General features: G+C 47.2%; 2 protein-coding genes across 3 annotated transcripts; both read left to right on the forward strand.

Moving 5' to 3' along the window:
- The first annotated feature begins 4,525 nt into the window (after nt 1–4,525).
- On the forward strand, nt 4,526–7,420 carry LOC136453676 (ammonium transporter 3 member 1-like). The gene is made up of 2 exons (XM_066454236.1): nt 4,526–5,557; nt 6,621–7,420. Exons 1-2 carry the CDS (start codon nt 4,609–4,611, stop codon nt 7,136–7,138), a joined length of 1,467 nt encoding a protein of 488 aa, XP_066310333.1. The 5' UTR covers nt 4,526–4,608; the 3' UTR covers nt 7,139–7,420.
- A 41,696-nt stretch (nt 7,421–49,116) lies between these two features.
- On the forward strand, nt 49,117–56,752 carry LOC136450847 (embryogenesis-associated protein EMB8-like). 2 transcript variants are annotated; one of them, XM_066451489.1, is made up of 14 exons: nt 49,118–49,671; nt 49,858–49,947; nt 50,771–50,838; nt 50,913–50,995; nt 51,133–51,222; nt 51,517–51,639; nt 52,454–52,531; nt 53,125–53,210; nt 54,521–54,569; nt 54,893–54,949; nt 55,094–55,224; nt 55,360–55,443; nt 55,645–55,711; nt 55,809–56,748. In XM_066451489.1, the coding sequence occupies exons 1-14, from the start codon at nt 49,421–49,423 to the stop codon at nt 56,268–56,270; spliced, it is 1,719 nt and encodes a 572-aa protein (XP_066307586.1). In that variant the 5' UTR covers nt 49,118–49,420; the 3' UTR covers nt 56,271–56,748. The 2 variants fall into 2 exon arrangements, with proteins under 2 accessions (XP_066307587.1, XP_066307586.1); XM_066451490.1 differs by lacking the exon at nt 54,893–54,949 and having other exon boundaries at nt 49,117–49,671; nt 55,809–56,752.
- The last annotated feature ends 15,337 nt before the right edge of the window (nt 56,753–72,089 follow it).

The following is a 72,089-nucleotide window of genomic DNA, read 5'->3' on the forward strand; positions in this document are numbered from 1 at the left end:
TTGTCAACAGACGTTAAAGTGATATTTAATCCAAAAACCAAAGTTCGTAAAATTAACACAGTCACGGAGAACACGGCGCTATGACAGGGAGGCGGTGGATGCGGAAGAGGATCCGCGATCAACATGGGGTGTTGTTTCCTACTATGGGCGATCGTGGGGAGGAGGTCCCACCTGTCGGCACCGTTCATTTCGCAGGGTGACATTTTATCAAAAACCGTTGGTGTTGGTCTATGAGGAGTGGCATTTAGAAGGAAAGGGTGGGGGAGCGTTGGGGCAGGATCGCAGGGGTCGGCATATTGACGACCCGAGGTTTTTGTCACACAATGTGGTTGTCCACCAGACCAGTAAACCAAGGTGCAGATGTCTGTGGTACGTGAACTTCTATAACCACCATTTTTGGGTTGTTTGGCTGATGATTTCTGCGGCTGATAAGCCGGCTGATGCTGTTTTTTGAATGAAAAATACAGTAGGGGAGACCCTCACTGTAAGTTTTATTAAACAAAAGGAAACAAGAACAACATATAACAAAGGTCAAATGAACAGCAAAAGAACAACAGAGAAGCTAGCCCGAGGTGGGCTGTAGGACTAATCTAGGGCAGCTATACAAGAAAGAAAGACAGGGCACTTTTCATCACTGAATCTATGGGCCTGCAGTCTAGCTTCTTCACAGAAGGAGCTTTTCCAAGAACCAAAGGATGGGCGACCTCTATCAAAAATAAAATTATTTCTTTGCTTCTAAATTTGCCAAGCGACAATGATTAAAGTCTCTCTATAAAGAAGAGGTTCTGATATTGAAGCTTGGCATGCTGCATCATTTGGAAGAATTCCTTTGTGAAGTCCCAACTTATTCCAAGAGATTGCTAACAGGCTTGGCTAAAGGGGCAGCTGAAGAACACATGAAACGTAGATCCCTCAATGTTGCTGCTGCAGAGGACACAATTATAGTTATTTCCTTGAAGCCTTTGCTTTTTCCTTCTCCGAATGTTTCTTGTATTTAGTCTATCCACCAGGAGAAGCCATGAGAAGACTCAAAGTTTGTTGCGGCATTTGGAGTTCCAAATTCAGAGAAAAGGAGCTGGAGGTTGTATGTTTTTGTAGGGAAAGTTGTAGCACTTCGAGGAGTAATTCTTGCTTCCCCAAATGTATTCCCAAGAGTCCCTGTTTTGTTGTGAGAGAGAAACACTCTACCATGGCTGATAAGCCAGGCTGATAAGTTTATTCGAGGGTACTTGCATACTTGAGTGCTTGACGTGCAAAGAAGAGTGTGTGGATATGATGTAGATCATGCCAATTGTAGTGTTGCCACATGGAATTCTATTGTTTTTTATATAACCCTCCTCGATCTTGCGGCGCTCCGCCTCGCGCTGCTTCTACAGCCGCCGGATCTTCACCGCGTCTTGCGCCGTCCCCACGTACCCATCGTCGGCACCCTCGCGAGCAGACCAGGGCAAGCTCAAATCGGAGCAGCAAAAGCTCCCCAATCGGCAGGATCTCTCCCCTTGCTGCACCTGGATCGGTGGCCGCGTGGCGGCGACAACGTAGTTGTTAGGGAGGCGGCAGGCGGAGCGAGGGAGAGGGTGCGATGGTTCAGGTGGAGGGGTGAGCGTGGGATTGGTTGAGGGTCGAACGTGGGAGCGTGATTGGCGTGATCGCATAGGCGTGCTTGACTTCGCATTCTTTCCTCCGGACGTCGGATCGTACGGGACCGACAGCTTTCCTTCGCGGATGTGGTATCGCACGGGCCGATAGGAAGGTGAGGCGAAATTTTGTCGCCCAAAACGGTGTCCACTCTTTAGTCATTTTAGTTGTGATTAGAGTTACATGAGCATCAATGATTAGGCCATGTCTTATATATTACATCTGATCAGAGGCAATATTTTATTTAAATATTTATAGTCATCTCCCTTCTAACAGATAAACTCAAGCCCAACAGATCACCAGTTACACCGTAAGTTTTTGAAAGTGAGGATGTGACACTAGTACTCTCTTGCATTGCAGCAAGAGAAGCACACAACAACAAAAAATAAAAAAAATAAAAAATATGTTTGCTAATAAAAAAGCAATGAACAGACATATAAGCGTGTAAAAGAATCATTACCTTTCCTGTTTTATACTCCTTCATGTACGATTTTATTTGCAAGTAGATGGAGAGTTAACTTGCTTGCCCTGTGAACCAATGACAACCCCTTTTACATAACTCAACTTTTATATCTGACAATACGTAGGATCATGAGCATATACATGGTTAATATCACACATGGAATTCCGGTTGTTACCAGATATGTAACGGTTCAAAACAGGAATACAAAATATCATTTACATGGAGAGGTGGACTCTGAGAATGTTGATTGCAACAGCTTGAATGAAACAATGAAAGAATGAGAGTGTGAATGTTCTTTTGTAGGTTGGGAGTTTTCTTGCAACAGCTGAATATGACTGGGAGCTTTGATAAGATTATGTGTGGGGTTAGTTATCACAGATATATTGATGCCTGATTTTCACTTGTATGAATGGAAGATTAGTGAAGCGCGTTTGATACATGTATGGACCGGGAACATTTTAGTGTGTTCTAGAAATTTTTATTAGGATATACAAATCTGTGGCCCACTTAGATTACATTGACTTATTGCTGGTATTTGTCTGTGCATCTTCTGAATATCTTTTGCAAGATAATGAACAGGTCAAGCAAGCAAGACTGCAGAATAGCCTTTCATGCGGTGGTTTAAGAGAAACAATGTCGATTATGATCTCACCTTCACTTAATGATTGGCTAACACGATCGTGGTAATAAAATTGCATATGCAGTAAGAGCTCTTTTCCCTCTACTGGAGGAGGATGATTACGTTGTCCATAGTAACCTCCTGTAAATTATCCAAACCATGACTGCATATATACCGGAGATAAATATTATAGTAATACAAATACAAAAACTGAGACCAGTTAACATAACTGAAAAGGACCATCCTGAGAAATATCTAAATGCTTGCATTACTGATTAATTCTTATAATTAGTTCAAAATGTTACACAAGTTTAAGACCTAGATGTTTATTGACCTGAAAAATCATTGTTCTCTCAATGGACAGACATCAAAGATTCAGATCCAGATATTCAGTTATTTGGAAAAAAAATAGATTTAGAACTAAAATTCTAAGCCATATGATTATTCCATATTGTTTATTTACATGAAAATGCTAATATTCAGTGCTCTAGAAAATATTTCATTAATATAAAGAATATTGTTCCCATTATTCCAATCCTATTCCTGTATAAATAGTACAACAAGAAACAATTACCTTGACTTGTGCTGCAGCAATGCAGCCAAGCAAATTATCACCAGCCTTGTTTTTGGGAAGCCTGACTGCAGTCCATTTCTACGTCGCTAGCTCCATCAATATTTATAAAGACGACATCAGAAGTGGTTCCACACTTCTACTAAATTGCTGCAAATCAACATTCATATATGCCTTGTAATAAGATGCATAAATTAAAACATTTGGTCTCATAATTATGAGAAATCTTAACATGAAAGCTGCAAAAAGATTCTCTGTTCTACATAGGATGTTGATTACATCAATAATATTACCACATGACAGGACGCCTGAATTCTAAACTCATACTATATGAAAAAGAGAATAAGACAATTGCTGAATCCTCGAGCAACGGCGGACTCGGTAAAGCGCATCAACTTTAGCAAAAAAAAACGCATTTGTTAGGCATACTATATACAACAAATTGTAATTAGATGAGATCTGAATACCTACCCAGATTGATTAAGTTAGGGTTAAGGTGATCAGTTTCGCACAGCAGGGAGTGCAAGATGCGGCGCGATACCTGGTGGGTGCTGGTCGCTGGCGATGGACTTGAATCGCACCCTCACGAGCAGCCGGCCAGGGTCATGGCAATTGCGCCCGCGGTCAGGGGAGGCGCGTCCCTAGCCAGGCCGCCCCAGAGGTCGCCGGCGAGGCGGTGCAAGTGGCATGTGGCGGCGGGGATCGTCGCCGCTGTCGTTGGAGGCGTCATGGGAGGGGAGGGGAGGCACTGCGGGGCCGGGGTGGCGGCGGTGGGAGAGGACGGAGTGGAGCGCGGGATGTGGTTTGTTTTGGAAAGAAATCGCACGCAGCAGCAGACCGACGGGGAGAGGATAAGAGATCGCACGGGGATGCATGGGAGCGAGCGGCTTTGGTGTCGCACCCGTGAACGAAATAGTTATGAATGTTTTAGTTGTAGAGATAGAGATTGTGGGTCCTTCAAAACCAATGCTCCGCATTTGGATTCTTCCCTCCCCTCCCCACTGGCCAACTCATACTCTCCTGGTTCCTCAAGCTTAGGATCTAGCTCCGCTCTTCTCTTGTCCTTGAGCCACTCATCGGCGCTCTCGCCGAACTCGCCCGCTCTTAGCTTAATTTGCCCCCACGCGTCAGCCGCACGAGCCGTTCCCTATATATAACGGCCGGGAGCCTCGCCTAGCAGCCGGCCTCATCGATCACCTCATCGGTGCCGGTACACACGGTGCCGCTACTATCTCCGCCCGCCGGTGACTGGGCACCGCGTGCTAATAGTTAGTCAAGCCAGTTGATCGATCGTCGTATCATCTCGCGACCGCGAGGATGGCCGGCCTTCCCTACAATGTGACGATGACGCTGGGGTACCAGCCGGGCACCGGCATACCGGAGTGGCTCAACAAGGGCGACAACGCGTGGCAGATGGTGTCGGCCACGCTGGTGGGCCTGCAGAGCGTGCCGGGGCTGGTCATCCTCTACGGCAGCATCGTCAAGAAGAAGTGGGCCGTCAACTCGGCGTTCATGGCGCTCTACGCGTTCGCCGCCGTCTGGCTGTGCTGGGTCATCTGGGGCTACCAGATGTCCTTCGGCCAGAAGCTGGTCCCGTTCTGGGGCAAGGCCGGCCACTCACTCAACCAGGGCTTACTCCTCAGCCAGGCCGGCCTCCCGGCGACCACGCACTACTTCCACAACAGCGACGTCGTCGAGTCAGTCGAGATCACGCCCTCCTACCCCATGGCGTCCATGGTCTACTTCCAGTGCGTCTTCGCCGCCATCACACTCATCCTCCTCGCGGGCTCCCTGCTCGGCCGCATGAACTTCAAGGCGTGGATGCTCTTCGTCCCGCTCTGGCTCACCTTCTCCTACACCATCGGCGCCTTCTCCATCTGGGGCGGAGGCTTCCTCTTCCACTGGGGCGTCATCGACTACTCCGGCGGCTACGTCATCCACCTCTCCTCGGGCGTCGCGGGCTTCACCGCCGCCTACTGGGTCGGGCCCAGGCTCACCAAGGACAGGGAGAGGTTCCCGCCAAACAACGTCCTGCTCATGCTCACCGGTGCCGGCATCCTGTGGATGGGATGGGCCGGCTTCAACGGCGGTGACCCCTACTCCGCCAACGTCGACTCCTCCATCGCCGTGCTCAACACCAACATCTGCGCCGCCACCAGCCTCCTCGTCTGGACCTGCCTCGACGTCATCTTCTTCAAGAAGCCCTCCGTCATCGGCGCCGTCCAGGGCATGATCACCGGCCTCGTCTGCATCACTCCCGGCGCAGGTATATACACGATTCTGTCCACAATCACTACTCTACTACTGCCTGATGATGATTATTGAATACTCCTACCCAAACATTTGTCATTAGCTGTGGTTCATATAGTTGTAGTATATAATATGTTATTATTACACGGCAGATACGTTAATTACAAGTTTACAACGGGCATATATGGCACGACGACATCTATTTCTCACACATACAGAATTAATACTGGTCCACTACTAGCTGGTTAAAATGTTATGTGACTTATAGTCGCCGAGATATATAGACTGGCTGACGTACGTTTGCCTGCCTGAAAACACTGGCACCGATCATTTTCTATCTTGTGAATCTGCACGACTGCACAGCTAAATCTACACTCTTTTGACCCATCTGTAAACGAACCAATGAATCCAGGATTCGGCGTCACGAGTTTATTCACTTTAGTAGTGCTGTAGTTTATCTAGAAGGCTACTTTGGCACGAGTGCTCTGTAGTGTTTCCCTCAACTGAGGAAGTTTGAAAAAAAAGGTGTGCTAAAAAAGCAGCTTGGATAAAACTGAGTTGAGGTCTGAGCCAAAGTTAGCAAGAAAGAACATCATTTTTTCCCAAGATTTTCTCCGTAGATGCTACCGTCAGTGTTTGTATAGTACCATGCCGCCTTTAAAAGCCTGAATGTTTCTACTAGGAATCTAGAAGGAAACTAAAGCAGCAAAGCAGTTTCCTTCTTTCCAAAGGTACGAGGACTTCCTTGTACCCAGACTGGACCGATCACTACCTGTTACCACCATACCAATTATCTTGGAGGATCATTATCTTGTCACAGTGGATTGCATGTATGCGTGCTTCCATTGGTTCTTTGACAGTCTGACGAGCTAAGAACCTAGTAGTATTTTTGATGCAGGCATCGAATTAAGAGTTTAAGACTCACATGACGATCCCATGGACTTTCGATATTCAGCCACGCCCAGCACTAAAATCTGGAATCCAGAAGAAGAAAAATTAGCACAACTTTCTTGGTATATACTGTATGTAGTAACTAATATGCCGTCTCATGCCAAATCGTCGACGTATGTCTGCTGCAGGTCTGGTCCAGGGCTGGGCGGCGATCCTGATGGGCATGATTTCCGGCAGCATTCCGTGGTTCACGATGATGGTGGTGCACAAGCGCTCTCGCCTGCTCCAGCAAGTGGACGACACCCTTGCCGTGTTCCACACCCACGCCGTGGCCGGATTCCTCGGCGGCGCCACCACGGGGCTGTTCGCGCACCCGGACCTGTGCCCCATGTTCTTGCCGGTCACCAACTCCCGCGGCGCCTTCTACGGCAACGGCATGCAGCTCGTCAAGCAGGTGGTGGGCGCGCTCTTCATCATCTCCTGGAACGTGGTGGTGACCAGCCTGGTGTGCCTGGTGGTGCGGCTCGTGGTGCCGCTGCGCATGCCCGACGACGAGCTGGCCATCGGCGACGACGCCGTGCACGGCGAGGAGGCCTACGCGCTCTGGGGCGACGGCGAGAAGTACGACTCCACCAAGCACGGCTGGTACTCGGACATCGACACGCAGCACAACAAGGCGCCCAGCGGCGTCACGCAGAACGTCTGACGGGATTATTGCGGTATCTGGACTGGAAGGAGATTATTTATGAATTTTAAATAAGCGATCAGGGGCTTGGTTTAAAAATGCTTGGTCATGTTAGACTGCTGGGGGTTCGACTGAACAATTGGTTGATTCGCCGGTCTGCGTGATAGATGCTACGGGCTGGGATGCAGTTTTTACGGTGATGGCGCTGGCGCGTGTGTGGGTAGAGTCGCTCGTTTTTTGTTTTCTGTTTGTTGTAGTTTGGTTGTCGTAGCCAGCCGCGTGCCTCTGCTACTGCATGCGCTGTGGAACAGTAATAGTTATGTGTGGTGCCGTGATGAGCAAGAGGTTTATCTTCGTTCGAAAAGAATACATTCGGTTGCTTTGGCATTCCTTTGTTGAGTTGCGATAGTACCTATCGTTGTTCGACAGAACATGAAGTTCAACAAGCCGGGCAAACTGATCATACTGCACTGCTGAAACGCTACCTGGGTAAAAGATCCAGAGCATACAGAACAGAGACACAAGAAAAACAAGCTTATAGTGTGTTTGGTTGCCGGAAACCTGGTTGGGTTATTTGGTCGGATCCATTTTTACATGTGTTAGGTTCCGCCGTGAGCAGTAAAAAAACTATTGTGAGCTTTTAGGTTGAAACAATTATGAAATCTATCCCCCTTTATATCCTCTTCAAACAACTGTGAAACATATATCTATTTCCACATATTTGGAAAAAACACAAAGCATAAAATTGTACAACACAAAAGGAGTGCCTTCTGGAAAAAAAAACACTTTTGAAATCCACCTGTCTCGTTGATGTTCTGCTTTTTTATGGCGCTTTCCATAAGTTTAACCAAACACAACATCTCTCGGTCTTCTCAAAACAAAGGAACCAACTCGACCCACTTCTTAGTACCTTGTGGTGCGTCTTGGGCAGGCAAGGCATGACCGGGCGAGTGGAGGTGGCGCACCTGGCCGAGCAGCGGTGGAGGCTCAGGGCCTGTTCGGCAGGACTGAAAAATACTGTTTCGGCTGATTGTTGTGAGAGAAAAATACTGTTCTAGCAGGACGTGAACAGTGATTTCGTGAGTGACAGAGCCAGCCAGCCAGCCGGCAATCAACCAGCCAAACAGCCTCTCAACCTAGGAGAGCGAGGTGGGGCCAGGCGAGCGAGACAGGGCACCTGGGCGAGCAGCCGTGGAGGCGCAACCTGGGCGAGCAGAGCCGACACGGTTGCAACGCGACCTTGGTGAGCAAGGCGAGGTGGGGCCATGAGACGCGCCTCGGCAAGCAACATAGGCGTCACGACTTGGGTGAGCCATGGCGAGTGGGCACGACTTTGTCGCGGCCTGCGCGAGCGAGGCAGGGCAGGGTCTGACGAGGACATCACTCATTCGATTGCACCCAATGAGACTAATCGCTATCCAAGATCTTAAAACTAGAGGTGACATCGTTTTTAAGCGATCTTTTTCATGGTTTTGAGAATATATTGCTGTTATCATGATTAGAAACATTGAAGAGGATCATGAAGTACTTAGAGAGAGATGTGGAGGAGACCAGCAAGGACGTCCAAGTCAATAGGGACGTCCAATTCAACTCGAGTTTGAGTCCGTCTCGGCCTCCAAGACCAGCATGGCGTAAAACAGACGTCCGGGACGCATACGGACTCCGTTTTCGATAATCCACCTATGCATAGACATATAATTTCATAAGCTAACTAATGATGTTAGTTTAACATCAAAATTCCATTGGAGTCAACGGGAATCATTAAAACACGTATATGTCAGGGTGCTATGACAATGTAGTTTGGTTCGTTGGGCCGTGTATCGTCTTTGAGTCCACTGTGAAGCCTGTCCAGGGGTTATGCACGCCCCTAAGACCTTATATTAGTAGCCACCGCTCATGTTAGGGTTTGAATTTTGCTTTACCTCAGTCACTTTTGTGAGCTTAATCATACATCTATAATTGTCACTTTTAGGCCCTGTGTTGGTTGAGCTGTGACTTTTGAAAAAGTTGTTATGAGCTGTGGGTTGTAGAAAAACAGTTATGCAAAAACAGCCGTGGGAAAAGCAGAAGTCCGTATGGTTAGAGCAGCTATGAAACTGTAGGTTATGAGGGCTGTTTACATGCAAATTGCTTGTAACAAAATAATATGTTTACTAATTCGCATGAAAAAAAATCTACTAAAACTCTAAAAGACATAGGCAAACATCTGCAGCAAAACTTTTCTGCTAAATATATCATATTATATGTTTTATTTGTAGGTAAAGAACTATTTTGGGAAAGAAAAAAAATTCAGAGTGTTTTCTAAATTTTTGGTCCATCGTTTTCGTATTTCTATTGTATTCCATGTTTTAGAAACACATCCCTGTTCTCCATGGAAACAGAGCAAGCCACGGAGATGCGCCGCCGTACAGAAGGGGCTCGCCTGGAGATGCGCATGCGCCGCAGCAGTGAGGGGCTCGCCGTTGCCGCGACCGCAGGGGAGGGCGCTTGCCCGGACGCCTGGAGATGCGCCGTCGCGGCCTGGAGCCTGGGGGTACTCGCGCTATTGGTGCGCCCACCGCCGCGGAGGAGCACGTCGGGGCCACGCCATCGGAGCCGCGTCCTCGCGATTGGAGGGTGTTCGTCGGCGCGACCGGAGGAGCTCGTCATGGGGCCGCGTCGCGACTGGAGGAGCGAGTCAGAGGAGCGACTAGAGTCGGAGGCCACTCCGGCGAGGAGGCCGCTACGGCGCACCGCCGGGCAGGGACCACGCCGTCGCCGGGCAGGGTCTGCGCCGCCGCAGGGAAGGGCAGAGGCCCACGCCGCCGCCGGGAGCGCTCTGCCATGCAGCGTGTCTCGCGAGTCTACGGACGGGAAAGAAGAAAAGAATAAACGAACCGGTATCTTCGCGGTGGGTAATATTTTACCGTAGCTGAGAGCAGGGAGAGAGGTGCTTTTAATTTTATACTATAATAAAAGTTATTTTTGGACCTTTTGATTAGGGTTTTGGCTTTGAGATGCAAAAAAAAAACATAGCCAAAAAACCAACTAAACATGGTCTTATTCGGATTACATCCATCTTATTCCTACTTGTGTTGTTTCATTCGTAGATATGGATTAGCCTTCGCGACGAGATCAACCAGACTGTGACATGGTTGATAACAAGAGAAGACGTGATGCTATACTTACTGGAAAAAAATTACAGGGACAACGACAATGGAGCAGGAGCAGCTTTAGCGGCTCCTTCGCCCACGACGACAACGATGGCACTAAGGAAGCCATCCCCTTCTTCAAGTGCTCATCCTCCACCGCCACTAGCGCGCACACATTCTTCAGCTCCTACACCTTCAGTCGCGTGTACCATGAAATCTAGTAAGACTCGTGTGCAGGAACCGTTCGACTGTCCAAGTGCATCATCTGTGGCTTCCGTAGGATGTTCTTCATCAATTCAGTGCCATCGCTGCCATGGACTTTGTCACGTGCAGAAGAATTGCTCTAGTAAACGTGCATACATTGCTACAGAAGATAGAGGCTACTACCCTGTTCGCTTGAGCTACTTTTCAGCCATGGAACAATATTTTCCTCTCACAACATTTCAGCATAAGCATCAGCATAAGCTAAATTTCAGCATAAGCGAACAGGGTTAGCACTTCTGATGTAGAAGATGACATTGATGATGCGGATAGCTTGCATTAAGAGGTTGAAAGTTAATAGGATAACATGTCTATTAGTAGGAGATGATGTGAATATCTAGCAAGGGGTGATGTGGATGACTTGCATGTTGAGATAGACTTATGGTGGGGATTAACTTTATAAGAGATAAGATTAGTGGGTGATGATGTGGATATCTAGTGAGGGTGATATGGATGATTTGCATGTTGAGATAGACTTATAGTGAGAATTAACTTTATAAGAGATATAGATAAAATAGTTGTCCATATGGAGTATTTATATATTATAAGCTTGATTTGGTACAATGGACCATGCTGTGTCTCAGGTTAGTGAGGTTGACCAAGAACAAAATGGTCGTGTACAAGGATTACAACATATTGTGTACATTTGGTTTCCCGGTAAATAAAAAGAGTTAGTACGAGGGGTAATTACGCGAACCCAAGCTCCACGAAGTAGGCTACGCCGCCATCCAAGCCCATGTTGTCACCCATGAGTTTCACAATGGGTTGCACATTCAATGCAACCATTTATGATTTTTTCACATTAGGTATCGCATTCGTGGAAACCCTGCAAAGCGTGTAAATACGTGTTGGGCTTTAGCTGGGCCTGCTAGGACCCAAACTAAACTAAACCCGCTAGCCAATGGGCCTTTGGGGGCAAAGGTAACCAAAGGCCAGCCAAATGAGAGCAAAGACAAGTTGATGCATAAGCCTGACACACAAGAAGAATGTCAAGCCTTTGCGTGCATGCTGTCTTTACAAGGGCTCAAGCGCAAAACCCCAAACGGACCCACTCTTTAGCCCTCCAAAGTTGGAGTAACAGGCTCGCACCACCAAGCCTGGCTGATTTAGGTAGCATAAATCTTCCTATTTAAGCTGGTTTTAACGAGGCTAGCTTTCCGATATGGTACTAAATCTGAAACTATGGTACGCGTGGAATGTGTGTCCCTTTCTTGATATTTTTAGGTGTTAGTTCATATACAACTTTATATCTTTTCCTTACAAGGGCAATATATGAACCAACACTACACTTACATATTCGCGTGCATATTAGATATTATAATTTGAGCTATGATTGGTAGAGGTAGATCACCTGTAATAAGATGTAAATCTATAGTCATGTTTATTAGTAATTGGCCGAACCAAACCCAGTCTACATTAGTGGGTATGGCTTATGATGTACCCCATATAAAGAAGGCCTAAAATGGTTTTCTTATCGGCCGCAGAAAAAACAAGGAACGTGAGAAAACGACCACAGTCACACGTCGAACTTGAAATGATAAATTAGACCGCTTACCTCTAGGGATTGTCCACAAGGTGTTTGTCAGAGATATGGGCTAGGGGTACCTGCACCGCCCGTATATATGACCATCACCGAGCTATCGGCCCAGTAGCCGTCAAGGGGAGGCCTGCAAGGGCTAACGCGGTCGACCAACGTGGAGATCAAGGCAAACCGAGGCGGGCGTATCTGGATGATAGCAAGAATCAATCTACTGTAACAAACTAAGAAATAATATGTTAGCCCGATCGCCCTTTTTGTAACCCTACCTCTTCTGCCTATATAAAGGAGGGTAGGGACCTCGGGCTTGGGATCTAATCTTCCACCTATTCTATCTACCTCGTAGCTAGGAGCAGCAGCCCTGTAATTGAGCATAGAATACAAAGAGCAGCAACACCACTGGAGTAGGGATTAGCATGTACCACGCCCCGAACCAGTATAAATCCTTGTATCTTATGTGCTACCATCTGATTCCATCTACGCGATCACGTTACTGGATATTGCCGAAGTAAAACAATTCGATAGTTGGCGTGCCAGGTAGGGGTCTTTCGCGTTTAGATTTATTTTTGTGTTTCAGATGGGAATAATCTTCGACTTCGGCGACAAACCGGAGAGGATGCGGCCGAGCATGAGGATCGTCTTCGGCAAGCTCGACTTCATCGCCGAGCGTTTTGGGGACCTACGCCTGCGGGAGCCTGAGCTAATCGAACGGGAGGAGGAGTCGCTCTAGATCCGAGCTTTCACCGCTGGACTGGAGGAGGCTATCGACGGAGGACCGCTCTCCATTGCCCATCATCTAACCCACCACGGTCAGCTTCTCGCTGAACCCGACTGTCGATGCAAAAAGTGACCAACACGTAAATACTTGTAGTCTTGTCGTACGTTGTGATTGGATGTGGCCTAGCACACAATGACATAGGGTTTATACTGATTTAGGCAACGTGCCCTATGTCCAGTTTGAGTCGGTGGTGACTTTATTCCTGAGCCCATGTGCTCAGAGTTTGCTGTGGGGTTACAAACGGAAGGGAGAAAGATGGGGGGGGTACAAGAGGTCCGGTCGGACTCTGGTCTGAAGGGTTGAGAGTGACGGGAGCTCCGCTATGTGCTAAGTGTTCGAACGTTTGTTGTTCATTGGGATCCTTGATCATTCGGATCGTGTGTGTTGTTTTAGTTGTTGTGGACTGATTCAATGTAAGTGAACTGAGGGATCTATCTATTGGGAGAGAGTGCATCCCCTTTTATAGATAAAGGGGATGGCCTTACAAGCGACAGAGAGAGTACGCATGCTACTAAGTCTTGTTGCCCACGCCGTCGGGTACAAGATGATGGTAGGCGCCCATAACACTGTTGTTGTCAGACGCATGTGGGAGGTTTTACCGTATTCACCATGTATGATAGATGACGATGCTCACAACACTGTTGATGTCCAGAGGCATGTGGGAGAGCCTTACCATGTTTGTCTGGTATAGGAGTTGATGGCGCCCACAACACTATAGGGCAAATGTCGGTGCCCACAACACTACTTAGGTTCTGACATGCCAGGAAGTTTGCAGGGTACCCTTCTGACATGCCCTGTTGGTACTGTCCTATAGTGTACAGTGTATGGTCCTCGGTATTGTGGTTGATTTGAGTGCCCTACATTACTTTCTCCGTCCGTTTCATGGTCCCCACCGAGCGGGCATCCCCGGTCGATTGGTCCTAGTCGGCTCTGATTACGCCAGTCGGAGAGGAGCTGTAAGCAGGGGTTCGGTGCATCCCCGGTCGGAGATATGGGTTGGAGTCAGAAGTGGTGTTTTCCTAGGCCTTCCGGTCGGAGAGGCCATCCAGAGGTGGGCCAGAGTCGAAAGCGAGCGATGTTCCTCCATAGTGAGGCCTTCCAGTCGGAGAGGCGGGCCGGAGTCGGAAGCGGGCGCCGTTCCTCCTCGGCCAGGCCTTCTAGTCAAAGATTGGATCACCCCTTTGGCCTGTCGTTTAGGTATTAAGGCTGGCCCATGAGTTGCGCATCGTTTGTAATGTTGTCTACTGGGCCGAGCCTTTGTTGGGAAGCTGGTCCATGAGGGACCCTGGGTTTACAAACCCGACAGGAGCCCCCGAGCCCCCAGGCGATTCGGGTAGAATCATCTAGGGGGGTTTGTCTTAATGGTGGGTGCATGCGAGCGCACCCGCGGGTGTAGCCCCTGAGCCCCCAGGTGATTCAGGTAGAATCATCTAGGGTTTTTTTGTGTTGCTAGTGGGGGAAGTTTTGTTTCATTAGTGGGTGCGCACGAGCGTACCAGCGGGTGTAGCCCCCGAGCCCCCGGGTGATTTGGGCAGAATCGCCTGGGGGGTTTTGTCATCGGGCAGTTTTAGGGATCGGGCGAGACGGAGTCGCGGATCCTAGCATCGGGCACAACCGAGGCAGTTTAGGGATTGGGTGAGACGGAGTTTACGGATCCTGGCATCAGGCGTGCCGAGGCAGTTTAGGGACCAGGTGAGACAGAGTCATGGATCCTAGCGTTGGACGTGCCAAGGCAGTTTAGGAATCGAGCGAGACAAAGTTTGCGGATCCTAGCGTCGGGCGCAGCCAAGGCAGTTTAGGGATCGGACAAGACGGAGTCGTGGATCCTAGCGTCAGGCGTAGCCAGGGTACGTAGTTTTTAGGGATCGAGCGAGATGGAGCCCACGGATCCTAGCGTCGGGCACAGCCGAGGCCATTTAGGGATCTGGCGAGACAGAGTCACGGATCCTGGCATCGGGCATAGCTGAGGTAGTTTTGTGATCGGGCGAGACAGAGTCGCAGATCCTAGCATCGGACGTGCTGAGGCAGTTTAGGGTGTCTTGAGCCCCTAAGCCCTATTGCGCTTTGGTAGGGGTCGGTTGAGTTTTGTGCGTTACCCCGTCCATGGTTTCTCACAATCGGAGGGGCTCAGCTAACGTCGCTTGCCTCGATGGCTCGAGTGACGCACTTGGTGGGCTCACTAACGGGTACGTTCGAGTGAAGTCTGAGTCCGTCGTTCATGACGGGGCCAGCATAGCCCTCATATGGCACTCCACTGCTCCTTAACCTACAACCCGACAGATGCCTAGGTCGTTCCAGAGACTGACCTGGGTGGCCCACTGGCCTCCCCTCGATGAAGATTCTATGGGTTTGGCAGGAGGTTAGGATCAAACGAGAAGGTTGAGATAACCCTGTCTGCTTCAGGGCAGACTAGGCGAGGGCCGCTTGGGGCTCATCTATGTTTTCTACCCTAGCTCTGTTTGATGTGAGGCAGCCTCGAGCCCTTCATGGGCTAGCCTTCGAACCCCGATCGATCGTTGCTCATGTTGAATGAGACAACTGCCGCTTTGTGACGCAACATGGAGCGTTGCTTTTGGATGTATGGAATGAATGAATTCGTGCACGGATGAATGAATGTTCATATAAAGAAATAGTGGGGGTTGGTAATATTACCTTGATGACTCGAGTGACGGGGTTTGAGGAGCTCTATTTGGAAATGTTCAACCAAAATCCACGATCGTCGTTCATGACAGAATTGGCATGGCCCACGTGGGGCATCCCTCTGCTCCTTACCTATCTCTCGGTGTTTGCCTGAGCCGTTCGATCGACTCAAGAAGCCCAGTGGTCTCTCCTGGGTGGAGATCCCATAGTTCGCCTTTCCAAGTCTCACCTAGGAAGGTGGAGGGCCTCCTGCGTGTAACAGAACCAACCAAATCATAAGAACATAAGTACAAAAACAATCACCGAAGTGATCAAATTCCTGTACTTAAGCTCCTATAATCCTGGTAGTCCGGAAATCACGAAGGATTTCAACCAACTCTCGACATACAAACCAAGACCGTAGTGATTCAACACAACACATCATTCGTTACAACATTTCACAAGTAGCATTCGGATTACATCCATCATAGTGCAAATAAAATATTACAAACCAAGTTCAAATTTACGGAAGCAACATAGTTTAGTACATAACTTCATAGTTTCAAATACATTGCCAGATCTTAGTCATGTCCCACAAAAGCATCTTCAGGTACGAGAACTAGGAGAGACCGCGCCCAATGGTCTAGTCTTCATCCCTAGCTGGGAGAAGGCAATACTTGCAGCAACCAAAGTAGAACTGGTCATCTGCAACAAGTGGGAGATAAACCCTGAGTACGAGAAGGTACTCAGCTAGACTTACCCATTAAAAACCAGAAATAAAGGACACCAAGGGTCATGCAAGGCTTATGAGGTGGGCTAGCTTTACATAGTTGCATAAAAGAGCTTATGAATATAGTGACCAATTTAAACTTAGCATCAAGCTTATCATCATTTACCTGTCCACTAGATTAGCGCCTGTACTAGAGCACTCACTTATTAGGAGCAATCAATATTAACCATAGCAGGTATAATAAGGTTGTCATCATCATATCATCATTTCTGAACCATTATGTTATTTAGTGTATCTACTTTGGAGATAAGCCCGTCAAGTTCTCACTAACCGGGAGAGATGATGACTCGAATTGAATTACAACTCAGCTGAGGGGGTATTCCTAACTCTCACCCTGGCATACTTTGCAAGGGTAGCCGTGGGTCACCTTTGGGACAACTCAGGAACCAAATTCGCAGGTTCGATCAGCGTCAGCACTCTCAGGGATTACCCTTCTGCCAGGACGATCAGGACTTTTAACTCACCTACCCTTGGACTCACGCCTACGGCTCCCTTCCGAGGCGCACTTTATACTTATCGACTCTCGTCCTGAGGTGAGCTACTCAGCTTCATGGTCGGTCTCCAGACCCGGCCAACTAAGAGAGAGGCATGCGTTCAACATGAATAGGAAAGGCTCCAAGATTCAGTCCTTAAGCGACACAGACGGAGTCACTGCAAATCGGAAAGCCTCCGCCCGGTCTTCATTTCAAATTAAGACAAGTTCTTTTCCATGATAGCAAATATAGCCAACCGTGCCATATGTATCTTCCTATATCTCGCAGGTGACAGGAAATCACCTGATTTCTACCGCATTTAAGCAGGGCTAAGCACTACACGTGTCTGAGCTACATAGGATTCAGGGTATCAATATCTGGACAAGGATTGGATAACCAATGCAGCAAGTGTTTGCATCAAACACCTAAACTTAATGCAACAATATATATATGTAATAATAATACTTTACTGCATTTTAGAAATTAGGAGGCTTAATATGCTCCAGGGCTTGCCTTTCACAAAGTTGCACGGACGGTGATCCGGGCACTCAACGGCGACCTCGTCTGGCACTTCTCCTGAGGGCTGCACCTCCTGAACCTCCGGTGTTGGCTGCTGCTGCTCACTCGGTTTCTCGAATTCCAGCAGTGTCACTCCTTCCGGTACACCTATTGCATGCCGATGCACAAGATAAATATCATGGATGCATAAGGAATGACATGATGCTCATGATGAATGGATCACAGTAAGTGTTTAACAAAAACATCACTGGACACTCGTTTACCGATTAAGAATAGCTCTATTCAAATCACTTTAAAACATGTATCTAACTTAACTTGAAGAACAAGATCAACTTACCCAACTTGCATAACCTAAGATAAAGATGTTCATCTTCAGTTAAAGGCCTAACACCTAGGAACATTACCACAAGCTTAGGAAATAGTAAAGGCATATTTAAATCAAAGTTAAAGTTTTACATGCAAACGAGTAGTTCCTTAATTCAATCATAACTAGAGTTCTATAAATTCAAATGACTTGCAAGAGGACATTCTGGAAAGCTTATGAAATTCTCTACAAATCATTTGTAAACATCAAAGCATGATTCTTACGTTAACCAAATCGAATTAAGGTAAACATAGAATCTATCCAGAAATGACAGGTTTACTAAATTAATTATTTAATGATGATGCAAAAGCATGATTGGACCAAACCAAGTTTACCAACTTGTTGTACATACCAGAGGAACATCAGAAAGTATAGTGCCAACCTCTAATTAAATTATTTAATGTCCTTTTCTAATTTGTTTAGTTAATTAGGTGATTAAAGTAACATATAGTAAAACTGTTCAGAAAAACCTACAAAAATTACAGTAGCTATCTCATGCTTCACATAGACTACCATAAAAATTTTAAAGCAATTGGTCAAGTTGCTGTATTAAAAATAACAGATGGCAGGGCTATTTCTAGCATAATTAGGAAACCCTAATGAAAAGTGTCAAGCAACAGATTTCACATTTTTCCTAGCATCATTCTAGCATAAGAATAGCACTCACCAAATTTTACCTTTACTGTATCTATATAAAAATTATGAAAATTCATACAAGATCCATCCATGCAAAAAAGAGAATTTCCTATCTCCTACATATAGTGTCCAAAATATATGAAAATTTAACTACAAGCTACTCATGATATGAGCAGTACACCATAAAAATTTCATGCCATTTGGAGCTACATAGAAAAAGATATAATTACCCCTATTTCCTTCATGATTAAAAGAGATAATTAGCAACTCCATTTTTTATAACAGAACATGGCATAAATTATATTTTTAATATAAACTAGACATTATCATGAACTCAACAAAATTGGAACCACATCATTTGAATCTACCAACTAGGAGATACATATTTTTGAAAATGTACACAAATCTATGAAAAAGAATAAACAAAACAAATTCGAAACCCTAACCCTACTGCTGGGCCGGCCTGAAAGAATACGGTGGCCCGCGAAGCACGCGTTGGCACGGCCCAGAACTTGGCGCGGCCCAGGACAGGCTCCCGCCTCCGCTCAGCGACTGACAAAGGGGCCCCGCGAGTCAGTGATTCAGACAGGGGAGGAAGAAAGGACGGCGGCGTAGCTCATCGCCGGTGACAGCTCCGGCGAGGCCATTGGTGTCAATGTGTTCGCCTCACCCGTGCGCACCTAGTGGTACCATCTATTGCAGGGATTACAATAGCTAGAGGGGGTGGCGACGGCCATGGCAGCGCACGACCACGGTTTGGCTGGCTCCAGCGAGGTGACGGCGTCACGGCCCTAGTGGGTGACCCTACGAGCATCAGCCTCACACCCAAGACCCAGAGCAAGGAAAAGATGAGACAGCAAGGGGCTCGAGTGGCACAACCACGTATGAGCTCTACCGGCGGCGGTCATGGTGACCCGGTGGAGCCACGCTCATGGTGAGCTCTACCTGAGGCGAAAACGCGATGACAGTGTGGTCGCGGACGTGGAGGAGCTCACGGTGGTGCTGTGGCTCTAATGAATCGGTCAATGGCGCTCGGTTGAGTGGGTTTTTGGCTCGGCGGCTGCCACGGCGTCCTGGTCGCCGCTCTCGCGGAGGAAGATGATGGCAGAGAGTGAACTGGCGAGACGCAGAGAGAGTGGCGAGGCACTGGCTTTCATCTGGAGCACGGACATGCGACGTGGAGGCGTTGGCAGAGCATGCGCGCCATGCGGTGATCAGCTCCTAAGCCGGTCGCCCACGGCGTGCTCTGTCGGTTTTCTGAAATGGACTAAAACGACGCCCGATGACACGACTGACAGCGTGATTTCGACGATCCATACTCCCAAACGGTGGCGATCTGGTTCATGGTATAGTTAACAAAATTGAAGATCTAAGTGAGTACAACAACTTTGTCAATTGGAGCTCAAGTTGGTTCGGCCTGGTTAGGGAGATACAAGGCTCCAAACAATGACACACGAAACTATAAATCGTCTTAAGGACTTAGAAAAATTCTAAGTGTAGAATTCCACCCCAAATCTGACTTGTGGACCATGTTTGAACATGTTCTAGCCATTTTCATGAGATGGTCATATTGAGACTTTTGTTCCTTGATAAATTGGCTACAACTTTGGTAAAGGGTGCATAGCCATGCAAGGCCTCTAGGTTGGTCTTTTGAATCAGTCAAACAGTGGCACTCTATAGGTTATTTTAAGTCAAACCTCCACTTAAAGGGCAATTTAGTCATTTTGGTCCACATGAACAATGTCCCATCAATTACCCTAAGTGTAGTTAAGGTGTATTAGACCATAATCAACTACTTTACACAAATGCTATACCAACTTCTAATGATCACATGTGATGAAGCAACAAAACAATCAATTTCACTCTAATGTTGCAATTCCATGTTTCACATGTTTCATGCCTTTGTTGCAATTTTAACTTGCCACATTCCTGCCATGTTGCCATGTTTCAAGGTATGAGAAACTCATGTTGCATTCACATGTTTCACTACTACCATTCACAAGCAATCAAGTATGAAACAAACACAATTGCGAATGTTGCATATGCATGTTTCAGTGACTATGGCATGATGTGATAGATGATGCACATGTTTATGAAATGAAATGCACTTTTGTAGAAGCCAAACACCTAGGGTGTTACACTGCGCGTGGTGATGCTTTGTTTCTTGCGCCCGATGTGCGGTAGTGGTGGGCCATACCTAGGCCACATCTCGTCTGACCAAGCAGGGTGTGTCCCATCGGTCAGGGTGCGTCCCGTCGTTTCCCATCTGCATTGAATGGGGGGAAGAGAGAGGGTTTCTTGCCCCAATCCTTTCGCCTTTCCTCAACTGCTCTGCTTCTTCTTTAAATAGGGGAAGGTAGAGGGAAAGGAGAACTCACAGACTCGTTTGTGATTTTGAAGCATAATGTTGAGCTGGAGGTCATCCAGCATAGATGAGGTGGTGCTGTCCACCTTCGCCAAGAAGGGGCTGCTTCCGCTAAAGGAGGTGGCGCACTAGAGGGTACTGCACGTCGCTGGCTTTGTCACCGTCTCTAAGGCTTTTGTCAGGATGGAGCCAAATGTGGACTCCTTTTGGTGAATCTTCTCTGGGCGAGCCTTGTCGGAGAGGAAGACACTTAGGACTGTGCTGGTGGGAGGTTTCGCCCTTGCAGCTGCTCAGGTTGGCCAGTTCATAAAGTTTGATGAGACATCCTCCAGCCATGGCGGACATACTTTGCCGGGCAGCGTCCCTGTCCAGGAGCTACCTTGACTGCATGAGAAGGTCAGGAGCTCCATGCTCTTCTACTGAGCATCTAAGGGTACGATGCCCTTGAGGTACCTGTTGCGCTCACCGAAGTCGAGGGAGCAGAACTGGGCGGGGCCCTTATGGTGGTGGTTATGTCTAACAGCATGTGCTATGGCCTCACCTTTGGCATCAGCTGATGCCACCGAGCGACCATAGTAGCATTTGGAGTGGAAGTAGTTAGCAAATGTAATCGTTAAGTTCGTGGGAAAGCCCCTGTGTGAATAGTTTTTGTATCAATGAATACATCAGTTCTGCTTTTGTGATAGAATCACTATCTGTTTCTTGATTTTTTTCCTAGCATAGCTTTGTTTTTATCCTATCTTTTTCACACCTGCCCGTTTATTCCGTAGGCTTGCAACCTTTAAGAACCTGGGTGTGGCCCGTGAGGCTCGGCTGCTCATAACCGTAGGTCATGGCGGGGTGCGCTCGGTCAGGAGTAAAAACAAAGTTATGTAGGATAATCAAAGGAATGGAATGCCCTTTCATTCGGGCAAAAATTTTTACCATGTGATAGTAAAAAGAGAGGTAGTATTTAGTATTGTACCCTCATGGAGCCCCTGAGCGACCCGGGCTGAAAATGTTCAGGCTGGGGTGCTTTACAGGAGCAAGTGTTGATAAAAAGCGGTAAGACCGAATTTAGGGGAAAAACGACGTAGCTGTTCAATGTTCCAAGTGTTGGTGAGAACATTGCCATTGTCATCCTCTAGTTGGTAGGCGCCCGGCCGGATCACCTCGGTCACTGTATAGGGACCTTACCATGGTGGAGAGAGTTTGTGTTTCTCCTTCATTGATTGGGTCCTCCAGAGCATGAGATCACCGACTTCAAGGATCCTCCCCCTGATCTTCCTTTCGTGGTACCTGTAGAGAGTTTGCTGGTAGCGAGCAGAGCAGATGATGGTCGTTTTGTGAGCCTCCTCGAGTAGGTCGACTGCATCTTGATGAGCCTCTATGGCTCGATTGTGGTCGAAAGCCTTCACTCTTGGGGCACCATGGTCGAGGTTGGAGGGTAGCACTGCTTCAGCTTCGTAGGCCAGGAAGAAGGGTGTGAACCTTGTGGATCGGTTTAGGGTCGTTCTTAGGCTCTAGAGGATCATTGGGACCTCTACAACCCATCGCGTGGCGTACTTGTTGAGTCAGTCAAAGATGCGTGGCTTAAGTCCTTGGAGGACCATGCCATTGGCACGCTCGACCTGATTGTTAGTACGTGGATGTTTGACCGAGGCCCAGTCAATCCTAATGCCGTATCCATCACTAAAGTCTAGGAACTTCTTCCAGGTGAAGTTAGTCCCGTGGTCAGTGATGATACAGTTGGAACGCTGAACTGGTAGATGACGTCGAGGAAGAATTTGACCACCTCTTTCGAGCAAATGTTGGTGATGGGCTTGGCCTCTATCCACTTGGTGAACTTGTCGACCGCTATGAGCAGGTGAGTGAAGCTGTCTGGGCCCTTTTGAGGGGTCCTACCATGTTGAGGCCCCAGACCGTGAATGGCTTGGTGATGGGGATGGTTTGAAGCTCCTATACCGGCAAATGAGTTTGCCGAGCGTAGAATTGGCATCCCTCACACCTGCGGATGACCTCCTCTGCATCTCATAGTGCGGTGGGCTAGTAAAAACCTTGGTGAAAGGATTTTCTAACCAGCAACCTCAGGGCCGCGTGATGTCCATAGATCCCGACATGGACCTCGAGGAGGAGCTGCTTCCCCTGGTTGGTAGGGATGCACTTCATGAGCACCCTTGATGGACTCCGTTTGTAGAGTTCGTCATCGAGCGCGATGAAGGTCTTGGCATGTTGAGCATCTTCAGTCCTTTCGAGTGGGAGAACCTCCTTGAGGAGGTAGGCGAGTAGCGGTGCTCGCCAGTCGGTTTGATCGAGTGCCAACACGGCAACATCGGGGGTGACGTTGTCATAGAGGCACTGGGGTCAGAGCCCCCGAGCGCCGACGTGGTGTCGGGGTCAAAGCCCCTAGGCGCTGGCTTGGCATCGAGGTGTGTCTAGATTAGACCTTCCAGGACATGGGCAGACGGCTCGTGGAGATCATTGATGAAGATCCCGCTTGGAGACGGATCCCGCCTGGCGGCCAATTTTGCGAGAAAATCGGTGGCATCGTTGTCCTTTCGAGGGATGTGATGCAGCTCGATCCCCTAGAATTTGTCCTTGAGCTTGCATACCTCCTAGCAGTATGCTACCATGAGGGGGGGTTTGCAGGAGGACTCCTTCATGACTTGGTCAACGACCAACTCCGAGTCATCGCGAACGTAGAGTCGTGTAGCGCTGAGCTCGATGGCGATGCGTAGCCCATTGATGAGGGTCTCATATTCCATGGTGTTGTTTGAGGCCGAGAAATGGAGGCAGATGGCATAGCAGAGCCTGCTCCTATCTGAGGAGATTAGGACCACTCTAGCCCCCGAGCTGGTCGCCATTATGGGCCCATCGAATTACATTATCCAGTACTCGTGGGTGATGTCCGGGGTCGGTAGCTGGACCTCCGTCCATTCGGTGACAAAATTCGCAAGAGCCTAAGATTTAATAGCGGTCCAGGGGATATACCTGATATCATGGCCCATGAGTTCGAGTGCCCACTTGGAAATTCGTCCCACGGCATTATGGTTGTGGACGATGTCCCCGAGCGGGTACAAAGTGACGACTGCAACTTCATGGTCGGTGAAGTAGTGCAGGAGCTTCTGGGTTGCTATCAGCACAGCATATAGGAGTTTCTGCACCTAGGGGTACTAGACCTTGGGGTCGGTGAGTACCTCCCCGACGAAGTATGCAGGTCGCTGGACCTTAAGGTAGTGTCCTGGCTCCCCCCTTTCGATGACCAGGGCAGTGCTCACCACATGGTTGCTTGCTGCGATATAGAGGAGGAGGGGTTCTCCCTGTTTGGGAGCGATGAGGATTGGGGCCGATGTTAATGACGCTTTGAGGCTCTCTAGAGCCTACTGAGCTTCCTCAGTCTAGACGAAGGCATCTGTCTTTTTGAGGAGCTTGTAGAGTGGTATCCACCGTTCACCGAGCTAGGAGATGAATCGGCTCAGGGCAGCCAGATAGCCATTGAGCCTTTGTACGCCCTTGACATTGCATATAGGGGCCATGTTGGATATGGCCATGATCTTTTCAGGGTTGGCCTTGATACCGCGCTCAGACACAATGTATCCAACCAGCTTCCCATTTGGAACCCTGAAAACACATTTCTTGGGATTCAAGCTGATGTTGAACCTTTAGAGGTTCATGAACGTTGCGGCCAAGTTTGCAATCAGGTTGTAAGCTTGAGCCGTTTTGACCATTATGTCATCAACATAGACAACAATCGTTGGTTTTGGCCGCTCAGTTTGATCTGGCTGATCGAGCGGGTTGATTTGGTTAGCAAAGCATTGCTGCATGCAGCTTTGGTAGGTGGTGCCAGCGTTCTTTAGACCAAAAGGCATGGTTACGTAACAGTACAAACCATATGGGGTGATGAACGAGGTTGCGAGTTGATCAAACTCTTTCATCGCAATCTGGTGATAGCCTGAGTAGGCATCCAGAAAGGAGATGATCTCGCATCCTGAGGTGGAGTCAACTATCTGGTCTATGCGTGGCAAAGGAAAGTGATCCTTTCAACACGCTTTGTTGAGGCCAGTATAATCAACGGACATTCTCCATTTCTCGGTCTTCTTTTTAACAAGAACAAAATTGGCAAGTCAGTCAGAGTGGAATACCTCTGATGAATCTGGCTGCCAGTAGTTTGGCGATCTCTTTGCCTATGGACCTGTGCCTCTCATTGTCGAAGCGACGCAGGCATTGCTTAGTGGGCTTTGAGCCTAGGATGAGGCATAGTGCATGCTCAGCGACGTCTCACGGTATGTCCGGCATGCCTGAAAGCTCTAGTTTGGTTTTGGTGAATTGAAGAAACCTAAGTGCTAACCTAGTTTATCAAAGTGATTATGAGATAGGAGGCACTACTCCAAGTGATGAAGAAATTGTGAAGATCATGATGATGGTGATGCCATGGTGATGATCAAGCGCTTGGACTTCAAAAGAAGAAAGAGAAAAACAAAAGGCTCAAGGCAAAGGTTTAAATGATAGGAGCTATTTTGTTTTGGTGATCAAGACACTTAGAGAGTGTGATCACATTTAGGTTTGATAGCCATACTATTAAGAATTTAAGAGGGGTGAAACTCGTATCGAAATGCGGTTATCAAAGTGCCACTAGATGCTCTAACTCATTACATATGCATGTAGGATCTAGTGGAGTGCTAACACCCTTAAAAATGTTTGTGAAAATATGCTAACACATGTGCACAAGGTGATACACTTGGTGGTTGGCACATTTGAGCAAGGGTTAGAAACTTCACCGGCGTAGTGTCCACCCTGAAAGCATCTAGGCCCCTTGTTGGGTTTTGGTGATTAATGACAATACAATATTACTATGACTAACGTGTGTTTTGCAGCGGCAATTAAGTTAGGTCATGGTAATGGAGATCAATTGGGCAATCGAGGTGGTCATGCCCCTATGATGAAAATCATTTCGGTTTTCAAAGGATGGACGACAAGGTTAAGGATGACTAGTTCTAAGTGTCGATTGGAGTTGGAGAGACACTTAGAGTAGTTTAGGACTTTGTTTTTCCTTTGGCCGTACTATTAAGGGGGGTATGGACAAGTAGCTTGACCTAGGTGAGTCTAGTGAGTTAGGTGTGGTGCACACTTGTTAAAACTAGCACTAGGTAGCTCCACAATAGCCCTATGATCCAATGGAGCAAACTTCATTCACATATGTTCAAGAGTTGGAAGTGAATGGAGGGTCAAATGCTGACCGGACGCTGGCTCCGGTGCGACCGAACGCTGGCCGCAGGGTCCGGTCAGTACATTTGATCAAGGTGATTGCGTTCGGTGCGACCGGACACTGGAGTGGTCAAGTGATCGGATGCTGGAGTGGTCAAGTGACCGGACGCTGAGAGGCAGTGTCCGGTCGACTCCAGTAAGGTTCCAGAGAAGGAAATCTACGACCGGACACGTCCGGTCAATACTGATCGGACCCTATGGATCCAGCATCCGGTCGAGTACAATAAGCATCCAGTGAGGGTTTAATGCGACCAGACGTGTCCGGTCAGTGATGATCGGACCCTGCCAGCATCTGGTCAACACTTAAACACTGGTGTGCAGGTTGAACTGACCGAAGCGTCCGGTCAACATGACCGGAGCGTCTGGTCAACCCGCAGAAGCTCATAACGGTTCGTTTTTCAGGCTGCCTTATAAATAGAAGCTCCACTCATGTGTGGAGTTACTTTTGCTTATTCCAACAGCTGAGAAACACATTTGTGAGTGCTAAGAAGAGCAAGGTCCTAGTGAGGTGATTGAGATTCGTGAATCCAAGAGAGTAGCCTCATTAGTGAATCAAGAGTAGCAAAGTGTGCATCCACCGTTCTCATTAGGCTTCGCGTGGTCAAGTAAGAATTCGTGCTTGTTACTCTTGGTGATCGCCATCACCAAGACGGCTTGGTGGTGATTGGGAGCTTAGTGATCACCTAGCAGAGCTTGTGGGTGACTCAACTCAAGTTGTGAGCGGTTTTGGGTGATTCGCCACGACGGAGTGTCAAAGAATCAACCCGTAGAGAGCACTTGATCCTTGCGCGGATCAAGGGGGAGCTACACCCTTGCGTGGGTGCTCCAACGAGGACTAGTGGGGAGTGGCGACTCTCTGATACCTTAGCAAAACATCACCACGTTCCTCTCTCTCTATTTACTTTGAGCATTTACTTTGAGCAATTCAATACTTGTCTTTACATTCATAGAATTACCATGCTAGAGTAAGTTTGGAACATAGGTTGCAAGTCTGTTGTATGTTAGATTAATAGAAACACTTTTCTAGGCATAAGGGGTTAATTGGGCTAACCGTATGATTTAATTATTGCAAGAAAATTTAGAATTAGCCCAATTCACCCCCCTCTTGGGCATCTTGATCCTTTCAATTGGTATCAGAGCCTCGTGCTCACATTTTTAAGCTTAATCGCTTAGAGCAAGATGTCTCACAGGGATGGACCTCCTCCTATCTTTGAGGGAGATGACTTTCCATATTGGAAAATCCACATGGAGGCATACTTAGAAGCTCTAGACATTGGTATACTTAGAGCCACCTCACAAGGCTTCCCAAAACCTCGGGATGCTACTAACTTACAAGGCGATGAGGTTAATTATGAAAAATTGAATGCAAAGGCTCAAAACACTATCTTTAGAGGTCTTTGCAAAGATGTGTTCAACCACGTAAGGAACCACAAAGACGCCCATGCACTATGGTCGGACGTTTGTGCGCTCCATGAGGGAACCAAGAGTGAGCGTGAGGAACACTATCATCTTGTGATTAAAAAGCTAAATTTATTTGAGATGCTTCCCAAAGAATGTGCTAATGAGATGTATTCACGTTTGAATGTTTTTATAGAGGAAGTTAATGGGCTTGGACTTACTCAAATGTCACCATCCGATGTTGTGAGAAAGATCTTGAGTGTCCTCCCCATTGACAAATATAGGCATATTGTGACCGTGCTACACCAAGGTGATCTTTCCACCGCTACACCGACACAAATCTTGGGAAAGATCAATGCTCATGAGATGTACATGCACATCATGCCACAAGATGGCTCATCCTCTACCAAGAAGAAAGAGAAGGACTTAGCATTCAAAGCTAGCCAAGACAAAGGCAAAGCAAGACTTGAGTATGAGAGCTCAAGTGATGAAGAAGATGAAGATAAAAATCTTGCTCTCATGGTGAAGAAAGCCACCAAGATGCTAAAGAAGCTAAACAAGAGTGGCATCAAGTTCGATGGCAAGAAGAAGTTCTTCACAAGCTCTAGAAGAAAGCCAATCTCCGAAATGGATTGCTTCAATTGTGGTGAACTTGGTCATCTAGCATATCAATGCCCCAAGCCCAAGAAAGACAAGTTCAAGAACAAGAACAAGGGCAAGAAAGATGACTCAAGTAATGAAGATGAAGACGAGAAGAAGAAGAACAAGCCATACAAGAAGAGGGATGGCAAAAAGAGGGACTTCCATAAGCTTGATGGGCATATCTTCATTTATCAAGTATATGTTGATGATATCATCTTTGGATCATCAAATGAAGACTCATGCAAAGAATTTGGTGAATTGATGTCAAAGGAGTTCGAGATGTCAATGATTGGTGAGCTTACATTCTTTCTTGGTTTTCAAGTCAAGCAAATGAAAGAAGGCATCTTCATCTCTCAAGAGAAATACACAAAAGATCTTCTCAAGAGATTCAAGATGGATGAATGTAAGCAAATCAAGACACCAATACCTACCAATGGACATCTCGACCTAGATGAGGGAGGTAACCCGGTTGATCAAACTCTCTACCGTTCTATGATTGGTAGCTTGTTATATTTAACCGCATCTAGGCCCAACATCATGTTTAGTGTGTGTATGTGTGCTAGATTTCAAGCTAATCCTAAGGAAACACATTTAATTGCCGTAAAAAGAATCCTTAGGTATCTTAAGCACACACCAAGCATTGGTCTTTGGTATCCCAAAGGAGCTATATTTGAATTAGTTGGCTATTCTAATTCAGATTATGCTGGTTGCAAAGTTGATAGAAAGAGCACATTCGGAGGGTGCCATTTGCTTGGTAGATCACTTGTGTCTTGGTCCTCCAAGAAACAAAATAGTGTGGCTTTGTCCACCGCCGAAGCGGAATACATTGCCGTGGGTGCTTGTTGTGCACAAATTTTATACATGAAACAAACTTTGCTAGACTATGGTGTAGTTCTAGAAAAGGTACCTCTTTTGTGTGACAATGAAAGTGCGGTAAAACTTGCAAATAATCCGGTTCAACACTCTCGCACCAAGCACATAGATATCCGCCATCACTTTCTAAGAGATCATGTTGCTAAAAATGATATATCACTAGAAGGTGTAAGAACCGGAGATCAATTAGCGGATATCTTCACTAAACCGCTAGATGAGGCTACATTTTGTAGATTGTGGAATGAGCTCAATGTGCTTGACTTTAGCAACTTCACTAAAAATTAAGCTTGTATTGTCCCTTGCATTCATTGTAACATACAACATGATTATTTTTTTGATAATGCATATAGGGCTTGTCTAACATGGTTAAGATAACCGCCGAAAAGCGTGTGAAGAAGCTTAACCTTGGATCAAACTTGATAAGCAACTAGATTTACTTACAAAGTATTTCATATGCATGAATGTTGTTTTGTCATTTTGTTCCATTTGCCCTCTTATTGCCTATTTTCTTAAAAAGAATTATAGCCTAAGACAAAATATTTTGAAAAATATGAGAGTTTGAGAGAGGTCACTCACATCAGTCCCAATTGGTGTTTATTTGGATCTTATTCATGTTGGGACTTGATTGGGAACAGGCAGTGCGGAGGAACATTGAAGATTTGCTGGAAAAGAGTGACCGGACGATGCACCGGACTCTGCTGTCCAGCGTCCGGTCAGTTCACAGGAGGTGAACAGAAGCTGAAGGAGTGACCGGACTCTACGTTTGAGCGTCCAGTCAGGAAGGGTTCCGACGTTCGGTCGATCTACATGGCATTCAAGGCAACTGACCAGACCCTGCCTGCATCCGGTCATGGACCACCGGACGCATCCGGTCGTGATTCTATAGGAATTGGACCTCTCTGGAATCGACCGAACGCTGGGTGGTAGCGTCTAGTCGCTACCACCGGAGCGTCCGGTCAGTAGATCTCATGCGGCTTTAGGACTCTTTATCCGTTTCCTTTCTTGTCGTGTTAGGGGATCTATTTAACCGCGCGTGCCGTACCGTTTCCTTGACCTATTCCGCCACCGATGCCATAGCCACCGCCAGCCAGTGCGCCCGTAGCCACCGTCTCTAGTCGCACTAGCTCACCGCACCAACGCTTCCGTGGCTCCACGCGCCGCCCGCACTGCACTGCCCATGCCAAGCACCTCGCATCGCCACGCCCGTGCGTCCACACCGTCTCCAGCCACCCGCGCATGCCGCCGTCTGCTCCCGCGTCGTCAGCACCTCCCCATGAAGCACCAGCCCTAGCGCCACATTGTTCCCAAGCGCCACTGAGCCACCGCGTAGAGCTCCACTGCTGTCCACTTCTCGCGCGCCTACCATGCTCCCTTGCTGCTGAGTCACTGTAGTACACGTCCAGCGTTGGTAAGGCCCTACTTGTGCCCTAGCAATCCAAATTTCCATCTTGTCGCGACTTAGCAATTCGTCACAGCATTGACTTCAATTGCATCTAGGGCTGTCAATTCATCGATTCATCGTGAACCCTAACCCTAGCCAGTTTCGAAGGTTCCCCACGTGACGTCTCTTCTTTTCTTGGATCATCGGTTCGTCAGGTAGCAAGCCAGTCATTTCTATTTCGCATCTAAATTGCTTTCTCTAATAGGGTTTCGCATCTATTAGATATATCGTATTTTCTCGTATATCCATCTATTCCATCGTGCAGCGAGTCGGTGTTGTTGAGGTGACAGGTGCAGTTGTGAGTTAACTCGGAGCCAAGCTCGCGAGTACGGACTGAGGCCAAGCCTCGAAAGTGTCAGTGGACAGTTGGTCTTGTTAGCAACAGTTTTTCTCTTGTTAGATCAGATGGCTCACACCAAGAACGTTGGTGGTGGTCCAGGAGATGACGATCGGAGGCCCCCGCCTCGCTTGCCCATAGGAACCAAAGGCAAGGCGACGAAGCAGGTTACATCAAAGAAGCACAAGTATCCTGATGCAGAGACAGCGAGAGCAGCAGCAGTCGCTAAGGTCGTAGAGCGTGTCGAGAGAGGAGGTGCTCGCAATGGTGTTGTCATTGTAGATCAGCAGCTTACACCAGCACAGAGAGCAGCAGTTGAGGAGGCTGAGTGTCTTCATGGTGGTCCAACTAGGACTATCATGATGGTAGGACATCATCTGGCTATTGAGGAGCCTCAGCCTCAGGGGGAGTCCCAGCAGGAGCCACAACAGTAGACCCCACCAGCAGAGCTTTAGCCAGCTTAGGAGACTTAGGAGGGCCAGCAGGCCGAGGAGGCCGAGGAGACCGAGCAGGCACCCTAGCTACGCCACTCTGGTTGTACCCATGTTCCAGTCTCACCGAGGCCGCTGACACAGCGGAGGGGATCGTGTCCACCGCCTAGACCACAGGGTCCGCCTCCAGTGGTACATCTTGACTTGAGGGCCGCCATGGCCAGGCAGGTTCGGCAGCTGAGATTTGTAGAGTTTGAGGTGTGGTTTCCTTCGAGGAGGGATGAGAGAGCAGCAGAGGGTTTCTACACGCCACTACAGGAGGATTTCTATAATGCTTATCTCAACAGTGGGGCAGTGTTCAGATCTTAGAGAGTCTGCAGTATTGAGGCTATTGTGGCAGCAGCCGGAGAGCATATCCACCCTTACTTATCATATTTGTCGGGGCTGATAGATCTGATTGGCTGGATAGGATTGTATGTACCATCTTGGGTTTGGCAGTTCTATGCTTCGCTCTACGTTGACCCATAGCATAACTTCATACACTTTGCATTCAGAGGCAGAGACTACAGGGTGATGAGTTTTAGGGCTAGGGAGATACTGAGGCTATAGGAGCAGCCTATCAGATTACATGAGGTATGTTATGGACAGCGAGAGCCTCCCAGGCGTCCTCATGGAGGTATGGTGCCCTCTACAGATCTTGTGCACCATTGCTTCAAGGAGCCCTTTGGTGAGGGGTCGAGGAGAAACCCCAGTGACCTTACTCCTACAGCTCGTGTGCTAGAGGCTATCATCAGGAGGACACTACTTCCTAGGTTGGGATATAGAGAGGGTCTGACTCGCCTACAGCTCTGGCTCCTCAATGCCCTGATGCAGCAGACTGTGTTCGACATTTGGGACCTCCTTCTATCAGAGATAGAGGATACTATAGCTGAGGGCTTCAAGGGTCACAGGCAGCTTCCATATGCACATTGGATCACTTTCCTAATGCTTAAGGCTGTGCAGGTTAGGACCCCTAAGATGGTTGCAGAGTACAAAGGTGCCACCACTGAGTTTCCAGCTTATAACATGGCACAGAGGATCGGGCATAGCACACCACATGCTCCCACTCAGCCTCGCCATCGTCCAGATGTACCTAAGTCCACAGCTCAGCAAGACGAGATTATCAGAGGCATAGCCACTACTGAGGAGGAGCAGCTTGAGGCTCAGGAGGAGAGGACCGAGTCTAGTGACAGTTCGGATGACGACTACCGGCCCATCCCTCAGATGCCTCCACGTAGATATGATGCAGAGGCCAATAGTTCTAGCTCCACTCCACCTGCACCGCAGATGGACCCCACTTTGATTGCTATTCTTGAGTGGATGCAGTAGGATCAGGCACGACAGGCTCAGGAGACCGCTGCAAACTTTGCACAGTTTTAGACTCGTCAGGACGAGTTCCAGCGATAGCAGCAGATCCTCCAGCAGCAACAGCAGATGCATCAGTAGCAGTTACTCATGCAGCAGCAACTTATGGGATTTATGCAGCATGTAGTAAAAGGACTTGGGGCTCCACTGCCATAGCCTTCACCCCAGCTTGCTTCGCCTGCCACCACTTCGACGACTCTAGCAGTACAGCCCAGTGGGCTTTAGAGTCAGGGATAGCCTCCAGCTCCGTTTGCCTCTCCCACAGTATAGGTGTCCCAGTGGTTATCCTCGCCAGTGGTAGCCCCGCAGTTCACACCATATCATACAGGCTTCTCACCGGATCAGTCATCCTCGCTATTTGTGCCTAACACGTCAGTCTCCAGGAGTCTTGGAGCATCTTTCAGCGAGTTGACAGGCATGCCCACACCGCCATATATGCATACCGCCGGTCCTTCTACAGCAGCCCCTGTCACTGTGACCACTTAGAGGCTCCCTTCATCTGTCGCCTCCTCAGATCCTACGATAGACGTACCAGCAGCATCACAGGCCGCACCTACCCCAGCTCAGACCTAGACCACTTTAGAGACACTTCCAGCCACAGAGGGTCAGTCAGTACAGAGCTCAGGATCAGATGATGATGGTGCCTAGTTTCATCTTGCTCCTCGTACCTCAGTGCCCGGCTCATCCGTTGTAGCCCCGCTGTCCGACCCTTAGGTTTTGGTGTTTGACGTCAAAGGGGGAGAGGGTTCGAGTATGTAGACTCAGGGGGAGCGACATTTAGGGGGAGCTAGTTATCTATTATTAGCTTATTATATACATTTGGAGTTTTATTTGTGTGATACACTATTACTATTATGCATTCGTGTGTTACTTTCATGCATATTATTATATTTATGTGATAGTGATATCTACGTGATTGTGATACATGACATGTGTGCTATCTACTTTGTATTCATTGGTATGTCATATCACTTGTGTTATGCTCATTTGCTTTGCTTCCGCGTTTATACTCCGATGCAAATAAGCTTTTTTACTTGTATTCATGCTTATTTCATATCTTTTGAGTACATCATGTTGGCTTGGGTCATATAAGCTTGCCTAACTCTTTTGTTCTTATTGACAAAAGCTTATATGAACCAAGCATAACAAAAACCTCACTCTTTTACATACTCGAGGTGGTATTGTCATCAATCACCAAAAATGGGGAGATTGAAAGCATCTAGGCCCCTTGTTGGGTTTTGGTGATTAATGATAATACAATATTACTATGACTAACGTGTGTTTTGCAGAGGCAATTAAGTTAGGTCATGGTAATGGAGATCAATTGAGCAATCGAGGTGGTCATGCCCCTACGATGGAAATCGTTTCGGTTTTCAAAGGATGGACGACAAGGTTAAGGACGACTAGTTCTAAGTGTCGATTGGAGTTGGAGAGACACTTAGAGTAGTTTAGGACTTTGTTTTTCCTTTGGCCATACTATTAAGGGGGGTATGGACGGGTAGCTTGACCTAGGTGAGTCTAGTGAGTTAGGTGTGGTGCACACTTGTTAAAACTAGCTCTAAGTAGCTCCACAGCAGCCCTATGATCCAATGGAGCAAACTTCATTCACATATGTTCGAGAGTTGGAAGTGAATGGAGGGTCAAATGCTGACCGGACGCTGACTCCGGTGTGACCGGACGCTGGCCGCAGGGTCCGGTCAGTACATTTGATCAAGGTGATTGCGTTCGGTGCGACCGGACGCTGGAGTGGTCAAGTGACCGGACGCTGGAGTGGTCAAGTGACCAGACGCTGAGAGGCAGCATCCGGTCAACTCCAGTAAGGTTGCAGAGAAGGAAATCTATGACCGGACATGTCCGGTCAATACTGACCGGACCCTGTGGATCCAGCGTCTGATCGAGTACAATAAGCATCTAGTGAGGGTTTAATGCGATCGGACACATCCGGTCAGTGGTGATCAGACCCTGCCAGCGTCCGGTCAACACTTAAACACTAGTGTGCGGGTTGAACTGACCGGAGCATCTGGTCAACATGATCGGAGCGTCCGGTCACCCCGTAGAAGCTCATAACGGTTCGTTTTTAGTCTGCCTTATAAATAGAAGCTCCACTCGTATGTGGAGTTACTTTTGCTCATTCCAATAGCTAAGAAACACATTTGTGAGTGCCAAGAAGAGCAAGGTCCTAGTGAGGTGTTTGAGATTCGTGAATCCAAGAGAGTAGCCTTATTAGTGAATCAAGAGTAGCAAAGTGTGCATCCACCGTTCTCATTAGGCTTCGCATGGTCAAGTGAGAGTTCGTGCTTGTTACTCTTGGTGATCACCATCACCTAGACGGTTTGGTGGTGATTGGGAGCTTGGTGATCACCAGGCGGAGCTTGTGGGTGACCCAACTCAAGTTGTAAGCGGTTTTGGGTGATTCGCCGCAATAGAGTGTCGAAGAATCAACCCGTAGAGAGCACTTGATCCTTGCACGGATCAAGGGGGAGCTACACCCTTGCGTGGGTGCTCCAACGAGGACTTGTGGGGAGTGGCGACTCTCCAATACCTCGGCAAAACATCGCCGTGTTCCTCTCTCTCTATTTACTTTAAGCATTTACTTTGAGCAATTCAATACTTATCTTTACATTCATAGAATTGCCATGCTAGAGTAAGTTTGGAACATAGGTTGCAAGTCCGTTGTGCGTTAGATTAATAGAAACACTTTTCTAGGCACAAGGGGTTAATTGGGCTAACCGTAGGATTTAATTATTGCAAGAAAATTTAGAATTAGCCCAATTCACCCCCCCTCTCGGGCATCTTGATCCTTTCACACCCGTAGAGTGCGGATAGTCCGACGGTGCCATCGGTGCTCTATACAAAAAAGATGGAGGTCACTATAAGTGACTGGACGCTAGTCTTGGTAGGACCGACGCGTCTGGTCAGTGGATGCATGAAGACGCTGGCGTCGGTCCATGACCGAACGCTGGGTCACTTGGTGACCAAACACTGAAGGGGTGCCTCCGGTCTTGCTGATGTGGCAGCGCACAGAGGAGACGTCGAGTGACCGGACGCTAGGTGAATCCAGTCAAGCATGATCGGATGCGTCTGGTTGTGATTTCTTGCTTCTAGATGCTTACTAGAAATGACTAGACGTTGACGTCCAGCGTTCGGTCACTTCACAGCAGCGTGTTCGGTCATCAATTGACCGTTGGGATCGAGCGCTCAGTATTTGAAGAGAGGGGACACATAGCGTGCATTGCACGACTGGACGCTAGGGTCCAGTGTCCGGTCAATCTGACTAGAGCGTCTGGTCGCCCTGTGTTCAGTGCAGTGAGGAGCCCAACGGCTCTATTCATGGGGGCTCTCTATTTAAGCCCCATGGCTGGCTCAAGCTCATTCTCTTGGCCATTTGCATTGACACAGCAACCTTGTGAGCTTAGCCAAAGCCCTCCCATTCATCTCTATCATTGATTCATCATCTTTGTGAGATTGGGAGTGAATCTAAGTGCATTGGTTGAGTGTTTGCATCTAGAGGCACTTGGTGTTCGTGTTTTGCTGCGGGATTCGCTTGTTACTCTTGGTGGTTGCCGCCACCTAGACGGCTTGGAGCAGTGAGGATCGTTGAGCGGAGGGTGGTGATTGTCTTCGGCTCTGATCGTGGTGATTGTGAGGGGTTCTTGACCTTTCCCCGGCGGAGAGAGCCAAAATGTACTCTAGTAAATTGCCTGTGGCTTGTGTGATCCTCTTCTTGTGTTGGTTGTGCGGCACCCTATTGAGGGTTTGGCGTGTGATGCCAATTAGCGCGTGAACCTCCAAGTGAGTGAGTCGCCACAATGAGGACTAGCTTGCCGGCAAGCAAGTGAACCTCGGTAAAAAATCATTGTGTCATCATTTGATTATGAGGTGATTGGTCTTTATTGGTATTCATTCTTGTGATTGATTGGCTCCTTCCTCGACATGGCGGTATAACCATGTTGCTCACTCTCTTTACATTACCGCAAACTAGTTGTCAAGCTCTTTAGTGTAGCTAGTTGTGAGAGCTTGTTAGTTTGGTTAGTGTGGCTCTTTAGTTAGTCTTTGAGAGCACACTAACTTAGTGTAGTGACATAGCCCTTGTATGGATAGAGACTATAAAAACTAGAATTGTGGTAGGTGGCTTGCATTTTTAGTAGGCTAGCGCAACACTTGCTTTGACTTATAATTGTCTAATCGGTTTGTTAAGTGTTGTTGTAGAATTTTTAATAGGCTATTCACCCCCCTCTAGCCATTAGGACCTTTCAATGTCAGATGGCTTCCATGCGAAGACATCGCGATTGGCGTGTAGGAAGTCGATGAGCTCGCATTCCTATTTGGCTAGGAGCTGGGTCCTAATCCACATCGTCTTGGTTGGGTCAGTGAGGTCGATCCCCACCGCCTTGGTTTCCTTGAGTGGGCAGAAGGCCATCGAGGAGGTTGGTTTATTGTAGTCTAGGACTACTGGGGTCGATGACTCCCCGAGCTGTGGGAGCTCAGACGAGTTGATGACCGTGGTGGTGAGCTCGAAATGCTCACGGTCGCACATGAAGGCGTGCGAGAAGGCGCTGCCCACGGTGATGACACCGTTCGGTCCCGGCATCTTCAGCTTGAGGTAGGTGTAGTTAGGGATCACCATGAATTTGGCATAACATGGCCACCCCAAGATGGCATGGTAGGACCCTAGGAAGTCCACCACTTCGAAGGTGAGGACCTCTGAGCGAAAGTTGGCTCGGTTGCCAAACGTGATGGGAAGGTCGATCTGCCTATGCGGGTACGCCTATGCTCTTGGGATTACGCCATGAAAGGGAGAGCCCACTGGGCAGAGTTTCGACTGAGGGATACGCATGGTGTCGAGGGTGTCAACGTAGAGGATGTTAAGGTTGCTGCCTCCGTCCATCAGCACCTTGGTGAGGCGCTTCTTATGGACGATGGGGTCAACGATGAGCGGGTAGCATCATGGTCTGGCGACGTGGGAGGGATGGTCCCTCTGATCGAAGGTGATCAGATATTCCAACCAGCTAAGGAAGGAGGGGACATCTGTCTTAGCGACGCATGCCTCTCTATTGCGTACCTTATGTTAGCACTTGGAGCAGATGGCATCGGATCCCCCGAAGATCATGATGCATTCGTCGGGGTTAGGGAAGCTGTCCCCGTCTTTGCCTGTCGTGCCTCCTTTCTTGTCTGCCGCCTCTTTGTCGTCTCCTTCTTTTGGCCCACCGGCCTATTGTAGGAAACGTTTGAGGAGCTTATAGTCCTTGTAGAGGTGTTTGATGGGGTAGGCGTGGTTGGTGCATGGGCTATCCATGAGCTTGTTGAAGTGGTCAGGTAGGCCCTGCTGGGGCTGCTTGCCCGCGCAATCAGCTACGGCGACCAACACGGTGTTGGCCAGTCAATGCCGATCCTTTTTGTTCTTCTTGCCCCTCTATGTGGAGGGGCCCTTGTCTTGGTCCTTGCGCTTGGCCTTGCCTTTGTCCTAGGCTCCATTGAAGACCGCTCTGATAGCCTCCTCACCAGAGGCGTGGTTTGTGGTGACGTTGAACAAGTCGCGGGTGGTACGGGGCTTCAGGCAGCCAAGCTTGTGGATCAGGGACTCGTAGGTTGTTCTAGAGAGGAATGTGCTGATGACATCTACGTCGATGACATCAGAGAGGAAGTTGCATCGTTGGGAGAACCTATAGATGTAATCCCGTAGGGACTCGCTAGGCTCCTATTGGCAGCTCTTGAGGTCCCAGGAGTTACCAGGGCGGACATACATCCCTTAGAAATTTCCGACAAAGATCCTCTTGAGGTTCGCCCAGTCGTGTATACTATTGTGTGGGAGGAATTCAAGCCATGCCCGAACATATTCCCCCATGCAGATGGGGAGATATTGAATGATGAAATGGTCATCATCCACCCCTCCGGCTCGGCAGGTGAGTCGGAAATCTTCGAGCCAAATACTGGGGTTCATCTCCCCAGTGTACTTGACGATGTTGGTGGGCGGTCGAAAGCACTATGGGTACGGCGCTCTCTGGATACGCCGGCCAAAGGCCCATGGTCCTGGGCCATCTGGGCTAGGACTCTGGTCATCTAGCCAGCAACCATGCCTAGGCGTGTTTCACCGCTCCCCTCGATGGTCCGGCCGAGGCCCATGTCGCCTGTCCTCACCACCACCCGATGGACATCATCATCATGCCGGGCCTGATGTCGGTTGCTGATGACGCTGCGAGCGTCTTGGTGCGGACTGAGCCGTTTGTGTATCGACGGTCGGTGTGGAGCAGGCACCAGGTTAAACCATGATGCAGCTGCGGCCTCCCGTGCCACGCTTGGCAGCTGTAGCAGTGAGCAGATGGAGCGACCTGTCTGGTGCGTCCCCACTCACCTGGTGGGAAGAGAGGCTGTGAGTCAGAGTCACGATGCGAAGCTTTCTGCCTGTTGAATAGTGGTGGCTTCCACGAACGCCTAGAGGTTCTGGTGGACTGCCCGTTCCTAGGGGTCTAGGGGCTCAGGAACGCCGTATAGAAGCATTGCCGTGGCGGTGATGTTCTGGCTAGCCTGAGCAAATTGTGGGGGGTTGTTCCCCTCGTCCATGATGTCGTGCTGGACCTGGCAGGCGTGACCCCGGGCGCCACTCACCGGGTTACACGCATGGGACTCATCGTGATGCACCGAGCATGTAGGCGTAGGTGGTGGGTGGTTCTATCGCCTTTGTTGTAGCTCCTTGTTGTGCGCCTAGGCACATGCGAGGGCATCCACACGAGGGTCCGGAGGGGTGTGAGTTTGTAGGGACTCTGCTACCACTGGCGGCTGTCCCAGAGCGTCCACCATAGCACACTCTCAGGACGGACGGTGGCTAGGTGCCACATCACCGATGCTGGAGCCGTCGCTCTCAACATCGTCATCCATGAGGTCGTGGAAAAAAGTAGGAGCATGGCTCGCCATCCCCACGAATTTAGATGTGAGAGGGGGCGGCGCCAGCATCCTTCGGAGCCCCCGGGCAAACACGTTCGCAGGGGATGCGAGGCCATAGGGGAACCGGTCGCATGGCGATCGCGGTAGGGACAACATGGTCCCTCTGGAGAATCAGCTAAAGATAGTAAATAGTGAGTAAATAACAACATGTATATTACTCACAGCGGGGTTTGAGCAGAGCATTTGCTCAGTATGAAGCGTAGGCGCCTCGTCGTTGGAGTCGTCGTGTCCCAGAGCCGATGGAGGGCGTCCCTCCGACGGCGCCGAAACAAGTGCCTCCTCGCGGAGGTGTAGTACGCCGAGTCGGTCGGCGACGAAGTCTAGGCTTTCAAAGAGGAAGGCCTGGGATGGCTCGAAGACGGGTGAAACCCACATCCCAATAGGTGGGAGTGCGGGGAAATCCAGCGAACTGAAGCGAGTCATATCGCTCGAGCCCGCCATGGCGAAGGTGGCAGAAAAGTGGGCCATCCGATGACCAAAAGTGTGAACGTACAACATCTTCCCCATGGACGGCGCCAACTATCGGTGCAGACAGTGACCAACACGTAAATACTTGTAGTTTTGTTGTATGTTGTGATATGATGTGGCCTAGCACTCAATAACACAGGGTTTATACTAGTTCAGGCAACGTGCCCTATGTCCGGTTTGAGTTGATCGGTGACTTTATTCCTGAGCCTAGGCGCTCGAAGTTTGCTATGGGGTTACAAACAGAAGGGAGAAAGATGGGGGGTACAAGAGGTTTAGTCGGACTCTGGTCTGAAGAGCCAAGAGTGACGGGAGCTTCGCTATATGCTAAGTGTTCAAACGTTTGTTGTTCGTTGGGGTCCTTGATCGTTCGGATCGTGTGTGTTGTTTTAGTTGTTGTGGACTGATTTAATGTAAGTGAACTGAAGGATCTATCTGTTGGGGGAGGGCGCATCCCCTTTTATAGATGAAGGGGATGGCCTTACAAGCGAGAGAGAGAGTACACATGCTACTAAGTCTTGTTGCCCACACCGTCGGGTACAAGATAATGGTAGGTGCCCATAACACTATTGTTGTCAGACGCATGTGGGAGGTTTGACCGTATTCACCATGTATGGTAGATGATGGCGCCCACAACACTGTTGATGTGTAGAGGCATATGGGGGAGACTTACCGTGTTTGTCTGGTATAGGAGTTGATGGCGCCCACAACACTGTAGGGCAAATGTCGGCGCCCACAACACTATTTAGGTTCTGACATGATAGAAAGTTTGTAGGGTACCCTTATAACATGCCCTATTGGTATTGTCCTATAGTGTACAGGGTACAGTTCTCGGTATTGCGGTTGACTTGAGCGCACTACCTTATTTTCTCCGTCCGTTTCCTGGTCCCCACCGAGCGGGTGTCCCCGGTCAGTTGGTCCCAGTCGGCTCTGATTGCGCCAGTCAGAGAGGAGCTGTAAGCAGGGGTTCAGTGCATCCCTAGTCAGAGACGTAGGTCGGAGTTGGAAGTGGTGTTTGGCCAGGCCTTCTAGTCGGAGAGGCCGTCTGGAGGTAGGCCAGAGTTGGAAGCGAGTGTTGTTCCTCCTTAGCGAGGCCTTCTAGTCAGAGAGGTGGGCCGAAGTCAGAAGCGGGCACCGTTCCTCCTCGGCTAGGCCTTCTGGTCGGAGATTGGATCACCCCTCTGCCCTATCATTTAGGTATTTGGGCTGGCCCATGAGTTGCACGTCGTTCGTAATGTTGTCTGCTAGGCCAAGCCTTTGTTGGGAAGTCGGTCCATAAGAGACCTCGGGTTTACGAACCCAACATTAGCCAAGAGCCTAGGCTCAACGCCACTCTCTTCCTTCACAAGATCGGGGATCCAGTCCTGACAATGGATACGGCACCCGATCCAGTTCATTCTCGACACTCTGGAGCACCAACGCATGTGGCGGCAACTCACCTATCCCAATTTCTTCAGGCTATCACACTGCCTCTGGGATCTCCTACGGAGGACCCAAAAAACCCATGCCACACTGACCGGGAGCACAACAATGATGACTTCAACTCGAACCTAGTCGGAGTCACCTTCACAATCTCAGCTAGTGTGACACTGTCCTAGAACAATCGGACCACTCCGATGAGAACAATCAGCCCTATGATGTGGGAACCACCGAACTCATTAACACGGTGGCTTCACGCCTCTCTCTCTGTGACCGCTACCAGCCATGTGGGGTTAACCATACGGATGTTGATGATGACAACATCATCTCGCATACATGTAATTGCTACCTTAGCACAAATGGTCACGAGGGGATCAGGTACATTACCCCTGAGTGTTTCCCTCATGATTATTTCGAGTTTGATTATGCGGCGCCTTACGAGACCAGCCAACAGACCCAACGGGATCTAATTCTGGATGAGCCAAAACATGCTGACAAGGACAAATAGGAGGCTAGCTCAGGAATGCCTCGATAGTCACCTCACTCCCTGGTGCATTGGCTCACACCAAAAACCCCGACCAGCGTCTTGCCTCTCGATTCTATTGTTTTCTGTTTCGCCGGCTACACCAATGCCTCTAGAGGCACCTGGTTTGCCTGAGGAAGCAAAGCCAGAAGAGGAGACAAATGAATCAGCCGACAGGAAGGACCCCACAACTAGGGCCTAGAGCACCAATGGTGCACTAAACCTCGGGTCAACTCCGAGTAGGGGAGGAAAGAAGACAACAGGGCAAAACTGCTAGTGCTATTAATACGCACCAACCGTCGTCCCCGCTTCTTTCTTTTTTAACAACAAAAAACATGGTTGCTATGCATAGAAGGATTTTATGCCTTAAACAGGCAAGGAAACACTTTCCTAAACAATGGCTTGGGGGCTACATCCTACGTGTTACGCAATGTCACCTCCCAAATAAAGCCATACTAGCCAGACGACACTCGACCTGATACACTCGGGAGCATTACACCGGCATGGCAATGCCAAAGTAGTCATGGTGATATAAGTGGGCTCAACACTTAGGCACGTTATACTAACCTACCCAAGTGCTTGGGGGCTACTACTACAATATCACACAACTACTAGTCTGCAAAGTGATTTTTTTTTTCAAGATAATATTTTACACAATAGCAAACCAACAGGACCCGACCTCAACGAGGAGTGTCCTTGATGACTTGCTCTACATTTACAACCGCCACAATGGCATTGGCGGTGACACCAAACTCGGCTATTCTACCCAAGTGCTTGGGGGCTACTACTACAATATCACACAACTACTAGTCTACAAAGTGAAATTTTTTTCAAGATAATATTTTACACAATAGCAAACCAACAGGACCTGACCTCAACAAGGAGTGTCCTTGATGACTTGCTCTACATTTATAGCCCCCACAATGGCGTTGGCAATGACACCAAACTCGGCTATCAGCTGCTTAACGTCAACGTCCTCGGGCACTTCCGCCCGCAGTGGGAACCTAGGTTCTATCGCATGCAGGTCCACCTCTGGCTAAAGATGAAGGTGAGCAGTGGCAAGGGCCACCGCGGTCCCATGGTGAACGTCGTGTGCCGTTACATCCATGATCCATGCAGGGAGGCCGAGGGCCTGCTCGCAAAGACCTGACCCTGCTGGCCATACTAGCTCAACGGCGGCCTCCACCGCCTTCCCCAATGCCATGCAGCGGTTACTATTGATTCGCGCAATGGTAGCACCGCCACGTGCCCAGTTCGCCGACTCATCATGCAGACAAGTCACCTCCACCAGCTTGCTGGCCAACTCCTCATTGGCTTGGCAAAGATCCACCGCCTCAGCCAAGATAGTACCTAGCTGCTCCTATGTCGCTGGGAAACATGGAGGGTCAAGATCAAGACGATAAGTAATTCTGCAAAGGAAGCAAAGAAGTTCAACTCACCGACGAGCTCGGTGCGGCTCGCCCTGACAGCGGCCCTAGCATCGGCCACCTCCCTGTCCATGGCACCGAGCATGATCTTGGCCGCCACAAGGCACCCCTTCAGCTGTTCCATCTCCCATCACCCATCCCGGAGGGATTGCCCGTCCACGGCCAGCTCCCTCGCATGGTGTGGATGTCGTGCTCGTCTCCTTCGACCTCCTCCTCATTAGAGGAAGGCAAGGCTGATGGTAGCACGACCTACGTTGCCGAGGGACATGATAGCGCTAAGGCCTCTTGGACGACGGTGGGCCACAGCATTGAGCGCGCCGACAAGAAACCACTGCATCAAGAAATGCGTTAGATTCATCTTCAACGAAGTTGATAGCAGATCCATCCTTACTCAAACCCCATCAAGCCTAGACAGAAGGCCCAGGCAAAGGGAGGCACACCTCTCTCGGCGGGTCCCTCCTCGGACTCCTTCCGTTGGTGCTTCTCTCCGGCCATGGATAGAAGGCAAGATCTAGCAACTACAGAAGATGCGACAAGCTAGGGAAGGTAAGCGTGCAAAGCCTACTATGCAGGTGTACTAACTCTCCTTCCCAATTCCTCTGTTTTATAGAGAGGGGACATGCACGGTCGATGGAATTCTAGCAGTCTCCACGAGCGAAAAGCGGGAGTTAAGGCCCAGCTATGCCTCCATGATCTCTGAGAGGCATAGCGTGGGAAGACGAGCCACCAAAACTGATGCCTCAGCTTTGTAGAGAAGGAACCCATCCGCATAACCATGGAGGCTGTGGGACCAAATGGTCAAAAATCCGATGCATCGTCACCCGAACCAGTGCAGGCGAGTGATCTGACACTCAGATCAGGTACTCGACCTAGCTCACCCTCTCAACAAGTGTAAATGGTAGCAATTCATTCACTATCAACCCTGCCCCTCTAAAGTCAGGGGGGTATTCGGGAGGGCCACTAGTCTGGCTCTAAAACCTCTGGCATTCAGTGTCACATAAATCTCCCAATACCCAGACGAGCTCGAAGTACCTTATTTCAGCGGATGTATGCCCCTTTGGGGGAAACTGGAAAACTGGTTGGCCCATGACTATAACCAAAGTATGAGCTCCTAAAATCTAGAAAACAGAGTTTTATGATGTGCCCCCACTGGTCTAGCTTTGTCTTGCCGCTTCCTTTTAGTGAAGTGGACATTCACTCGTTCTACCCGTTATCAGCTCGAAGAGTAACACACGCAACTACCGATAGCTGCTTATGTGTTCGTTACTCACCCACAGTATTGCCCGCATTGGGATACTGTTATATTGGCCTCAGGGCTCTGGGACAACGTCCTTATTCTTCCACTAAGAGAGGCTTACGACAATTCATACCACGTTGCTTAACGGGTCTCAAAGAAAAATGTGACGTCCTTAGTGCTTGATAACAAAACAACCTTCAATAGGCCACCCTAAAAATCAACTGGCTTAGTGACGTGCAGGCGATGGAGGTGCACCTACCCCATCCTCATTATTGTTTTACAATTAGGACTTAATGATGCGCAACCACTATTTACACACCGAAATACATCGGGAACCAACTTCTCGAGTACAACGGTATTTCTACCCTAACCTGGCATCCACGATGTCCGGGAAGCTACGCTTTCGGTTATCGGGTACACCACCCGAACACGACGTTGACAATGTCCCGAGGGCTATGCCTAGGAAACTACGTTTCCTGATATGGGGTGAACCACCCGAGCCAGGCACTTATAGCTGCCAGGGGGCAACGTCCCTTGATGTACGGTGTACCACCACCGCACTCGATGCTTGAAGAAGATTCTTGATACCTGAGAAATACTCTTGGTACTCAAACGTCAATATACTTGCTCCCTAATACTTGGAAATATCTACTTGCACTCTCGAGACTTGGGCACCCGAAGATGCTCACTGTGTACTCACGGTATGCAGAACTTACAGGAGAGACGGTGATGTCCCACGGGCTTGAAGCTATGTGCTACCTTATCATTAAGTCTTACGGGGGCTACTGTCAGAGATTTGGGCCAGGGGTACCTGCACCGCCCATATATATGACCATCACTGACCTATCTGCCCACCAGCCGTCAAGGAGAGGCCCGCAAGGGCTAACGCGGTCGACCAACGTGGTGATCAAGGCAAACTGAGACGGACGTATTTAGACGATAGCAAGGATCAATCTGTTGTAACAAACTAGGAAACAATCTGTTAGCCCGATCGCCCTCTCTGTGACCCTACCTCTCTTGCCTATATAAAGGAGGGTAGGGACCTTGGGCTCAGGATCTAATCTTCCACCTATTCCATCTACCTTGTAGCTAGGAGCAGTGGCCCCTGTAATTGAGCATACGAATACAAGAGCAGCAGCACCACCAGAGTAGGGATTAGAGTGTACCACGCCCCGAACCAGTATAAATCCTTGTGTCTCGTGTGTTACCATCTGATTCCGTCTACGTGATCACGTTCCTGAATATTGCTGGAGCAAAACAATCCGACAATGTTGTTATCTCCATAGTAAGAGTACACCAAACACACCCATTGGTAGAGTTGTGACAGCTAGCGCGTGATGGTGTAGGCTAGTACCATGGCCCCAGTGAGCTCGAATCCCCGAAGGGCTATCACACTTTCTTGAAGGGCATTCACTACACATGTGCCTAGAGGGGTCACACCGTCACACTCCGGGTGTCCCAGGGCAAGGTGGGTGATGTTGGTATGCATGCTTCATTGAGGCCACTATGGTCCTCAACGTAGGCCCATTCCTTCCATGAAGTGCCGAGCTAGAGGGAAAGAAACTCATGGGCGGCGGTGTAGAGCCACATGTAGCAATTGTTGGTCGCGTTCAATGTCGGGCACATATGATAGGCGTAGTAGTAGTGAAATAGCTTGTGACAAGCCCCCATACCAACTTAGGTAGGCAAACTTCAAGAGGACCACCAAATTGGACATAAGATGGGTGATAGGATGTCGTAGTGCTGTGGCAAGGCGGATAGAGAGCCTAAGTACGGCGGCACCATATACTAGCGGCTAGAAACAATGTGAAGATTATTAGTATTTATAGTATGTCACGTAATATATTTCGATAGCATATATTAATTTGATGTACTGTAATAAATATTGATACTATTTATTTTTCTACCTAAGTACTTCCTCCGTTCACATATATCGAGAAAAGTTAGCATATACAGTAAAAAGACGCATACATCCTTACTCTTTTTATTTTCTATATATGTGTTAGTTAGACAAAAAACAAATAATTTGTACCTATACATTCTGACATCCTGCCATTTTATTGCATAATAGTAAATTGCCTAGATACAGATACAAGTACGGATATCGTGGATACGCCATTGTTGAAAAATTAATGACACGGAGATACCGCTAATATATTTTAATAATGTATTTAGTAAATAAAAAACAAACCAATAGCAAGTTTAGTGAGTTGAATATATGTTTATTTACAGGGATGTCTATTTAAGGCCAGTCTCGATAGGGTGTCTTGTGAGTTTTATGGGACACGACATGGGAGTTTTATGAGATACGACATGTCAGTAAAAATCACTGTTTTGCACCTATCAGAGAAGAGAGAGAATATTGGAGTTTCATGGTAAAAAAAAAACCGAATCGGCGCTGTTTCCCACGACTAGGAAACCGCGTGTCGGCGTGTGCATTGAGACGGTTTCTCTTGTTTCATCCGATCCATTGCGGCCGGTGAACGCCCAGCGGGAGTCGCAGCCCGGGCCCGACTGGCCTTTGCAGCGTGCCGTGCGGCTCCGCCATCCCGGAGATGTTGACGAAACGCCGGTGGCCTTTGCACAGTGAGCTCTCGGACCCGCGGCGGTGGAGCGGGTCCGTGACGAGGCCGGGGAAGAGGGGCCGGGCGCCGTGACGAGGCCGTGGAAGCAGGGGCCGGGCGCTGCGGCTGTGGTCCTGTGGAGCGGGTCCGTGATGAGACCGTGGAAGCAGAGGGCCGCCGCGGCTTGGGGCCAGAGCCGCCGATGCCTCCGCTTCGTCGGGGAAGCCAGGGCCGGGCGCCGCGGCCACCCGCAGCTTGGGGCCATGGCTGCTAGCTCCTCCACTGCACGGTCTGCTCGCTGGGCAAGATGGCTTCCTGTTGAAATTGCTCAATCCAATCTTAGGGAAAAGGATGAGAAGCTCAAGGCGCGTTTGTGGATTTAAGGAATTGAAGACAGGAGCAGGTTTAGAGAATTTGGCCGGCGCATTGGTTGCTGCGTTGGCAGAGGAAGGAGATAACGATATGAAATTGGAGTCGAGATGGCTACAAATCTGATCAGACTAGCTGCACCTTTAGGCCTCGTTTAGATTGTGAAAAAAAAAGTGAACCCGATGAATAGTATCACTTTCGTCTTATTTGACAAATATTGTCCAATCGTGGACCAACTAGGCTCAAAAGATTCATCTCGTGATTTTCAACTAAACTGTGTAATTAGTTATTTTTTTACCTACATTTAATACTCCATGCAAGCGGTTAAAAATTGATATGATGGAGAGAGTAAAAAAACTTGAAATTTGGATGGCATCTAAACAAGGCCCTAGTCGTACTAGTGTGTAGATACAGCTGTATAGCTACAGTGGCACGGGCACTCTGCTGTTTTGCTGTAGGCCTGCAGCCACTTGTTGGCGTTGCTGAAGCGGGGTGTTCGTGAGTAGAGTATTAAATATAGACTAATTATGAAATTAATTATATAGTTTATGATTAATTTGCGAGATGAATCTTTTAAGTCTAATTAGTTCATGATTTGACAATATTTTGCTACAGTAAATATATGCTAATGACGGATTAATTAGGTTTAAAAAATTCGTCTCGTGGAGTATCGACGGATTATGTAATTTGTTTTTTTATTAGTATTCAAACACCCCATACAACATCATTCCGACACACCTCCTAAATTTTAGTAGCTGGATCCAAACACCCCCTTAACCAGATACGATCGATCACAGCGCATTATAAGAATTAAATGTTGTAACTAGTCTATAAAATAGTAAAATGTAAATGTGCACCGAAGAGAGTCTATTTTATTCCCAGTTATTACGTGTTGAAAGCAGTTGGATAAAATCTCCCATTAAAGCTGACCTAAGCGAGAGAACTCGTATATACATGCAAAAGATATACACAAAGAATAAAAAGATAAAGAGATGCGCATCATGTACATTAATAAACAACAAACATGCTGGTTCGTATGAATGATTTAACAAAAACATGCTAGACCATTCAACGAGACAACGACGTCCGGCCATGGGCACCAGGTGGGCGACATTCTGTAGCAGCGATGCCATGACATGGTCGAAGAATAAAAGATGCCAAATGCCCAAATCAGACTCGCGAGCAGAAGAAAATTGAGGGCTGATGCTGGTCGATTTTCATCGGAGATGGAGCTCATCAGGCCATCGTCCATCGGTCGCTTGGATGTGCGCGAGACAACTCGTGGCGGCGCGTTTGAAGCTGTGCGTCGGGGAGGGAATCGAAGGGGTCGGCCAGTGATGCGACCTACTCCGTACGTGGGAGGAGTGGGCCTGGGCTGGGAACGCCTGGCCGCAGCCCGTACTGCAGCCGCGTCCGATACGCGTATCAGAGCCGATACGTGTCTGATTTCTCAGATACACTTGGAATACGTATCCAGGACGTATGGGATACGCGATACCCTACCCTTCTGAAGTATCCGCGCATCATATCTTTGTAGAATACTTATATAAAATAGAATTGTAATTGTTTTTTACGACTTTTTTTGTGTGTAGTTCTTCCATCACATCTGGAAGTTCACGTGGACCGTTGCTCAACCGCTCGTCTTGCCGCACGCACCAACAAACGTGAACGCTGGCGTCTGTAAAGTGGGCCCAAACATCGGATCTCCTGGTCCCGGTCCCGCTTCGCGAGTCGCTTGCTGTAAGCCCGAGCCCGACGACGTCAACGTGGCCCCGACATCCATGCCCCACCCGCGCGCCACTTACGCGAAGGTCACTTCAACTACAAGAACGTAATCGTCGAGGGAACCAGGAAAGCGCTCTTTGCATCTCCGTCGGTCCGTCCACGGTGTGAATCGCGTGCTCCGCCGAACCTCGGAATAGCCGCCCGAACTGCTTGATAACTCCCACCACACCGGTCGTCTCTCCGCGCCGGCGAGGTGGCCTCGAGGAGCTCGCGACGTTGACCAGGGCGTGCGTCCGGCCGCATCTTGTCCTCCTTCCTCACGGAGCGGAGCGCCGCTCCCAAATCGCAGAACCCGAAGGCCTCAAGGCGGGCGTAGCGATTAGCGAAGGATGTCGGAGGCCGTCGCCGGGGGCGAGTCGGCCGTCGAGCTGCTGCTCCGCGCGGCGGCGATGGTGCCCGCGGAGCGCTACGCGCTGGCCGCCATCATCGTCGTGTCCGTCTTTCTGTACTGCTTCCTCGAGCTCCACGTCATCGGCGACATCCTCCGCGGCTTCCGGGGCGGCCGCGTCGAGCTCACCTTCCACCCCACCTCGGAGATCTACCACTGCGTCGCGTCCAAGTGCCGCTCGCTCCACGGCAGGTATGGCTATGGGGCTCTCTAGGCCTGATCGTCGTAGTGTAGCGGTATTACCAGCATTGGGCGTGTTTGTCAACTGTGATGGAATTTGCAATGTGGCGTTCTGAATCATGCGACGTATTGTTTCCATTGTGTGATGATCAGTTTAAAAGTTGGGAGTGATGATGGATTTGTGGTGTAATTATGCAGGTATCTGGCGACGCCATGGCTGGCGAGCCCGCATTTGCAGACATTGTTCCTGGGCATCTACGGAATGCCACCTTCATTCACGTACAAAAGGTTATATTCGTTACCCAGGAGAGAGTTACATTCTGCAATCTTCCCTTATTCACCCTAGCCATTTAGATGTACAGTGGACACTATCAATAGTTTGTTCTTTCAAGTATGGTTAGCATCGCATGACCATATATTGCAATATAATTATATTTGTTTACGAAATTGACACGATCTTCAGTATGACACTTTGCCCAGCATTTTTTTTAAAAAAAAATATATGACTACTACAAATAAAGGATTATATAGTATGAAAGTATCTTTTACCATGAATCTAGTAACATCGACCATGCGCTGTCATGGTGAAAGCTAAAAAGTTTGACAAAACAAGAATCATAAAAGGTACATATTTGAAATCGGAGTAAGATCTAATGTCAATAAGTCCATGATGCTTCTATTTTTCTGTGGAGTGGTATATGCATGTCTCAATAAGCTTTCATGAGCGGCTTGAGCGCTGCAAGAATTTCTGGGCATTCTTGCCAGCCTCTTTTCAATTCCATGGATGAATTCCTCGACATGTCAAGATCATTTTGGTCACTCCATTGGTGTTCAGGGAAATTTAGAGTTTCATAATTCAATATGGACCTTGCATGAAAGGAAAGAAAAAGAAAGAAAGAAAGCTGAATAGCAATAGTTTGCATTTCACCATTTCTTATTGAAACTAATTGTGTGCTTCCTGACAAGGAGCACAATAGAACTGATTTTCTGTAGTTTAAGCCCCCTTAACTAAATTCTTCAGGATCTATGCTTATTTTTTAGTGGAGTGAACAAAAATTCTTTTCTTGCTTTCTTAGTTGGCAGTGCACTGATTAAAATCTCTGCACTGCAGACAGTTGTACACAGTTCGTGATGGTGGAACCATTGCTTTGGATTGGCTGCTCGCATCTGATTTGGAAGGTAGAGAGACCCATATTTTGTGTAATATCTATATGGCATGATGGTATTGTCTGACCTCTTCAGTTATTTTGCAGTTGCGGACGGATTCATTTCTAAAGATGCTTCAACACCCCTTGTAGTTGTGGTTCCTGGATTAACTAGTGATTCTACTGCTGCTGTTAGTTTCTATCTTATTTTCTGATGTTGACTTATTTCTGTATTGTATTTGCATATTTGAAGAGCTCTTTGTATTTCTGTTGTATAACTTATTTCTAAATTTGCTAGTCATTCTAAAGATGTAATCACTTGCTGCAGTATGCAAAACACTTGGTTTATTCCATGGCAAGCAAAGGATGGAATGTTGTTGTATGCAACCACAGGGGTCTTGGTGGTGTGTCCATTACTGTAAGTTATCTAACTGAAACAGCAAGTACTTAAAATTCAGTTACTATACCATTTAAACTTTCTTGAACACTCATGATCTCTGTTTGGGTTCAGATTGTAATGCTCAATGTTTTTGCCCAAGATCTGTGGCTCTTGTTAGCCATATATCTGATTGCCATCAATGATGGTGCAAAATGATAAAATCCACGTCAAGTTATAAGTTGTCTGTTTACACTGCATCATGTTTCTGAGACACCAAACGATTTTTTCAGTATCCATCGCCACTGAGTTTGTAATTTTTATTTCCTTTGGCAGTCAGATTGCTTCTATAATGGTGGTTGGACAGAAGATGTCCGAGAGGTCATTAAATACCTGCATGACAGATATCCGAAAACCCCACTGTTTTGCATTGGTACAAGCATAGGTGCCAATATTGTGGTATGCATGTTTCTCCTTGGCGTAATCTTAATTTTTTTTCCAATCTGCATGTTTCATTATTTCATATTCTGACGGCTGCCATTTCCTGCTACCTAATGTGGAAAAGTGTTAGTTGCAGGTTATTTGTACTGTTAGCTAAAATTTGCACAAGGTTACTTTTTTTTTATGGATGGTAGTAGCTTCTTGCTAAAAAGAGTCATGCATGTACAAGCTTAAGTTTAAGTTCGACTCGGGTTTTCAATTGTGATTTGTTTTCTAACTAGGCCAAGGTCAGAATGAACTTAATTATTTTTACAAGAAACTAGGTGACACAGTCCATTCTTCAAAGTCTTCCTTTGCATATATTAAATTATGTGAAGATTTTTTAAGAAGTACCAAATCAGTTAGAATTGTTCTGGACTTATCCACTATTTCTGCAATTCAACCACACTTTAGTAAAGCAGTGGGTTTTACTGAAATTTGGTGAAGGTTCATGAAACCAAGCCCAGCCCTATTCATCAACCTGCTTAGTCTTCCTCTTTACTTTCTTTGAGCTCACTCCACTGTTTTAGCCTTGTCGTTGAGTAATTTTGGCTGGGTTTTGATCTGTACCTGGTACTCCATTCGCATTCACTATTGGTGGTCAGTCATCTGATAGTCATGGTCAGACTTGTGATTAATCTTGTACCTTTTAATGTTGTGTATGTACTGAATCCCATGATGTTCATGATCATTATTCCAATTCCTCCCCCAACCAATAAGAATTTTGACAGTGCATAAGTTGATTTCAGAACATGATACAAACAATACATATTTATTCCACATCTTTGTACAGGTCAAGTATCTTGGAGAAGAAGGAGAGAATACTCCTGTAGCTGGTGCAGTATCTATTTGTTCTCCATGGGATCTGTTGGTTAGTTGCTCGATCGTTATTCACTAGGAAAACTTGAATGCTTATAATGTAGAATCTTTTATTAAGTTGTGTCTTAAGAACTTCAGTTCACTTTTGCACTGCTCCAAATGTGGAAATGCTTAAATGACTTAGATCTTGTTCAGTTTCTTTTTCCAACTGTTCCTAGCCTTGCTGGTGGTCCATGTCTGCTTGCTAGAGAATAATGGTCCATTTGGCTCTCCCTCAAAAAGCAAGGAAATTCTTGTTGCCGTGCTCAAGAAAGCTAGACAAAGGAACCAAGCATGCTTTTTTTTGTCAATGTATTACAACTCATTGTGGTACTTACCCATGGATTCATCTTGAGTGTTCATCCAAGTTTCGATTCACTGGAAATTTAGGTTGTCACACTTGAAAAGGTATTTTGGCTCTAGTAGTTCTTAATACATGTTCTATAAAAATGTTTCTTGATATATTAACCAATTGTATCCTTGTCCTTATTACTGGCAACAATTCTCTGTAACAAAGCTTATGCAGTTGTCTGAACAGCAGAGTGCCATAACACCAAACTGGCCCTTATCCTCACTATGTTTTCTCATTTCACTTCAATTTTGTAGATAGGTGACAGATTTATTTCCCGCAAGCTTGTGCAGCGTATTTACGACAAAGGACTTGCAATTGGTCTGAAGGGCTATGCAAAATTGTAAGCTTTCCTCACTAAACTGAGTATACTCTACACATTTATACGAGACTCTTTACTTTTATTCTACAGAATCACCACATCTTAAAAGGTACACTGGAATCTGGAAACTTTAGTTGTTAACAATGTAAAAGTGACTGGACCGTAGTTTTATAGAGCGATGTACAAGTGAATGCGATAATATTTCCATGATCAAAGTATTTGTGGATGCTTGGACTACTCAAATGTAGTGATTCTAATATCTGTCTGGAGCTTGAAATTGAACATATCTAAGAGTGGTCTTAAATGCTTTCTGCTTGTTTAGTTTCATTTTTCCTCAAACAGACGAACCTGCATGCGAGCTGTGTATCATTATATTAACTAAAGAAGAATAAAATGGTAGGAGCTCTTACAGACACACAGACACCCACGCCCGAAGTTTCTTAGGTTACATGGGCACGCTTGACTATAAAAAAAAGAGAACTCGACCTAAGCACCTAACCGCCTCCTGGCACTAGAGCATCCAGGTAGGAAATACAACGAGTCCCAGCCATACAAAAACTGCATCTCCTTGCTGGTGAGCAAAAAAGCTCCAGCTACATTTGGTGGAGCTCCATCAAAGACACATCAGTTGCGATGATTCCAAAGTGACCATGCCCCTAAGACAACGAGGAAATTAAGGCCTTGCCGTGCCTGGACGTCGACCATATCATTAGCTCTAGACACACCAGTCACCAAAGGGCGTCTCCCCAGGCTGCGGTGGAAGGGCCTGCAGGCTGAATCAGAACTGTCATGCAAAAACACTGGTGACGAGCAGATGATGGATAAACTCTTCAGCCTGATCACAGTGTGGGCATCGAGGATGGTGTATTAGACCCCATCGTGCAAGTCGATCAGCAGTCCAGCACATGTTATGTGCAATCAGCCACATGAGGAAATGGCATTTGTGTGTTGCCCATGATTTCCCTATTGGACCCCATTGCCTAAACAGGACAGCACCCTGAATAGGCCCTCATAAACCACAACTTAGCTGAGTATTCTCCTGAAACTGAGAGGCGCTAGATATGTGTGTCCTCCATTCCTGGCTGCATGAATTACTTGTGTTAACTGTTTTCTATCCTTTGCTTGCTGCTGCTTTCACTATGGTAAAATTTCTTGCACAGCAATCGGAGGCATTATGACAATATAACTGCATTCTGCCTTCTAGGAATGGAGATTCCACTTAAATGCACAAAATCTTTGGTGGATGCAATCCACCCACCTAGCACTGTCACAATAATAAGAGCATGATCACTATTCACTCTTGAGGAAGCATTAACCTTTGCCTTTTGCAGACATCAACCTATCTTGGCCCGACTTGCAAACTGGGAAGGTATTAAAAAGGTTTGACTCTCTCCTGCAATCTTTGTTGGTACCAAACTGTGTATGTTTATATAGTATTTACAGTTTTTTTTAATAAATCCCAACCTCTTTATCTTTTTTTTAGAAAAAGAAAAGGTAGACCAGTTCCATGCCCTCGTAATTAGTTTTTGTGGTTTGCTAGTTTGTGTTATGAAAAGGATAATCTTCGAGCTGCCAATTGTTTGACTAATTATGTAGCCTTTTGAATTCCTAGATTAGAGAAATTTGATGTTTCTATTGATGGGCTCTTCATGAGTTCATATGATATCCCACTGTTTATTTTTCTTTTCTCTCTAATTTGGTAGTCACGGTCTATCCGGGAGTTTGACCACCATGCTACTTGTGTTATCGCAAGATATGAGGTACCCTCAATCATATGGTTTCTATATGGCATTCACTTCTCTATTATAAACAGATAATATTTCAAGTACTGCTGTAACAGCTGATAATGTTGAAAAATCTGAATATGTCTGATCGTGTGCAGTGATCTTTTTCCCCCCTTACAGACAGTGGATACCTACTATCGCCGGTGCAGCAGTGCTAGTTACGTTGGAAATGTCTCAGTTCCCTTGCTTTGTATCAATGCTTTGGATGATCCCCTTTGCACAAGGGAGGCTATTCCTTGGGATGAATGCAGGTGAATTTTTCTTGTCAAATCATGCTCCTCATTCTGAACAGTTCTGTTTAAGAATTAATCTTTAACCACTAGGATCTTTATTTGATTTATGGTCCATAAGAATATATTAATCAGAAGCGTCTTGATTTGATTTAGGGCCAATAAGAACATTGTTTTAGCAACTACTCCGAATGGTGGTCATCTTGCATTCTTTCAAGGACTAACTGCTCGAAGACTATGGTATGTCTTCAATAAATCTGAATTGTCTTCAATAAATCTGAAAGTTATGTGATGTCAACATTGGGCATTACAGCATATATATCTTCTGTTTTTTTTTTTTTTGAATCGGAGGTAAACCCCATTTCCATTATTACTAACGGAAAATATATATCTTCTGTTAATGGATAATCTGAATTTGATGTCATCTGATATATTTTGTAGGTGGGTTGGAGCTACTTCTGAGTTCCTTTCTGCTCTTCACGACAGCTCCTACATGCATAGGCAGAAGGTGTGCAGGGCACTAACTCATCAATGAAATTTGCCATCTTAAATGCTCAGCTTTTCTGTATGTTGACTAAAATATTTCGTTTCATGATTAAATACAGGCAAATGATCATGTTTTGCACTCTTCTTTGGAATCCTCCATTGATAAGAGTCCGTATGTTAATCTCATGGAAGATGGAATGGTAGCTGCAGTAACAAAAGATGGCCCCGGCAGTGATGGCTCACCTTCGAACCATGCAGTTGATGAAGAACAATTAAGTAACGAGGTGGGCGGTAGACGACAGAATGTGGTATCTGCGTTGAACCACAATGAAAAGGCCAGTGGAGTGGGGAACGAAAGCCCTGCAGGGCCAACAAAACAGCAAGGTGATGACATCTACAGCAATAAGCTTCATGAGATCATTGCTCCTGTCAAGAGATCTATAAACCAACTGACTCGATACCAAGGGAGGTCAGTCTGGTTGCTTGCCTACATTGCTTTTGTGACATCATGGCCGTTCCTTGGCTCCCTAGCTTTCATCACCTTTCGGAAAAAGTTCAGGAATCCGTTGCGAGCTAAATGAACCCTACTTGTATTTATATCATTATACAATGCAATACCCTTGAAGTACGAAGGCCATTTATTTCCGGGTCGTCACAGCTCCTGTATACAGTATCATCACCAGCGAACAATGGGACGCCTGGATAAACTGATACAGTACTTTGTAATATATTTACAACCATGCATGAGAAGCATCTATGCCATCGTTACTAAGTAAAATATGCCTTGATTTGCTGTTTGGATTGTGTCGAGCGTAACTTTTTTTTTTAATCAAAAGGATGTGAGACTTGTGATGCATAGTAGACGGTAAAAAACTGTCAGATAGCTGAGGCGGGAATTTTTTGGGGGGGGACCATGCTAATGTGTGGTGCAGCAGGAAAGGTGCCCGAAGTATCTTTTGATGTGGTAACAGCAACCCTTTCAAGTCTGCAATGATTTTCTTGTAAATGTTTGCTGCTTGGTACGTGCACGTTTCTGTGCCACTGGAATCACTCTCGCCTTTTCCCTATGTCACTATGGTGCTGTGTCTTGCACGCATATGTGCCTTGGATTCCTGTTAAGAAGTTAATTCTTCCCCTGTGATGGCCAACCTTTAATTTTGAATACGTTTGAGAGATCAACTTGATCAGTCTTTGCAGGATAAGTCTTTCATATTTATTTGTGGGTTACGCAAGTCAGTTGGACTTTCTCTAGACAGTTGCTCACCTACTGATTCGCTGTCTTCCTATGTAGATACCATCCAAATTCCAAGTTTTTTCACTCTCTCTCCATCACATCAATTTTTAGCCACTTACATGGAATATTAAATGTAGGTAAAAAAAATAACTAATTACACAGTTTAGTTGAAAATCACGAGATGAATCTTTTGAGCCTAGTTGGTCCACGATTGGACAATATTTGTCAAATAAGACGAAAATGGTACTATTCATCGGGTTGAAAAAAGTTGCAATCTAAACATGCCTAGATATTATTTCACCCTTGCAATTTGCGCTACTTTTCAAAATATTATCAAATTCTGTGGTCAACCATAATCCATGATGGCAATTGTCCTGCTCTAAATAATAATAAAAAAAGGCCCACGATGCTGACACCATAGCTCGAATTGTTAAGTGTAAACGTGCAAGATCACACGTTGCGTTTTGCAGTCTTGAAGTGAGAGGAGGGCTAATGGGGTGGGGCCCCTGGCCACCCGGTACTGATTTGGACTGCTGGAGGAGCAGAGCCCGGTATTCTTTCTGTGGATCTGTTTTGTTTTGTCCCTCTGTGTGACCTCACTGGTGATGTCAAATGGTTGCGGCTTGGTGTGGTTCTTCTAGGGCCGTGGCCGTTGTGGTGCACGCTGTGCCGTCGTGGGGATTGGACAGCGTGATCTGCACCCGTTGCATTCGCAGCATTAGGACCTATTTGGCAGGTCCGGCCTGTCGGCCGTCCAGAGGCCGACACCTGGTTACTGTTCATCGGAGCTGTTTTTCTCAAACCTACTTTCCTCTCTCACTGATACAACCAGAGCCGATGAAGCTCGTTTTTCTGGCTCCACGGCTCCGGCTCCAGCTCCGGCTCCTGCAGGCACCTGTCGGCTGCCCAGCGGTCGACACCCGGCTACAGTTAAGGAGCCGGAGCCGACGGGAGCCCGGCCTTAGGTTTCAGCTCCAGCTCCGGGAAAAGTTCATTCTTATCTCTTGTGGACCATGAGTTCATGACACTTGTCAGAGCCTGGGAACTACCAGGACAGGGGAATTCCACGTGAAACAACACATTAATTAATTACGTATATATATCCTACTGAATCTCACGAATTTGCTGCTATGAGGAATTCGGAATGGTCCTACTCGATCTGACGTTAGCTATACGGGTGTGGCATACTCCCTTTGTCATCAGTGCATTCTAGTAACTTTAAGATAAATTAAGAGAGAACATAAAAGACGTATATATCTTTATTTTATTTTCGAATCAGACTTTACCATCAACGTGATTAGTGATAATTGATTGAGAAATGGAAAGTATTTAATACAAAACTGGTTTTTATCCTCTAGAATGCATTATATTTGAGGATAAATTTTGAATGCTAGAATGCACCATATTACAGGACGGAGAGAATACGACAGAATGAGAAGAGTTGATTCAGTGACCACCAATTGCACTTAATTAGTGCTTTGTCAAGCAGAGTTAGCATAGTGCTATTGATCATTTATGGTGTCGGGTATCGATATTAGGGATACCCAAAGCAAGAAAGTCAGCGTCCATGCTGACTTCTCCGGATGGATCAAGACGTATTAAAAGGTCTCGCTCGACCGCAAGACTGCGGGCTCTGTCTCGCCCGACCCCTTGGTTGCGGGCTCCTTCTCGCCCGACCCCAAGGCCGCGGGCTCCGTCTCGTCCGACCCCTTGGGTGCGGGCTCCGCCTCGTCCGACCCCTTAGGTGTGAGCTCCGTCTCGCCTGACCCCAAGGTCACGGTTTCTGTCTCGCTCAAAGTCATGGGCTCCGTCTCACCCGACCCTAAGGACGCGGTTTCCATCTCGTCCGACGGGGACCTATACCGTCGCCAACCACTCCAGGTCCAAGCGTATGGGCCTGGCTCAAAACTCTGACATCAGGGAAGAGACTGACACGCCTTGATGTAACCCATGGCCATGACGGGCCATACCTGGGTATTCACATCAAGAACAATGTCAGACATGCTGGTGTTGTTCTGTCTAACCCTCGTACGGACGCTGACAGGCGTGTTAGTTCACCACGATGTCCGTCAGGACAGAGTAGAATGCCATGACCGACAGATGACGCCTGCGCATGGCACCAGTGACGAACAGGGCCGCGACGTGGAGCTGTCCCTGTTGACATCTACAGGATCGGTGGGACTCACATGAAGGAGAAGGAGGACCCGACGACCCTGGAAGCCTCTCTCTCTCTCTCTCGTTCCTCTCCTCTTCCTCCGCTGTAACTCGTGCTTTCCCTTCGCCTATAAAAGAGGAAGCAGGGCGCCCCATGAATGGAGGGGGAAGGGAGATCCGGATGAAATCAGAACACAAGAGCACGGCACGAGTACATGGCTGAGCGGCAAGCGAGCTCTCAGCACCCGTTCACTCCTTCCACCAGAGACCTAGGATCCTCTCCCTCTCTCACCTGTTTGTAACCCCTACTGCAAACCAAGTGCCAGTAACACGAGCAGCAGCGAACTGGACGTAAGGACGTTCCGCCTAAACCAGTATAAACCCTTGTATCCTCCGAGCACACCATCCGAGCTAGACGCGTAAATACAAATTTACTCGTCGGTTGTCCAAAAATACCGAGAGTTAGCACGCCAAGTAGGGGCTTTTTGCACGTCTTGATGTCCATATCAGGCCTCGGATGGCTAGTCACGGCGTCAGCTGGGTCCCGGGCGCGCACGTGCACTTCGAGAACCTCGACTTTATCGTCACGATGGAGGAAGAGTTGGTGCGGTCTCCCATCGTTGTCCATCCTCTCCACTCCGTCAACCTCGACGCGATCACCGAGGCGCTTAAGGAGCTACACCTGCACGCACCAGAGGCCCACACCTCCAGGAGCGACCAGCTCCTCGGCTTTGATTACGAGAGGCTAGAGCGCTAGCTCGGCGCCTTCCTGGTACCCCGACCGTCCTGGGAGGACCTACGCCACCTCACCTTCTCGTTCACCAATGTCATGATGTAGCTTGCCGGAGGAGAGCTGCTCTCCTCGGAATGCCTCATTCGGAGTGCCCCGACAATGCTCTTGTTCGGTCTGCGCAACGCCACAGAAACCGTTGGCCACTTTATGGCGCAGCGCACGCCCCCATCCCCTATAGACGATGAGTTCGTGGGAATGACTGAATACGTCATTGAATCTTTCCACGACCTTCTAACGGGAGAATCAGAGTCGTCCTTTGATTCTGACACCAGCAGAGGGAGCCATCACCCCTTGCGAGAATGTTTATGGCAGGTACCCCTGAGGGATACGTCAAAGCATCCACGAGGGAGGGGCTACCCCAAAAGATGACCTTGACGACAAGGTCGAGGGGGACACAGGGGCCTCACCTCGCCTGCGGGTAGAGTAGCTGAGGGTGCGGCACCAAAAGCTTGAGGAAGCACGACTCTAGCTCGAGCAAGAACGTGCGGAGCTCGAGCGAGAGATTGAGCGCCATGGAGACGGTGAGCGTGCGCACGCCGTGGCCTATGACATGAACCAGAGGATCATCAAGGATGACGAAGCCCCCCACACTTCACCCGAGCAAGCCAGGACATCGCTGCCATAGCGGCCTTGCTTTGGGGGCTTTCGGAGCCCACGACGCCAGAGGATCATCGAGCCCATCGCAAGATTCGCACCTACTCGAGCGTGTGGCGGCGCAGCAGGCTAAGAGTTCGCTCTCCCAACAACACGAGCTCGACGCCAGCCAATGCATGCCCTCAGAGTGACCCAACAAGGATGTGTTAGTCCACCAAGCATAGCAAGGCGGCAGGCCACGTGCCATGGCCTCGGTGCATGAGCGTCTCGGCCTCTACCATGACGCGTGTGACACCCTGGATGCCCACAGGCATGCCCATGGCAATGAGAGGGAGGAGGCTGGCCATGGCTACCACCCTCATTATGGCAGACGCTACGACAGCGGTGAGGACCGAAGCCCGAGCCCTAACTTGCCAGGACCTCTGGCCTTTGGCCGACACATCCTCAATGCCGTCTTCCCACCGCGGTACCGACCGTCGACCAACATCCCAAAATACTCTGGGGAAACGAACCCTGGACTGTGGCTCGAGGATTATCGGCTTACTTGCCAAGCCGATAGAGCGAATAGTGATGATTTTATTATCCGCAACCTTCCATTGTTCCTGACCGATTCGACGCGAACGTGGTTAGAACACCTTCCGCCCAACCGAATCCAAAGTTGGGCGGACCTAAAAGAGATCTTCGTGGGAAACTTCCAGGGCACATACGCGCGTCCTAGGAACCCATGGGATCTCAAAAACTACCGATAGAAGTCTGGGGAAACTCTTCATGGGTAAATCCGGCGCTTCTCCCGATAGTGCAACGAGCTGCCTAATGTCGCCGACGCTGACGTCATAGGAGCTTTCCTATCTGAGACCACCTGTGAGTCCTTGGTTCACAAGCTAGGATGTAAGGGCCCACAAACCACCAAGGAGCTCCTCGACATCGCCACCAGCCACGCCTCGAGCGAGGAGGCAGTCGGGGTGATTTTTTACCGCCCCAAGGGCAAGGCAAAGTAGGACGAGGACGCCGGTGAAGGCACCTCCAACCGCCTCAACAAAAAAAAAGAACAAGCAGTAGCATGAGGGCTCGCTCATGGCCACTGCCGACCGCAAGCAGGGTCAGAAGCCCACCGAGGGTACCCTAGATCACTTTGAGAAGCTACTTGAAGGGCCATGCCCGAACCATGCTTTCCCCGTCAAGCACCTATACAAGGACTGCGTCCTCATGAAGCGGTTCTTGTTCGGAGGCTCCAACAAGGGGGAGCATAGGAAGGAGCCCAAGCCAGCCGCAGACGACGTCGAGGGGAAGGATGGTGGATTTTCGGCGCTGGATGGCTAGCTCATGATCTTTAGAGATTCGGCGACCTACGACTCTAGGAACCGCTAGAAGCTTGCGTGCCGTGAGGTCTATACGGCCGAACCGGTAGCGCCTTCCTTCCTCCAATGGTTGGAGTCCGCCATAACCTTTGATCGGACCGACCACTAGGAAAGCGTCCCATAGCCGAGAAGATACCTGCTCGTGGTCGACCCAATTATCAGCATGTAGTGGCTCACCAAGGTGCTGATGGATGGAGGCAACGGCTTCAACATCATGTATGCTGAAACGCTCGACGCCATAGGCATCGACCGATTGCGCATCTGACCGATCGGGGCACCTTTCCATGACATCGTACCTAGAAAGCAGGCCAAGCCACTTGGGCAGATCGATCTGCCCGTCACCTTCGGGAATCTAACCAACTATAGGACGGAGACCCTTACCTTTGAGGTGGTCGGGTTCCATGGGACCTACCACGCCATCCTAGGACGTTCATGCTATGCAAAGTTCATGGTTGTCCCCAACTACACCTATCTAAAGTTGAAGATGCCGGGTCCATGCGGGGTCATCATCATCGGCACCTCCTTCTAGCGCGCCTACGAGTATGAGGTTGAGTGTTGTGAACACACCGCGACAATTGTCACCTCCAAAGAGCTTGCGGCCAATAGGGAGGAGGTCATCAAAGAAGCGCTCGACCCCAAATGGTCGGCCAGGTCTATTGAGCCTATATAGGGCGCCAAGGAGGTCCTTATAGACCTCAACGGCTCCAAGGGCAAAGTAGTGCACATTGGCATCACTCTTTCCTCTGAATAGGAAAGCACGCTCACCGACTTCTTCCACGCCAATAGAGACATCTTTACATGGAGACCCTCAGACATGCCAGGCATTTTGAGATGTCTTGAAGATTAGGCAAGGCTCCAAGCCAGTGAAGCAGCGCCTACGTCGCTTTGACGAGGAGAAACATAGGGCCATTGGTGAGGAGATTGCGAAGCTTTTGGCGGCCAGGTTCATCAAGGAAGTATACCACCTCGAGTGGTTAGCCAATTCCATTCTTGTACGAAAAAAGAGTGGGAAATAGAGAATGTGTGTTGACTACATGGGTGAAAGCTCTAGTTTGGTTTTGGTGAATTGATGAAACCCTAAGTGCTAACCTAGTTTATCAAGTGATCATGAGATAGGTAGCACATTCCAAGTGGCGAAGCAAATGAAGATTATGACATGATGATGGTGATGCCATGGTGATGATCAAGTGCTTGGACTTGAAAAGAAGAAAGAGAAAAATAAAAGGCTCAAGGCAAAGGTATAAATGGTAGGACCTATTTTGTTTTGGTGATCAAGACACTTAGAGAGTGTAATCACATTTAGGTTTGATAGCCGTACTATTAAGAGGGGTGAAACTCGTATAGAAATGCGGTTATCAAAGTGCCACTAGATGCTCTAACTCATTTTATATGCATTTAGGATCTAGAGGAGTGATAACACCCTTGAAAATGTTTGTGAAAATATGCTAACACATGTGCATATGGTGATACACTTGGTGGTTGGCATATTTGAGCAAGGGTTAGGAACTTCACCGGCGGAGTGTCCACCCATAGAGTGCGGACAGTCCGACGGTGCCACCGATGCCCTATACAGAAAAGACAGAGGTCACTATAAGTGACCGAACACTGGTCTCGGTTGGACCGGCGCGTCTGGTCAGTGGCAGTAGAGGGCGTGCAGTGTCGATCTCTGACCGGACGCTGGGTCACTCAGTGACCAGACGCTGACAGGGTGCGTCCGGTCCTACTGACATGGCAACGCACAGGGGAGTCGCTGTGTGACCGGACGCTGGGTGTGTCTGGTCGAGCATGACAGGACGCGTCCGGTCATGAAAAGTCATTTCTGGATGCTTACTGGAAATGACCGGACGCTGAGGTCCAGCGTCCGGTCACTTCATAGTAGCATGTCCGGTCATCACTTGACCGTTGGGATCGAGCACTCAGTATTTAAAGAGAGGGGACACATGGCATGCATCGCATGACCGGATGCTGAGGTCCAGCGTCCGGTCAATCTGACCAGAGCGTTCGGTCACCCCGTGTTGTGCCCAGTGAAGGGGTACAACGGCTCTATTTCATGGGGGCTTCTATTTAAGCCCCAAGGCCGGCTCTAGCTCACTCTCTTGGTCATTTGCATTGACATAGCAACCTTGTGAGCTTAGCCAAAGCCCTCCCACTCATCTCCATCATTGATTCAACATCTTTGTGAGATTGGGAGTGAATCCAAGTGCATTGCTTGAGTGTTTGCATCTAGAGGCGCTTGGTGTTCGTGTTTCGCTATGGAATTCGCTTGTTACTCTTGGTGGTTGCCGCCACCTATATGGCTTGGAACAGCGAGGATCGTCGAGCGGAGGTTGGTGATTGTCTTCGGCTCTGATCGTGGTGATTGTGAGGGGTTCTTGACCTTTCCCCGGCATAGAGCCAAAAGGTACTCTAGTGAATTGCTCGTGGCTTGTGTGATCCTCATCTTGTGTTGGTTGTGTGGCACCCTATTGAGGGTTTGGCGTGTGATGCCAATTAGCGCATGAACCTCCAAGTGAGTGAATCGCCACAATGAGGAGTAGCTTGTCGACAAGCAAGTGAACCTCGGTAAAAAATCATTGTGTTCATCATTTGATTCCAAGGTGATTGGTCTTCATTGTTATTCATTCTTGTGATTGATTGGCTCCTTCCACAACTCAGCGGTATAACCCTCTTGCTCACTCTCATTACATTACCGCAAACTAGTTGTCAAGCTCTTTAGTGTAGCTAGTTATGAGAGCTTGTTAGTTTAGTTAGTATGGCTCTTTAGTTAGCTTTTGAGAGCATACTAACTTAGTGTAGTGTCATAGCTATTGTGTGGATAGAAACTATATAAACTAAAATTGTGGTAGGTGTCGTGCTTTTTAGTAGGCTAGCGCAACACTTGCTTCGCCTCATAATTGTCTAACCGGTTTGCTAAGTGTTGTTGTAGAAATTTTTAATAGGCTATTCACCCCTCCTCTAGCCATTAGGACCTTTCAAGTGGTATCGAAGCCGAGGTCACCGTGATTTGAGGCTTAACAACCTTCGGTGTAAAAATGACTCAAATCAACAACACCAAGAAGCCACCCTAATTTGATGGCTCAAATTATCCCTATTGGAAAGCTAAGATGGCAACTTATATCAAGTCAATAAATAGGAAGGTTTGGAAGGTGGTAGAGACAAAGATTGAGATTGAAGATGAAGAGGCTCCCACCACCGCCAAAAAAATGCTACTCCAAAATAATGACATTACTCTTAGTGCCATCCATGATGCGTTGGATGAGAGAACTTTTGAGCAAATCAAGAACATTGAGAGAGCTCATGAAGCATGGAAGAAATTGGAGGAATCATTTGAGGGCACTCAAGCCATGAAGGGTGCAAAGGCATATATTCTCAAAGAGAAGTTTGCAAGCTTCAAGATGAAGGAGGATGAGAGTGTGTCGGAGATATTCCATAGGCTTCAAGTGCTTGTCAATGATCTCAAAGCACTTGGAGAAGAGGTGAAGGACAAGGACTTCTCCCACAAGTTCTTGAGATGTTTGCCTTCAAGATTTGGCACATTAGTCACTATTCTAGTGAGGAGTGGTTTGGACACCATGACACCAAACCAAGTGTTGGAAGATATAATGACCGATGATACATATAGAGATGATGATGAGAAGGAAGAAAAGAAGGAGAAGAAGGATGAGAAGAAGAAGAGCGTGGCATTCAAGGCCACATCATCCAAGGGCAAGGCAAAGTAAGAAACATCAAGTGAAGATGATGGCTCATGGGATGATGATGATGATGAGAAGAAGAAGATGGCTCTCTTTATTAAGAAATTTGGCAAGTTCATGATGAAGAAAGGGTACCGTGCTAGAAGAAAGAAATCTTCATCCAAGAACAAGGAAGAGTCAAGAAGGTGCTTCAAATGTGGAAGCAAAGATCATCTTGTTGCTCAATGTCCATACAATAGCGATAATGATGATGACAACAAGGAGAACAAGAAGGACAAAAAGGAAAAGAAAGAGAAGAAGGACAAGATGACCTTCAAGAAGAAGAAGGGTGGTTCATATGTGGTCACTTGGGATAGTGATGCCTCCTCAAGTGACGATGATGATAGCGATGATGACAAGACCACCAAGAAGAAGGCACTTGCAAGTATTGCAATCAATGAGAAGCCTTCTCTCTTCGACACTCCATCATACTTCATGGCTAAGGCCACTAAGGTACAAATTTGTGATGATAGAAGTGATGAGGAACATGATAATGAAAAATAAAATGAAAGTGATAGTGATGATGATGAACCTACCAAGGATGAACTATTTGACATGCTAGAAGATGCTAGAGAACACTTTGACATCAAGAGAAGGGAATGCAAAAGCTTGCGTAAAGAACTAAAAGCCCTTAAGCAAGCCTTTGATGAGCTCAATGCATCTCATGAGAAGCTAGAGGAAGCCCATGAGAAGCTTGATGAGGCTCACAAAAAGCTTGAAAAGGCTCATTCCTCTTTGCTTGATGAGCAAAATAAAAAGAAGCATGCTGAAACTTGCAATGTAGGCTTAACTTGTGATATAATTGATGAATCATTATCTATGCCTATCATTGTTTCTCCTGCTAACCCTTCTTGTAGTACTTCTACTTTCACCTCATCTAGTAGTGATGGTTTCACTTGTGATACCTCACTAATGGTTGAGAATGAGAACCTCAAGAAGGAGGTCAATAAGCTCACTCACACCTTGGCTAAGGCCTATGATGGTGAGAACCGCTTGCTTATGTGCTTGGGTAGCCAAAGAGCTTTTCTCTACAAAGAGGGATTGGGCTATACCCCCAAGAAAGGCAAAGCGGCCTTTGCTCCTCACAAGACTAGTTTTGTGAAGAACAATAGTTGGTTTTACACTAGTTGCAAGCAAGTTGGTCATGTAGAGCAAAAGTGCATGAACAAGAAGTCACAAGCTAATGTATCCTCTATTAAGCTTGATTCTTTCTATGTGCTTACCAAAGGTGCAAATGGTGTCAAGGCTAAGTTCATTGGTAAACCATGGATGGGCTCAAAGAAGAAAGCCATTTGGGTGCTAAAGAGCTTGGTCGCTAACCTTCAAGGACCCAAGCAAGTTTGGGTACCTAAAAAGAATTGATCTTCTTTTATAGGTTAATTACAAAGCCGGAGGAAGGCATTGGGTTCTTGATAGAGGGTGCACTCAACACATGATCGGTGATGCAAGAATGTTCAACTCAATCAACACCAATGGCAATGATGGTTATGATAGTATCACATTTAGTGATAATGGCAAAGGCAAGGTCAAAGGGCTTGGTAAGATTGCAATATCCAATGATATGAGCATATCCAATGTGTTGCTAGTAGAGAGCTTGAACTTCCATTTGCTATCCATGGCTTAACTGTGTGATCTTGGATTCAAATGCATATTTGGTGTAGATGATATAGAGATCATAAGTGTAGATGGCTCTAACTTGATCTTCAAGGGCTTTAGATATGAGAATCTATACTTGGTTGATTTCAATACTAGTGAAGCTCAATTATCTACATGTTTGTTCACTAAGTCTAGCATGGGTTGGTTATGGCATAGAAGGCTTGGTCATGTTGGAATGAAACAATTGAATAGATTAGTTAAGCATGACTTGGTTAGAGGCTTGAAAGATGTTGTGTTTGAAAAGGATAAGCTTTGTAGCTCTTGTCAAGCTGGAAAACAAGTTGAAAACACCCATCCTAAGAAAAGCATGATGAGCACTAGTAAAACATTTGAGTTATTACATATGGATTTGTTTGGGCCAACTCAATACACTAGCATTGGTGGTAACAAATATGGCTTTATGATAGTGGATGATTATACTAGATACACATGGGTATTCTTTCTAGTGGACAAAAGTGATGTGTTTGCAACATTCAAATTATTTGTCAAGGGCATTCACAATGAGTTTGAAACCACCATCAAGAGAGTTAAAAGTGACAATGGTATTGAGTTCAAGAACACCAAAATTGATGAGTTGTGTGATGAATTTGGAATTAGACATCAATTCTTGGCCAAGTACACTCCATAATCAAATGGCCTTGTTGAGGGAAAAAAATAGAACACTCATTGATATGGCAAGGTCTATGCTTAGTGAGTACAATGTGAGTCAATCCTTTTGGGCCAAAGCTATCAACATGGCTTGCTATTGTAGCAACCGCCTCTATTGTCACCCATTGAAAGAGAAGACACCATATGAGCTCTTGAATGGTAGAAAGCCCAACATTGCATATTTTTGGGTCTTTGGTTGCAAATGTTATATCTTGAAGAAAGACACTAGATTGGGCAAGTTTGACATGAAATATGATGAAGGATTCCTACTTGGTTATTTCACTACAAGCAAAGCATATAGAGTTTGGAATTTGGATAGTGGTACTCTTGAGGAAGTTCATGATATTGAATTTGATGAAACCAAGGGTTCACAAGAAGATAATGAGAACTTAGAAGATGTTAGAGGCATTCAACTTTCAAATGCCATGAAGAACATGGATGTTGGTGAATTGAGGCCTAGGCAAGTGAATGATGATAAAGATGGTCAAGTGCAAATGCTCTCTAACTCAAATGTGCAAGATGATACAAATCAAGCTAGTACAAGTGGATCTCATGACAATGAATAAGATCAAGTGGCTAGTACATCATCTCAACCTAATGATCATGCAAGTGCAAGAAATCAAGTTCTAATCCTCCAACCAACCAATATTGCAAGGGATCATCTATTGGACACTATCATTGGTGATATTTCTAGAGGTGTACAAATAAGATCAAGATTGGCTTCATTTTGTGAGCATTTCTCATTTGTGTCATCCCTTGAATCAAAGAAGATAGATGAAGCATTAAGGATGTTGATTGGGTGAATGCTATGCATGAAGAATTGAATAACTTCACAAAAAATCAAGTATGGAAATTAGTAGAGAGACCAAAAGGACACAATGTGATTGGAACCAAATGGGTCTTTAGAAACAAGCAAGATCAAGATGGGATAGTGGTAAGGAACAAAACAAGATTAGTAGCACAAGGCTATACACAAGTTGAAGGTCTTGACTTTGGAGAAACATATGCCCTGGTTGCTAGAATGGAAGCAATTAGAATCTTGCTAGCCTATGCTTGTGCCCACAACATCAAGCTCTATCAAATGGATGTTAAGAGTGCATTTCTCAATGGTTACATCAATGAAGAAGTATATGTTGAGCAATCTCCTGGTTTTGAAGATAACAAGAAGCCCGACCATATGTACAAATTGAAGAAGGCATTGTATGGCTTGAAGCAAGCACCTAGAGCATGGTATAAGAGATTGAGGGACTTCTTACTCTCTAAAGGGTTCATGATGGGCAAGGTTCACACCACTCTTTTCATCAAGAAGATTGGAAAAGATTTGTTTGTGTTGCAAATCTATGTAGATGACATCATATTTGGATCAACCAATCAAGACTTTTGTGATGAGTTTGAAAAGATGATGGCTAATGGGTTTGAGATGTCCATGATTAGAGAGTTGAGTTACTTCCTTGGTCTTCAAATCAAACAATTGAAGAATGGTACATTTGTGAGTCAAGGCAAGTATATCAAGGACATGATCAAGAAGTTTGACATGAGTGATAGCAAAGCTATTAGCACACCAATGGGAACAAATGGCAACTTGGATAGTGATGCAAGTGGAAATATGGTGGATCAAAAATTGTATCGGTCCATGATTAGAAGCCTACTCTATGTGACCGCATCAAGGTCAGATGTCATGTTTAGTATATGCATGTGTGCAAGATTTCAAGCCTCACCAAGAGAAAGTCATTTGAAGGCTACAAAGAGAATATTGAGGTACTTGAAGCATACACAAAATGTTGGTTTGTGGTATCCCAAAGGAGCAGAGTTTGAGCTAGTTGGTTACTCTGACTCGGATTATGCGGGATGCAAGGTCGAAAGAAAGAGCACCTCAGGCACATGTCAATTGTTGAGAAGATCACTTGTTTCATGGTCATCAAAGAAGCAAAATAGTGTTACATTATCAACCACCGAAGCCGAATACATATCCACCGGTAGTTGTTGTGCACAAATACTTTGGATGAAGGCCACTTTGAGTGATTTTGGAATCAAGTTCAAGAAAGTGCCATTGCTATATGACAATGAGAGTGCAATCAAGTTGACCAACAATCCGGTTCAACATGCAAGAACAAAGCACATTGATGTCCGCCACCATTTCATAAGAGATCACCAACAAAAAGGGACATTTGCATTGAGAGTGTAGGCACCGAAAATCAACTTGCTGATATATTCACTAAGCCATTGGATGAGAAAATGTTCTGTAAGCTAAGGAATAAGTTGAACATATTGGATTTCTCAAATATGTGTTGATGCACCCCCACTTATAAGACATGCCTCTCCTTCGAGCAACCCGAGGTAAAAGTTGATTGGCATGGCATACATCCTTGCTAAGGACATGATTAGTGCATCTAGTCATCTCTCAATTTTAATAGGCTCATTCATAAAAATCAAATGAATTTGATGTTTGTATAGTACCACTATTGCTTCTATGCTTGACTTGATCTAGTGGTAGCATATGACATGTTTATGGGCCTGTAAACCTAGTGTTTAATCTAGAAAATGAGCTCTAAGTGTTTAACTCAACATGGTATAAGATAACCCTTATTTGGAGGTGTGAAGAAGCTTGTCCTTGGATCAAACTGAGTTAAACATCTTTGGTAAGTATTTTAGATTGAACCAAATTTGGGAATATGATCCTCACCCCATTGATTGACATTGATAATCTCAACCTATCTACATTTTGAACCTTTGTGGTCATTGATGACAAAGGGGGAGAAAAACAAAGATATTAGTACATGGGGGGAAAAACAAAGATATTAGTACATGGGGAGAAAAACAAAGATATTAGTGTACTAAGATTATGAAAAAACAACAAAGGGGGAGAACTTGACATAGGGGGAGAGATATGATAAAGGAAAATGATCAATTAAAATTTTGAGCACACAAGTAGGGGGAGCAAGCTCATGAACTAGTATGGTGCATTTGAATGTGCATTTCATATGTTTGCTTGCATGGCACAAGTTTTAAATTTCAATATTCATGCTTGTGTGGTGTATGCTAGTTGTAGGTTTAAATGATGAAATAAAAATCTAGCATGCATAGGTTATCTAGTGATTTCATTTCTAAGTGTTTCCAAGTGGTATCGATCTAACCATGGTGCTAAGGATGGTATAATGGTGCACTCCGATTGGTATCATGCTTCAAAGGTCCATCTTTTATACCTTAGCATCATTGGGTAGACATTGTCTCCTATATTTCCTATCTAAGCATATGTGCAAGCTACAATCCAAACTCTTAGCACATATGTAGGGGGAGCAATTGCTAACATTTGGGGTTCATGAAACTTGTCCATATCCTTTTACACATGGTAAATATGCTTGGACAAGCAACATGGATTCAATTGAATTTCAATTCATATCTTTGTGAAAGGGTTGTCGTCAATTACCAAAAAGGGGGAGATTGAAAGCTCTAGTTTGGTTTTGGTGAATTGATGAAACCCTAAGTGCTAACCTTGTTTATCAAGTGATCATGAGATAGGTAGCACATTCCAAGTGGTGAAGCAAATGAAGATCATGACATGATGATGGTGATGCCATGATGATGATCAAGTGCTTGGACTTGAAAAGAAGAAAGAGAAAAACAAAAGGCTCAAGGCAAAGGTATAAATGGTAGAAGCTATTTTGTTTTGGTGATTAAGACACTTAGAGAGTGTGATCACATTTAGGTTTGATAGCCGTACTATTAAGAGGGGTGAAACTCATATTCAAATGTGGTTATCAAAGTGCCACTAGATGCTCTAACTCATTTTATATGCATTTAGGATCTAGAGGAGTGCTAACATCCTTGAAAATGTTTATGAAAATATGCTAACACATGTGCCCATGGTGATACACTTGGTGGTTGGCACATTTGAGCAGGGGTTAGGAACTTCACTGATGGAGTGTCTGCCCGTAGAGTGTGGACAGTCCGACGGTGCTACCGACGCCCTATACAGAAAAGACAGAGGTCACTGTAAGTGACCGGACGCTGGTCTTGGTTGGACCGGCGCGTCCGGTCAGTGGCAGTAGAGGGCGCGTAGTGTCGGTCTCTGACTGGACACTGGGTCACTCAGTGACCGAACGCTGACAGGGTGTGTCCGGTCCTACCGATGTGGCAGCGCATAGGGGAGTCACTGTGTGACCGGACGCTGGGTGTGTCCGGTCGAGCATGACCGGACGTGTCCAGTTGTGAAAAATTGTTTCTGGATGCTT

Source organism: Miscanthus floridulus, chromosome 5, assembly GCF_019320115.1.
Source record: "Miscanthus floridulus cultivar M001 chromosome 5, ASM1932011v1, whole genome shotgun sequence".
In the NCBI taxonomy this organism is placed as follows: domain Eukaryota; kingdom Viridiplantae; phylum Streptophyta; class Magnoliopsida; order Poales; family Poaceae; genus Miscanthus; species Miscanthus floridulus.

Bases quoted from the DNA above. Each gene is read 5' to 3' on its own strand.
- LOC136450847 (XM_066451489.1), top strand. From the start codon at position 49,421: ATGTCGGAGGCCGTCGCCGGGGGCGAGTCGGCCGTCGAGCTGCTGCTC. The intron at 49,672-49,857 runs GTATGGCTATGG...GTAATTATGCAG, and splicing joins TGCCGCTCGCTCCACGGCAG to GTATCTGGCGACGCCATGGC. The intron at 50,996-51,132 runs GTTAGTTTCTAT...CACTTGCTGCAG, and splicing joins CTAGTGATTCTACTGCTGCT to TATGCAAAACACTTGGTTTA.
- LOC136453676 (XM_066454236.1), top strand. From the start codon at position 4,609: ATGGCCGGCCTTCCCTACAATGTGACGATGACGCTGGGGTACCAGCCG. The intron at 5,558-6,620 runs GTATATACACGA...TGTCTGCTGCAG, and splicing joins CTGCATCACTCCCGGCGCAG to GTCTGGTCCAGGGCTGGGCG.